Source organism: Wyeomyia smithii, chromosome 1 (genome assembly GCF_029784165.1).
Source record: "Wyeomyia smithii strain HCP4-BCI-WySm-NY-G18 chromosome 1, ASM2978416v1, whole genome shotgun sequence".
Lineage (NCBI taxonomy): Eukaryota > Metazoa > Arthropoda > Insecta > Diptera > Culicidae > Wyeomyia > Wyeomyia smithii.
In genome coordinates, this window is record NC_073694.1 from 29,900,177 (window position 1) to 29,972,265 (window position 72,089).

At 39.3% G+C, this 72,089-nt stretch overlaps 2 protein-coding genes and 2 long non-coding RNA genes across 4 annotated transcripts in view; 3 read left to right on the forward strand and 1 right to left on the reverse strand.

Annotated features, from left to right (window-relative positions):
* The first annotated feature begins 1,030 nt into the window (after positions 1-1,030).
* On the forward strand, positions 1,031-2,620 carry LOC129718302 (uncharacterized). Its single transcript, XM_055668944.1, has 2 exons — positions 1,031-2,499; positions 2,556-2,620. Exon 1 carries the CDS (start codon positions 1,885-1,887, stop codon positions 2,482-2,484), a length of 600 nt encoding a protein of 199 aa, XP_055524919.1. The 5' UTR covers positions 1,031-1,884; the 3' UTR covers positions 2,485-2,499; positions 2,556-2,620.
* A 14,467-nt stretch (positions 2,621-17,087) lies between these two features.
* LOC129718305 (uncharacterized) lies at positions 17,088-34,137 on the forward strand. The gene is made up of 3 exons (XR_008726850.1): positions 17,088-17,413; positions 17,473-17,550; positions 33,893-34,137. It is a non-coding gene; the product is annotated as an uncharacterized LOC129718305 (long non-coding RNA).
* Positions 34,138-50,071: 15,934 nt separating this feature from the next.
* LOC129716673 (uncharacterized) lies at positions 50,072-54,855 on the forward strand. Its single transcript, XM_055666507.1, has 3 exons — positions 50,072-50,303; positions 52,853-53,829; positions 53,872-54,855. The coding sequence occupies exons 1-3, from the start codon at positions 50,072-50,074 to the stop codon at positions 54,853-54,855; spliced, it is 2,193 nt and encodes a 730-aa protein (XP_055522482.1).
* A 17,062-nt stretch (positions 54,856-71,917) lies between these two features.
* The window catches only part of LOC129718306 (uncharacterized), a 496-nt gene continuing 324 nt past the window's right edge, over positions 71,918-72,089 (reverse strand). The window contains exon 2 of the long non-coding RNA XR_008726851.1: positions 71,918-72,066. This is a non-coding gene — a long non-coding RNA (uncharacterized LOC129718306). The remainder of the gene's footprint in view (positions 72,067-72,089) is intronic.

Consider the following 72,089-nt stretch of genomic DNA (forward strand, 5'->3'; position numbering starts at 1 on the left):
AGTCGCTACAGCATTACTCAAACCAGCCGCTACAGCATTACTATCTATGACCATCCTTAAGAGTAGTTGCGCCAAGTTGCTCTTCCGTTGGTAATCCTGCTTCCAGCTGCTGCACGTACTTCCGTGCAACTTCGGCGTTCCGTACTTGTCCGATGTTTAGTCGCGGTGGGCTACTTTGACGTGTGTTTCACACTGTCAAAAGTTTCGAGTGCAGGTATACTGCAAAAAGGTAATCGTCCGAATCAATATTCGCACTGCGGTAGGTGCAAACGTTCACGGCGTTCCCAAGTCCTCTAAAAAAACATACTCGATAGAGCGAAAATGATACTTTTACGGCACTTGGTCAGGAGTTCATTTTTTTCTTAGAGCAGCCACACATCTACAAAATAATCGATTGTGGGTAGCAGCAAGAGACAATAATGCGGACAAAGGAGTACTCCTCGTTTCCAGAGTGTAGTCTTAGTGATGGTTTGAGGGTCAGTTTGCAAGCAAAGTTAGCTTGGATTGGTTTTCACCGACAAAGGCGTTGAAGTCAAATGAAGGATTTTATGAATAAAAATGGAAATGACATCTCTGAACAAAAGGAATATCTGTGCAAAGTTTCAGTCAGATCAAATATGGTCACAAAAAATGATTGCCATTTTTCATGGAATTTCACTACCTAAACACACTTCTATACTCAACTAGCGTGGACGAATTAATTCAATACCTATCGAGTGAACCAATATCAATAATCGCACACCTATTTATTGACCTCCTCAAGGACCAAAACGTAACACCGCAAAAAAAACGGTTCGTTCGCCCCTGCTCTGCGTTTCATAATAAAAATCCTTGTTTTTCGAGTAAAATTACAGCCTCCCCGAAGATGTAAGTAAGATATTTTATTGCTACATAACGATGATCGTTACTCTCCATCCCCCCTATGTGACAATTCGTAACGCTCGAGGGTACCCTCTCAACCCACCAATGAGCGTTACGTGATTTATGTATGCCACCTGATAAGCGTCCGGTTACAGACTAAACAATTCGCTCTCGCAATCAGTACACAGTATTCCGACAAGCCGATCAGTTGATTACGTTGAAAAATGCTACTTTTGGTGCTAGTAGTAGCTCTTGTTACCGCAACCACCACCACCATCACCTCGACTACTAAACCGGCGACAGTATCCGCAGTGAATTTGGCCACTAGCGAGCACTTGAAAACCCTGGAACCGATTAAAACCGCCGATTCAGCTCCAATGGAAATTGAAATCGAATCGCGAGCAATTTTTAGTTCTCTGATCCCGTGTCATCCTGGCACGACTTACAAAGATGGCATGTGCCGTAAGGTTTTTCCCGAAACGTGAATATGATCGAATAGTGTGACAGTAAATATGTTTGAATATAACCTGTACGGTACGTTTCAATGTAAGAGAAAAAAAATGTCTGCTTAGAAATGGCAGCCAAGGCAGAAAGGAAAGAAAGACTATTTTTTGTGATGACATTAAATGCTGAGAAGTCATCTGAGCTTGTTTGCGTTATTTTCTATACTGGGCTACATACTGTGAAAGCGAAAATGAAACCACCAAGTAAGTTACATCAGAGTTCAAACGGTAATAACTGTTTAACCACTAGATGCAATCATCTGATGATCGAATAAATTAGAATAAAATTATTCTATGAAACTTGTATACCAACAACCGGCTCCCAAATCTGCAAAGTAGTTTAATCTTGTTCTCGGCTCGTATACCAGTAGACGTCACATTGTCTGCGGTACCTTATTCCGAGAAATAACTAATAGACGTAGTTAGCATTGTCGAGTTCACCATTCACCGCGTTGTATACCCCCAAATGTCAAGGTTAATCAAAAAGCGATAAGAATTGTCTCATCCTGCTGTACTCCACATGCAACGCAACGCTCTCAGTACGAATCGCAAACTCATCTCGAAAATGTTGAAAACCATCGTTCTTTTCCTTATTTTTTCGTTCGAGTGCCAAGCGTCACCGCTGCAGTCAAACTACAGGAAATACTTCCGTACCAGAAGCCCTGCCGCTCCCGGCGAGCTGCACGTCGAAGAAGTGCTGGAGGTGTTCAGAACACGCTCCCGTCCACCGCTCTATGGAGTTTATCACCCTCAAGTGAACAGTTTCCTCGCAAACGATGGATTCATGCGCCAGAAAGGCGCTGCCAGCACAACCCCACGCCCTCAGCTGACCACGGGTAACGTTCCGCTGGAACGAAACCCGAGAACGACCTATCCGACTCCCAGCGGAGACAACGTCAATATGGATTATACCTTCCCATTCAAACCTTTCGTCACGATTACGAAGTACCCGAGCTATGCTCGTCCAACGACGACCATCATCATTCAGGAGGCAACCTACGAGTGGACGACCGAAAAACCTAAAACAAAGCAAGAGGAGGAAACCGGTGGAACCGGGGTTACCGACGGGGACGATGATGATGACGACTATCACTATTCGGATGAGGATTATGACTTCTGAAAGATACAAACGCTGGTAGATACTATTACTATTTGTATAGTTTATCTAACTTCCATGGTTGATTTTTTTAGTTTGTATATGTCCATCCTTTTATTGAGTTTATAACTGTAATATATACTCGTAATAATTCCAAAGATTTTCATTTGTTAATTCCGCTATAAAGTATTGCATTTCAAGTAACGCCTTATAAACATAGAGAAACATCAGGCCAACTCAAACATTCCTGCTTTGAGTAAACAGCTGATCAATGAATACTGTATTCCGCGATGGCGATAGATCTATAACCAATCTAATGTTTGTTTTCGGAAAAAAACCTAGATAAGTACAATCTAGATGTGTTGATTGAATTCAAAGCAGCGTACGACAAAGTTGAGCGTATTCGAGAGAGGTCAACAATTGATTGTATCAATGCCCATATTTTGAGATAAATTAGGATTGAATGTTATGATTATGATATGTTTTGATATGTTATGATATGTTATGATTGTTATGATGTTACATACAAATTGAGGACGATGAGCTCGCAATGAGTTTGGGTAAGTTTCCGCCAGAAATTATTTAGGTTTTTCTTAATAAAATATGATGCATAAGGGAGAGTAAAAAATATAACAATCGTTCCTTCGAAGCCAAAAAACCGTCACATGATAAAAACCAGCATTCTCATGAACTCCTAGATTCTTGGATTCTTAGACATCTGGGCTCTTCAATTTTTGTTTCTCGGACTCTGGGAATCTTATACCTTATACTCTGGGACTGTTGGTCCTATGGACTCTTGAATATTTGGACTCATGGACTCTTCGAGTCTCGTGCTTTTAGATTCTTGAGCTCTCGGACTTTTGGACTCTCGCATTCTTGAACTTTTTGACTCTTTGATTCGGCCTCTTCGGCTCTTCGGCTCTTCAGCTCTTCTACTCTTCGACCTTTCGAAGTTTCCCCTGCTATTCATCGACTGAAAATTAAGAAAGAGTACTATCTTCAACATGTCATCAAAGACCATTTGCTAGGGAGTTTCGTAGCAGCAAGGTAACAGACAGGGATGCCACATATACAGAGTTTTCTGTATTTTACAGATTTTTTAACTGAAAAAGCAATACAGAATCTGTATTACAGAATTACAGAATATTGCCAAAAATACAGATTTTACAGATTTTTTTTGTTATACCGACGAACTGAAATCAATTTCAAAGGTAAAATTCTATTCTACGATTTTCAAAGTTTTGTTAAAAAACAACATTAGGTTTATGTTGGTATCGATGCAGAAGAAGTGGAATGTGGCTTGAACGAAGCGCGAAAATTATCGTTTCGAAATATTTGTTAGGATTACTGTGCAAAGCTCGTAGAACAAATTGCAAGTGGATGCGATTTCAATGACCCTGTTGTAAAAATGACAGCTTTAAGTAATCTTAAATCGTTCGAGAAATTGGAAAATTTAAATGATTTGATGCGACGAGAAATTCTTTGTGCTTCTTCAACAAGCACGATATGCTTGTGCCTTGTCAAATACATATTTTTTGGACAAAAAAAAAGACTACAGGCATAATATCGCCAAATATATACGATATTCTTTTGAGTGTTGTTGAATATATTCCAAAAATTGATTTCCAGGGAGGCTGAAAATAAAAATACGTACAGTCGCTGAGCAAACACATTGATTCTGTCTGCAGACTCTGTATATTTTGTAACAAAAAATCCCCTAATTACAGTGTTTAGTCCCACGTCACCATAACAGCATAACCACATGATGGATAATAATAACCAATATGTTGTTGGATAGATAAAATGTATAACAATTTTGTAGTATGCTAATTATCACTCTAATTTCATTGCTAAGCGGTGAAATAGATGAAAAATTTCAATAACAAATTTACGTCAACAGTGAACCAATTACATGCGAGCATTCCTAGCACAGACAACGTGAATGGACATCATCCGTTCCCTGTGATATTCCCTGTATCAATTTCGAAATAAAAACTGACAGAGTCTCCCCGTCCCAATAGGTCAATTTATTTTTGCTTCCATGAGCTTAGACTAATATGATGTCTCGAAGGTAAAAGTTTTCCTAAAAGTTTGAAACAATACTCATCCTTGAACAATTTCTAAACCTGCGTGTTAGGTTCTGAAGAACCTAATAAAAACTGATGTCTTGAAAGAAAACATGCCGGTAAAAGCAACAGTACCAGTGGAGTAAAGAACCGCAGGTCTCTCGTCGTCTATGATTGCAGTGGTACTCTTCTATTCGTACATTTCAGCGGTACACTTCTATTCGTACTGCAGCGGTACTATTCGTATTGCAGTGGTACACTTTTGTTCGTACATTTCTATTTGTATGCAATTGAGGAAAAACTGCAATGCTGCTGTTGATGGTGATTGAAAGTTTATCTCATAAATATATTTGCCGTAAATTACTCAACAAGAATTGTAAATTTTTGCAACGGATATTTATTTATTTTTATCTTCGATATTCACTAAATAATCTTGACCGGATAGTATCGAAAGAGTAAATTCCTAAATATATACATTTATAGAAGAGTAAGAGCCTGCGAATGCTTGTGATTTTTTTTTGTTTATTTAGTGAGATTCGTACAGAATCTCTTTTACATTTCAAAATTGTTAGATGATATATGATTATTCTAAGCTTTACCATAATAAACGTATATTTCCTGTCTCCGTAATACAGCGAATGTAGTTGTAGGCAAATGAAAAAAATTTTCAAGCAAAAAAAAAAATGTAATTGTGGATTGCTACGATTTTTTGCTGGAACTTGTTAATAATTTTGTTTAAAATATTTCCTTCTGTTTGCTAATTGATGAACCTTTGCAAGGGCTTCCATATTATTTTGAAAGTAAGATCCATACTATAGATTTGATTTAATTACAGTTAAATAAGACAAAACCATTCATTATGATAGCGTAAGTATTATTGGATTTGGTTTTTGAGGATATAGAGTTAATTCTGACTTTGACGCATTACGAGAAATTCTTTGTGCTTCTTCAACAAGCACGATATGCTTGTGCCTTGTCAAATACATATTTTTTGGACAAAAAAAAAGACTACAGGCATAATATCGCCAAATATATACGATATTCTTTTGAGTGTTGTTGAATATATTCCAAAAATTGATTTCCAGGGAGGCTGAAAATAAAAATACGTACAGTCGCTGAGCAAACACATTGATTCTGTCTGCAGACTCTGTATATTTTGTAACAAAAAATCCCCTAATTACAGTGTTTAGTCCCACGTCACCATTTCATACAACCCTAGGGCTGTATACCTTGTAGTATTTCAATAAATCCACACTCTTCTGCATACGCATACTTTTAACATACAGTTGAAACCAGAAATTGCATGGCCCCTATGCTAATGATCTCAATTTAAAAACTGAAAGCTACCCGATCAAACGATTATAACAAACGGGTTTCACAAATATATCTGAACTTGATAGAAATAACGAAGCCTGCAATATTTATGATATACCAGAATAATAAAAAGTACAGAATTATATCAAATTGTGTTATCATACACTTGAATGTTCAAAAGTGTGTTTTTCTAAAGCATATATATAACAAAATTTGTTATTCAATTGACAAAATAGTGTACATTCTAACTAATTCTGATCTTTTTCTGCCAAAAACCTTACAAAACTTGCTATAATTTGTTATAATCAGTAAGTAATTTTGATAGGAATTTTGATATTTCAACTATTAACGAGACCAAGTTTAGAACACAAGATGATACAAAAAGTTCGTAACAAAATTATAAGATTTGTTATATTATTGATATTTTTGACTGATCGGGTACGTTGCAGACCAAGAAGGAGATACTATTATTAAATTAACGAAAACTTTCAAAAATAAATTTAACAAAAACCTGTATAAATATCACGTAGAGAAAAATGAATTTGTGTTTATATATTCTGCAAGTAAAAATTTTTCCATCCAACATTCTGAGTTTGCTCGATACAGATTTTTAATACAGATTTTTTGACCCGAGATACAGATATACAGATATTTTCAAAGAAAAATACAAATATAAATGTGGCAACCCTGGTTACAGAGTCCGCTTTTATAAGCAGGTTGTCGGGTTTCGAATCTTAGTAGAATCAAATCATTTGGTTGTCAAAGGACTTTAACATGGGTTTATTTCCAGACTCTCCACTACATACCTTTTCTTCAAACTGAATTCTATAGTACCCCTGCTGACTTTCATCCTAACAAACAAGTCCCTTGGTAAGAAAGAAAGAGGTTCGGTATAGTAGAGCAGTAAGCTTGAAACGAAAGGATAAACTCTCACACACAAGCACGAATATAAATGAAAAAGCGTATCATTTACTTTCAATAGTGATACCTACTGCCAATAATATGAAGTGCGGAGTACAGTAAACACCTGGGCAATATCACGATAGATCAAATGTCTCTGGTCGCAATGATGAGTCCACACAGAGAAAAAAACCAATTTACTGCCTCGTAACATGGGATTATTTGGAGAAGAAAGTTTCTGCCTCCTGCGCTAGCACATAAAACATTGTTGGTTAAGAAGTGGTGCAACAAAAATTTGCCGTATTTTATCAGTACCTCTGAATGGCCCGCATCCTAAACTGATTCAACTGTAACTTTTCTACTCTACCATGATAATTAAAAAAGAACCAGAGAAAAAATACTAATCTGTTTCAATTTTATGGCATAAATAAAATGTATCACTTTCATGGTGACACCCTGTATTTCGACTTTACATGACAGTTTTTTGTTAATTAGATTTTTTTACTTGATGTAATAATTTTTTGACATTTTGTTATTTATTGTTCAGTATTTTCCGATAAAGTGGTCTTCGGAAGATGCACAGCGATAATACTTACCTACTTCCCATGAAGCGGCAGATTTTGAAACGTTGTGGAACATATTCAGATGGACTTAAAATTAACATACGGTTAATAATTGTTTTGGGTTAAATTCGGCAGACCCACTCTGCAATAATTATCAGTTTCACGAAGAGATCAATAGAGTGTAAGATCTCATTCTCTCGAATTCGATAGCAAACTACCTATGAACACGATATGAAAATTAGGTACTCGATCTCGAGCAGTACCAATACACGGTTTATCGCGATCACGACGCTTATTCAATTTTTGAATTTGATAAATTTAGTTGAATTGGAAAATTATCTACTCAAAGAATTGTGATCGATTTGTACAATTTGCCGGTGTGCTGCTCGGGGAAATTTCGCGTATCGCTGACGAAACAAAAAAGGTGTGGAAAATCATGCGATTACTTCTGGTGCTATTCGTTACACTGCCCCTGCTGGTGGTAGCTATTCTGAAGGTCGCCGGAGTGAGAGTTATCTACTACAAACCAGCGAATTACACACAAAACAACACCATCATCAAGCCGCACGTGTTTACGGCACCGAGGCGATGTCCGCCGGATTGGATCGGTTCGGCAAATGCCGGACCCTGATATACTCAATGAACACACAAAACCAGACTAAACAAGAGTAGATTCATAACTAACTTACATACATATGTTATTTCTACTAGTAAAGAAAAAAATGAGCTTATTCAATTTAAATTATATGAATTAGTTGTATTTTTTTTTTTACTTTTGAGGTAACTTTAAAAAGCAAAGCCTTGGTGCTACGTTCCGATTCGGAACTTGACCTTCTGTTTGTCATACACAGACTTCGCAGCCAACTGTTTAGTCTACAGGATAATTGCGGGGCTAGCGCTACGATCCTACTGACACTAACAGTCTCTCTCGAGCCGGGACTCGAACCTACGACGACTGGCTTGTTAGGCCAGCTCTGTACCTCGAGACCATCTGGAAAATAAGGTTACCTAAATGGATTCCAGAAGTCTATCTTAACTAATTGATGACGAGCTGTTAGATACGATTTCATCCATTTGAATATTTTTTTTCTTCATCTATGTCCATTTGAATAGTTGTGTGGCTGTAGGTATTTCGAGTCACTGTCTTGATTTTTGTTTGCGAGTCCTACATCGATGCGGGTTATATTAAGGAATAAATTCCAAGAAAAGTAAGAGACACACATTCCACACGATTCCGCTAATTTGCTGCGAGATGTGTGATGTTGAAATACGCCTTAAGCATAGCACAAATGCTTGGAATATATTAGCATGTAAAAATTCAGCCGACCGTAAAATTAGATGAGTGTTGAGGGATGTTTGGTGATGTTTGGCTTGTAGTATGAACTATCCTCAGTAAATAGATTCGGCAATAGTTATCGTGAGGAAGCTAAATTTTAATAAAACGAGAGTCGAGTAAATCGGACAAAAACTGAGTGTCGGTAAAATTTTAGTTCATTTCACAAAGTGAAATAATATCGAGTATATATGAGCATTAATATCTAAAAGTGGTAGTTAAAATCTGTCTAATATTGAGTGAAAAAGTCTCAAGAAACGATTGTTAGGTGTCTGGTCCACGTAAAATGTCATCCACGTACAATACAAAAATAGGTTTATCTCGACGTAAGACTAACTTTTTTGAAATCTGTTTAATATAGAGCAAAATCATTTCAAAGCGCCTGCAAATACACGAAAATTCAATCGACCATTTTTGATTTGAATGAAACTTTGCACACGTATTTGGTTTAGCAAACTGAGCATTTTTCACAGGTGGAGAGATTTTTTACACCCATGAGTTACATTCTAAAAGGGCGTATGCCTTTTGGCATAGGTTTTATTCGAAGCATTGTAGCTCAGGAACCGTTGGTTGTGAGCATGAGCATGAGCATGAGCATGATTGACCGCCCGCGGTTGCTACTCCGTTATTGCCAGATCAGCTGTAATAACACAGAGAACCAGCGGATGATGTTTGGGATTAACATTCATCCTCAATGTGTTAAAACTGGTGACCTTAATCTTTATATTAGGCAATACCAGCGCCGGCCGCATCCGAATGCAGGTCAAAGAAGGAGTATGTATAGGAACATGTTGACGTGATACTCGCTTTGTTGGAAGCCGAGAACACCTCTGCACTTCCACGAGAAATCACTGGGATGTTGGAGGTGAGGGAAGGGTTTGCAGCTGGGTTCGTTTTGGTAAACGATGCGCTGATTTCGAACACCGGGTTCATAACAACTAATATCGCGCCTATGAAATAATTATATTCACCGCGAAAATAAAAACGGGTTCCGAACTCATTCTGTTTGATGATGTAACACTGAAAAACGAAACGCACGCGACCTATGAATGAACGCACACTGGACCTATAATTGAGTTGATCCCGGACCTACAATTGAATTGAGACAACTCAAATGTTCGGACATCTCCTTACGAGGTCATAATGTAACTGTAACCGTATGTAACCGTGAAACCGAAACGTATCTTTCATTGATTTATATTAGTCAACTATATAATGTTACTAAAGCTACGAGTCACGAAAGTTGTATCCACGTTAATGCCCCTCCACTCCTATGTTGTGTTGAAGTGACCCTTTTGGCTACCAACAACTATTACGCGTTGATGATCAATCTGTAGAAAATACGATCTCATGGATGGTATCGACGCGGAGTATCCAGATATTTGGTCACCAGCACATCTGGCTTTATGCCTAATAAATTTCTCGTATACTGTTCGTCAATTTAAAAAAAAACTATTTCATGATTTGAGACCGATTAAAACACGAAAGACCATGGAAAAATGTGTGTGGTTCACTTGGAAGAAATACAAAATTTATAATTTCGCTCATGGAATCGAATTAAACCAACAAGCAATAAGTATGTTGTTGGGGCCACGTACACGTGTGCGTGGTTTGTATCATAAAATATACAATTTCTATATAGCGCTTGAACGAGTCCGTTGATACGATGAGTAACCTGTGACACCTATTAAGTATGAAAACTGGCAGAGTTGCATGCATTCAAAGCCTTATAATTTGAAAAATGCAAATATACAACCATACATAATACAAACAGTGTTTATTTACAAAGGGCCAAATCAATAACAATCCGAATATACATGAACTAGTTTCATTTCCACCTATAAGATTACAATATGGTGAACTGAGAGAAAAGTTTATTTGTAACAATATTTGCGCAAAAGCTAGAAAAATCATAAATTGCAAAACGGTAACGATCATATATTTCCTAATCTCGCGCGCGGTAAATAAATATTTGACTATATAGTTAGACAATCGATATATAAGTGGAGCGGAATATTTAACTGACCGGTTCTGGCTCATTCATATTTACTTACGTTCTGCTTATCACGTTCAAAGATTTTTAGCACGCGCTCATTACGGAAAATAGTACATTTCGGTAAGCCGAGCTCGAGCGATTGATCGAACGGCTCAAGAAAATGAACCACGGTTCTTTGCGCGCTAAAACGGATGGTTCGCCCGAGACCGAAGTTTACCGAAACAGCACGATCCATCAATCTCGCGAATAATTGTTAACTATGAGGCGTTTATTGAGACGGTGAGTGACCGGTTCAGAGCCGCTTTCGGTAAAGAACTGTTTTGCCCACTTCTACTCCAGATTGCATGTAAAAGAACACAAACACCGATACTTATCTTCCAATTCCCTTCACATCTGTGAATCGTTGGGCCAGTGCGAGCAGCAGTCCCGGTAATTTGATACACACTATCCAGATATGCACACTACCACCACGAAACTGCGAAACAAAGAGCCGCGACAATAACACAATCTAAAGTTTTCTGAACAATTTAACCAATTCCGCTAGAACAATCATAATTTCACCGATAAAACGCACTAAATCGATTTCACTACACTCGATTCCCGTTTCGTCCAATTTTTCTCCCGAAAACTAGGTATATGAATTTTTCATCATCTCTCGACGTTCAATTTTCCAACTTGTTCAACTCTTTCTACACACACAACACACAGTGATGAGAAGCAAACTAAAACCAGCTGCAAGCGACGGTGGCGTAGTACCACTCTATATGCTATTGCAGCCATTTTGTCAATCGATGTTTACGGCATTACTACACTCAATTGGTGGATGTTTCGCAACAAACATAACACAACAAGCCGCAAACTCTTCCAAAAAACACTTGTAAATTTAAAAAAATAAACGCACTTCGCGATAACATTTATAACGAACACGCACAACATTAAAGCAGTTTTCTGCCTATATAACACGCGCGCGAAAATTTTGTACGACCGATTTCGGTCATGGCTTGCTCGAATCTGTAGCTCAGGAACCGTTGGTTGTGTAGAAAAACTGTCTGAGAATGAGCTGTAGCGAATCAAAAATGCATCATAAAAAAATATCCACTGTACGAAAAAAAATTTTTTTGACCAAAAAAATTTAAACTAAACATTAAATTTTAATTTAAAAAAAAAATTGAATTTTTTTTTAATTTTTTTTTTAAGAAACTTGACGTTAATATGCAACTTTTATACAAAAAGTCCAGGATGGAGAAATGTAAAATAATTTTTTTTATGGTAGATTAATTTTTTTATGGAAATTCTAATTCAAACATTTTTAAAAATATTTATATTCTGATGATTTTAAAAGATGCAAAGAGTCATTTTGAATCAAAAAGCTCTTGATAGTTAACATTCTAAAGGCATCGGTTTTCGAGCTATTTCTAATTTAAGCTCGAAATATCATAATTATTTAGGAAAATACACGTTTTTCTTAATTTGTCCATGGTTCTCTTGCAAAAACCATACGTTCATTGGAATGCTTGTTCAAAAATATACCGTGTATATATACGTATATTTTCCGAAATATTAATAATTTTTCGAGCTTAAATTAAAAATAACTCGAAAACCGATGCCTTTGAATGTTTACTACCAAAATTCAAAATGACTCTGCATCTTTTAAAATCATCAGAATACAAATATTTTGAAAAATTTTTAAATTAAAATGTTTATAAAAAAATTAATCTACCATAAAAAATTATTTTTCATTTCTGCATCCTGGACCTTTTTTTTAAAGTTGCGTATTAACATCAAGTTTCTTTAGAAAAAAAAATTAAAAAAAAATCAACTCTTATTTATTAAATTGAAATTTAATGTTTATTTTTAATTATTTTTGGTCAAAAAAAATTTTTTTTTGTACAGTGTATATATTTTTATGGTGCATTTTTAATTCCCTACAACTCGTTCTCAGACAGTTTTTCTATACAACCAACGGTTTCTGGGCTACAATGCTTAATAAAACCTATGCCAAAGGGCATACGCCCTTTTAGAATGTAACTCATGGGTGTAAAAAATCTCTCCATCTGTGAAAAATGCTCAGTTTGCTAAGCCAAATACGTGTGCAAAGTTTCATTTAAATCAAAAATGGTCGATATTCGACCATCGGTCATTTGGCGCGATCTTGCTCTTATTCAACAACAACAAAACACGTTTGTTCACAATTAGTTTAATAGTTTCCTCAAAACGTTTACTTTTGGCAGAAATTTGCAGTGTTTACGATAGCGACGCAGCAGATTATAAGTATTTTATTTTCAGTGTAAACTGAAACCTTTTTTGCGAAAAAAAATGTTTTGAGTTTCCAGCAAAGTTAAACTTCGTGTATCAAAGACCGATCGTTAAACGACCGAGGGATTTAAGAACGAACATTAAAAAAAAAAGATGAAGTAAATCGGTTCCGTAGTTTCACCACAATCATAAACACGGCAAAGTATTTTTTTGAGAAACACCATTCCGAGATAAACGCGTTTAAAGTTTCAAGTTTAGCTTATTCGGCCGTGGCGAAGCGCGCTGAAAATCACTCTAACATTCTCCCTATTGCTCAGATCTTTATGAAAATTTGTAAAAATGTTCTCTAGTAGTTGTTCTTTAAGATTATGCAATAAAAAAATTTCGATTTTTTAAAAACTAAAAAAGGTATATAACCCCTTAAGGCAGATAATGTGTGCAGCAGGGGAAGCGAAAAATAAGCGAACTGGAAATATGAAATGGAAAAATGGTATATTTTTGGCACCCAGACGGGACTTGAACCCGCAATTTCCTTGTCTCCGGCATGGTGTTTTGACCAACAGTGGTACTGTTTCACAATCTATATTCGTATCACATTCCACTGCTGACTTATTCTATTGCTCATCCCTAAATACACTCTCCGGACTCGAAATTCCTTATGTTTATTTCGCGGTAATCGATTCAGTAGTGTTTACACTCCATAGGTGACAGACAGACAGACATTCACATGAGAATTACCGAGCTATCACGATTCTCAACGCAGCCTACAAAATGCCAAACATTGATAAGGTTCAACCCAGTAGACACACTCTGCATTGTTATCAGCTTCACCGATGATCAAGAGAGTGCGTGATCTTATTCAGCTCTATCAGTGATACTCGAGCTGATCAATCGTGATAGCAAGCCCTCTGTAAACACGGCGTTAATCAGGTACACTGTCAATTCTTGCTAGTTCAGTAGCAATAAACGGTTTATCGCGATAACGACGTTCATTCGATTAATTAGTTTGGTGTTTCATTAAATGAAATTTGCTTGAGAAAAGATTTGTGACCAGTGACCGCTCTGTTAGATTTGCCAGTGTGCTGCTCGAGGAGAGTTTGTAGAACAAAAAAGGGTGCCGGAAAACATGCGATTACTTCTGGTACTATTCCTAACACTACCCCTGCTGTTGATGTCTATCCTGAAGGTCACCGAAGGTAGAGTTATCTACAACGATTCGGCCAACCCCAATCTGAACAGGCCGGTTCTCCATAACATGATTAAAGCACCATGTAAGCTGGGGTACGGACTCGATCGGTTCAACCGCTGCCGGAAGCTGCTATACTAGAGGTGATAAAAATTAAGAGGGAGGGTGACGTTGGACAATGGTATTTTCATATTAAATTTGATCTGACAGTGCAATTCTAAATGCTGAGACGGTCAAGCGTGATGAATAATAAATATATACTAAAAGAGTGGATCTTTTATATTAGCGCTGTCACTTCAGAAAAACCTTTGTTGAGCAAATCTCGCTAAAACCGTCCCACTAGTGACATGAGGTCTTTCAAAAAGGATATTTTTATGTCTAAATGATTGAAAGTAGCGAAAAAATGAGAAAACCACTTTGGTTAGTTCATATTGATGGACCCCTCGGGCACAAATCGGTTAAACGATTTTTACAAAAATTGATTTTTGAGTAATTCTTGACCTTTTTATTGATTTATTTCTCTTAAATTGGTCATTGAACCCCCAGCAACCAACACGTCGTTTTCAAGAAAAATGATAGAGCTTTCATTTGAATTTGAAAAAAATTGGCCGCCATCTTGGATCTCGCCGCCATCTTGGATTTCATCAGAAAAACGTGGTTTTGAGCAAGTTTGCAACCACCGATTTTAAATTTGACATCACCATTGGAAAGCTGAAAAAAAAATGCTTTAAGATACATTCAAAATATTAAGTGATCATTGAGGTTATCTTGTCATTCTGGCCACTTTTCAAAATCGAGCTTCAAACAGTTCAACGCATGACGTGCGGCCAATATCAAATCATGCTGTGCCTGTGTTGTGTGTCTGTGTGTAGTGTATATTAGAGGCCATCCATGTTCCACGTGGACAGATTTTTAAGGATTTTGTTACCACCCTACCTTCCCCTCCCCCACAACTTCTCATATTAATTCTCAAAATTTTGTATGGACCGTGGACATCACAGAGACCCCCCTCCCCCAAGTTGTCCACGTGGAATATGGATGGACCAATGCCTGTGTGACTTCGGGTCTGATCACAAATTACGTGAAGCAAAAAATCGTATCTTTGATCCCTTTTCACTGCATTCACATTGTTCATTTCTTCACTCCCTCGCTCCTCCTTGAGTGTAACGAAATTTGTGATTTAGCTTCTCTACGATTTTTTTGCCGTTGGTTTCCTGTACGGAGGACAGTTTTCGCGTGTTTAGTAATTAAACAAATTAATGTTAGATGTTGTTTTCGCTACTGTTATATAATGTTCTTTTCATGCATTAAACTACTATCAACAAACTTAGGTATGGTATACCAAGGTATAGTATGAATCAAGTATATCCCGAGTAATCTGGAGAAGATTTATGTATGCCAGCGTAAATAAAGTAAGAGTAGAATCATCACTTTTTTGATCCCTAGCAAATTCTTATCGGCGAAAAGGGTACGTTTGCTACCTAACGGAATTCAGCCAATTGATTAAAGGCTGTTCAAAAATTACGGTGCATGGGTGCACTTACTACCTGTGAACTAGGAATATATACTGACTGTCCCCATCATACGCACACCACAGACTCAGTATATTGCATTGACTTGATATTGGACGCGAGTTTTGCGTTGTACTGTTTGAAAGTCGATTTTGAAAAGTGACCAGAATGACAAGGTAAACTCAATGCTCACCTAATGTTTTGGATGTATCTTAAAGCATTTTTTCTCAGCTTTCCAATGGTGATGTCAAATTCAAAATCGGTGGTTGCAAACTTGCTCAAAAACACGTTTTTCCGATGAATTCCAAGATGGCGGTGAGATCCAAGATGGCGCCCAATTTTTTTCTACTTCAAATGATAGCTTTATCATTCCTCTTGAGAACGATGTGTTGGTTGCAGGGAGTTCAATGACAAATTCAAGAGAAATAAATCAATAAAATGGTCAAGAATTGCTCAAAAATCAATTTATGTGAAAACCGTTTAACCGATTTGTGCCCGAGGGGACCATCAAAATGAACTAACCAAAGTGGTTTTCTCATTTTTTCGCTACTTTCAATCATTTAGACATGAAAATATCCTTTTTGAAAGACCTCATGTCACCAGTGGGACGGTTTCAGCGAGAATTGCTCTGTTCGTAGCTGCACTACCAATACAATCATTCAATTTAGTGAATTGGGTGAAATTTTCCTATTTTAGCAACGAAACTATCTGAATTCGGAGACCTAAACGACAAAACCGGAACCGTGCACCGAGGAACAAAAACGAAAATTTAATGTATGCTCATTGAGAAAACTTTTAACACTTTTAACCAATAATTTATGGTACTTAAAAAAACTGTTTTGATGTAAATGGAGTTTCTATTTCGTCGATGGATAAAGACTAGCTGAAGAAATTCAAATCGTTGCTATAAAGACAAATTTACAACCGTGTTCGTGAAAACCTACTCTTTTGCATTTTCCATTCTGAGAAGCTTAAAATGGATTAAACCATACGTTTTATGACTTCAAAAGTTAGGTTTTTGGACGCTTAACAACTTTGGAGAGAACACTAAAGAAGAACACTAATTAATCAGAACCATTCTAGTGGCCTCCTACAAGTTTACTGATGACTGATTGATTGATTGATTTCTTTTTAAGGGACTTTAACCTTAAACGGTCATTCGTCTCTAGAAAAGAAACCGTTCGCTTTGCTGGTCAATGAACGAATGAGACGTTCAATTCGATGGTGTGCGCTTTTCGATTGTATTCGTTGGTGTTGGCTGTGCTTGGGAAGAGAGGTAGTGATTGATTGCTCGGTATGATTTCACGGTAATCGGTCCAGTAGTGTTTGCGTGTATTGGTGATAGACAGACACATTTATAGATATAGAATACATAAAAAGGGCAACAAGTTGGAATGCGAGAACTACTGAGCGATCACGATTCTCAATGCAGCTTACAAGATGCATAACATACTGTCAATAATAATTGATAAGGTTCTGGATGATCAAGAGAGTGCGTGATCTCATTCAACTCTATCAGTGATACTCGAGCGGATCAATCGCAAAAGCAAACTCCCTATAAATACGGTATAAATCAGGCACTCTGTCAATTCTTACTTTTTAATACCAATAAACAGTTTATAGCGATGACGACGTTCATTCGATTTATTAACTTGTTATTTTTGTAAATTCGAAACTTTGCTTGAGAAAAGCTTTGTGATTAGTGAGTGACGATTTTTCTGTGTGCTGCTTTGTGTATTGTTGGCGGAAAACATGCGGTTACTACTGGTTCTGTCCGTAACACTGCCCTTGCTGCTGGAAGCCACCAAGGAGATCACCGAAGACAAAAGTAACTACTACAATGCTACCAATTTAGTTGGGGGAATACCTAGCTTTCAAATGTTTCAGGCACCTTGTAAGTTCGGGTACGGAACCGATCGGTTCCACCGATGCCGGAAGCTGTTATACTAGAGGCGATGAAAAAAGGTGATGTTCCTACATACATTTATAACTATATGTTATTTCTTCTTTTAAAAAAATAATTAGAATAGTTGAAAACAAATTATTCCAATAATTTGATTTTTTTGGTTTGTTTATTCGACACGACACGGATAAGTTTACATCTCATAAACCATCCCACGACGATGTTGAACATATTTCTATGAGAATAAAATGTGTTCACATACTATAAACTCGTGGGATCCACCGGTGCCACGCTCTATTGCCCGGCGCTGTTACGGCCTCTATCTTATCGCGACCGTTAAATTGACACGTCTCAGGCCAAAATTCTTTCCGATAATGCCACCCTGACACAGAGGCGGTCCCCAAAACAACCCGTTAGAATTTTCCTACAACCCCGAATTCCACCCTGCTTCCAAACCTCACACACAAACCGCACATAGGCACTCGCACGTTCACAGCAGCAGTCAGTCTGTCCGCGCCGTTCGATTTGCTTTGATTGATCGCACGTTCCGTAAAAATCCACCGATTTGCGTTTGCGCTCTCCTTCGCGCGCCGGTGAGACGATGCGTATTGGTGACGGGACAAAAAAGGTACCGAAAAACATGCGGTTGCTCCTGGTGCTGTTCGTTACACTGCCACTGGTCCTGCTAGCCATCATGGAGGTCACCGAAGGTAGAACCATATACTACAATCCGGCGGCCAAGAACGACGAACTAAACAGCACCGTCAACACGTCGAACATTTTTGTTTCGCCGCTACGCTGTAAACCCGGGTACGGACTGGATCGGTTCCGGCGCTGCCGGAAGCTAATATCCTGACCAAGGTACTTCCCCATTGGACGCGCTTGCTGAAGATGCTGGTGTAGGTTATCAACGTAATTATTTTCGGGGGTGATAAGATAGAGCACACTCAAAAAAAAAAAAAAAAGATTGACGTTATTGTTATTTTGTTCTCAACTGTTCACTGGGTCAAACTGTGTACTAACTGTTTGCGGAGCAGTCGTTTCGAAAAACTCGCCGGAATGAGACTGCAAGTGTTACTAATTGTGGTGGGAATCACACTGACTGGATTGTTGTTCGAGAGTGCCGCTTCGATGCGGGTTATATTTAGGAAGAAGTTTGTGCCTCCGGATGACCCCCAGCAACAATCGGCGCACATTCTGAGGTCCCCGAGTGGATACCGGAGTGGGGGCAACTGTGGTGCCGGTCAGATGCATGATATCTACGGGCTCTGTCGGTCGGCGGTGTATTTTTGAACGTGTTCGGTAGGTTTCTAAGTTTTTGTGTGCTCCACTAGTGGTACGGGAATTTCGATGTAGGAATCGATACTGTGGTAGATAACAGGTTTGCTAGATAAGAGTCACACATTGCACGTGATTTCGCTATTTCACAACTCTCAAGTGATGCGTGATGTTTTAAATTTGTGCGGTTCTAAGGTGGAAGAATTATTCGCTTCACTCACATATATTAATTAATGAAATAATTCAGCAGACCGATACATTTGACGAGTGACAACAAAAAATGAGTAATCTCTGGTGATGTTTTGATTACAGCTGTTCCCAGCTCCCAGGTGTCGTAAGTCAAGTATGCATAAGAAAAGAGCTAAATCTGTTAACAATACCAGTTTTTTTTCTAATTGAATAATAGCTCCTGCAAAATTTTGTTCCCTGTCCGCCGAAAATTAAAAAAATTGGAATGCGAAGAATAAATCAAAAAACTCTAAACGCCGATTAAGGCTGTCGATAATAATAAAAACACCTGAATGTGAGTTAATAGAAGTAGTGGAAAATAATTCAACTCGTTTGAGAACTATAAGTTAATCTTATTTCAAGAAAATATCAACGTGTGGTAAGAGCATTTATTCTACTACAAACCAATAATCGAACAGCCAGTCCTTAGTTTTTAGCTATGCAGGCCGAATGGGAATAACATTGGTAACATATTTATTTTAAATTCGCTGTAGAATAATATAATGAAGAAATGACAGATTGGTCAGTTTGTTTAAATTTTGCTAATGGTTGACCGTCAACTCCCATTTTTTGCGAGGCGCATGACATAACCCACACATCAACCATTGCAGCAACTTCAATCACATTTCGGAGGCAGCAACTTCAATCACATTTCGGAGGCCTTCCTTCTCCACACCGTACACCCTCGATATGTGATGATAATTGTGTGAAAAGCTGTGCTGTGTGAAAAAATTGCGGTTCGCCTTCAGATACAGGCAGCATCGTACATTATGATGCGAAAACAACTTGAATGATGGTAAAAAATAAAACATAGGGCGTTATCTCTCTAATAAATTTCTCATGCTGGCAAACATGAGGAATAATTTGTTTTTGGCCAAAGGATCAACAAAATACCTCACGTATAGGAGAAGTCACAGTTAGTATTTTATTAAGAGCGTTTCGACACAATAAAATTATAATGCATAATATAATTTTTTTAAAAGACATAAAATATTGAATGTCGGCATGTTATTCATCTTTTTGTAGGCCTCGATGATCTGCTGCCTCTACGCATTGGTCACAAAATTATTAGAGTGGACTTTCCGCGTTCCATCTGTGACCAGGTCCAGCCAAAGGGCACATCATCTTTCATGTGGAAGACTTCTTGAAGAAAAGCATTATGGGTTGGACATTTCAATCTCATTGATCGTAAACGTCATCTCTTACCTCCTTGGTGGAGGCCGTAAAGTACCCGATTCCCTGAGTTTTTGCATGAAAAACTTGCTAAATAAATCCATTATAAAAAGCTTACGTTACAGCCTTCTCCACGAAACGTGATCCTCAACTTGATATAGAAAACGTCATCTAGGACAAAAAATGCGCTGGTTAGATAGGAAGAATTTTTCTGTCCCACTATATTTGGTCTCCATACTACCAGTAACGAGAATGGCCTGAGATTAGTGAACTTCTAATTTGCACGACAAAATATCCAGAAACAAACGTGGCAAGATCCTAACAGGAATGCCTAATATTAGTTGATGGTCGATACTCGATTTTTCGACTGATTTATAGACTAAAGCCGTTTCAGGAAGCCGTCCTGGATATTACCAGTAGGTTTTTTGAAAGTCCAATCCACAACAGACCAAATCGTTCGTTCTTGTGACAGACCTGCAGACTCATCGTTTGTTTGTTTGTAGACTTCAAGAAGGCGTACGATTCAGTTGAGCGTAACTAGCTATAATTGAAAACAACATGACGGGCATTCGAACCGGCTATTCAACATTATATGGGAAGGTGTAGTACGTAGAGCAGGAGTGCTAAAAACCCGTGTTGGCCCACATCTCGAAGTTTCATTGGTTGGAATTAAAAACGTAAATTTCTCCGGGATGCCTTACATCCATGGAAGTTGCTCAATGAGGAGACCGATTGGCAAGCATTTAAAGTCTTTGAGCGGCTGTGCTCAATCCTTGGCAGAAAACTAAAGACTAGGGTGTGGCGCAGGCGCATGAACCACGAAGTGTACCAGGCTTACCTACAGGCTCATGAAATGGTTCAACCACGTGGTACGAGTACCGGCAAAATGATCAGCAAAAATAATATTTAGAAGGGACCCAGGCAGAGTTCGGTGGCTCCTTGGTAGGCTTCATATTAAAAAGATGTGTGGAAGTTACGGGTGATTAGAGGAGACTAGCCCAAGATCGAACGATTGGATTCTTGGAACATGGAACTGCCGATCTCTCAACTACCTAGGAAGTACCATGCTTGTCATTCTCCTCAGTATGTGAAAGGAGAGGAGAAAAAATTCACTGCTTCTTTCTCCACTCCAAAGGGTCTCAACCAGCTTACAGAGACAAACACACTTCCAGCTCACCCCACATCTGATAGAAACAAGAGGGGTGAATCACTCTACAGATAAAACGCAGAAGTACACAACAGTGTCTACTGGCGAGTAGTCCGGAAGGTGAAAAAAAAACCTACTGGGCAAAAGTGTAGTCATCGTGTAGCTACACTGCGAAAACGAATTCCACCAGAGTAAATTCGACCGGCACGAGCGGCACGAGCAACGCAGTCTTTTTTTTCTCCCAATCTCTTTTCCTCTTTTGCCATGCTCAAGAAACCAACTGTGAAACGCACCGCAGATAGCTCTGCAGTGTAATTATTGTGCGTGATGTCCACACGTGTGAGAAAGTACACCATAGTTCATTGTCTCGCAAGAGAGAGATTTCAGATTACACCGCAGTGCTTTCAGGAAGCTCAGCAGATAAAAATCGTTTGTCGCTCTCCACTAGCATGAGCGTGGATTTGCTCTTTAGTGTGAGAGCAGTTATTTTCGCAGTGCAAGATGTTCTCCTGCACTCTAGAGGTTTTCTGAGGAGAAAAGACAAGCATGGGAAGTACTCGCGTGCTTTCCTAGGAATTGAAGACCCGCAAGTTCAACATCGTAGCGCTGCAGGAGGTATGCTAGAAGGGGACGATGGCGCGTACGTACAGGGATGGTCACACCATCTACCAGAGTTGTGGAAGCGCACAGCAACATTAGTATTATCAACGTGCATAGCCCACACCTCGGAAGTACCGATGACGACAAGGACGAATTCTACGCGCAGTTGGAGAGTGAATATGACCGTTGCCCAAAACATGATGTCAAGATCATCATCGGGGATTACAACGCTCAGGTTGGCCAGGAGGAGGAGTATACACGGTGACAAAAAAGTCCGGTCATACTTTTTTGGGGTCTCCTGTAGCCTACACGTTGCATCTCTCTGGTGCCATCTATGTGTCAAATGAAAGGGTTAACTTTGCTGCCCAAAGTGGCAGAGTTTCGTTTCTGTGCAGTTTGTTTACATTGAGTTGTGAGCCATGGCAGAGTTAAAAGCAGCTGTTATCGCTGAACATGTGAGAGGGTACAACCCGGACACATATTCAAACACCTAAAACCGCTCGGAATCAACCGGAAATTCGTGTACCGGACCATAAATCGGTACCTAGAGACCGGAGGCACCGAGGACAAGGCACGATCTGGACGACCAAGGTCTGTGAGAACTCCAAGGCTAAAAAAGATTATACAAGACCGGATTCGCCGAAATCCCGCCCAATCTGCACGGAAGCTGGCCAGGAACCTTAAAATGAACCGAGAATCAACCCACCTGCTTCTGCGCAAGGATTTAAAACTTACACCGTACAAAAAACAGGTGGTTCATGGGGTTACCAAAGCTACAAAGGACAAGAGGTACCAACGGTCGCGGGAGTTTCTCGATTGGCGCGCAGATGACGGGATTATATTTTCGGACGAGAAGCTGTTCGTTTTGGAGCAAACAGTCAATCGCCGAAATGATCGAGTTTGGAGTGTGAGCCTCCAGCAAGCTCCTGCGGACAAGCTGAACGTTTCTCGGTTCCAAAATAAGACGTCAGTGATGATTTGGGGAGCCATTTCCAAGAGAGGTAAACTGCCTCTCATTTTTATCGATAGAGGGGTCAAAATCAAGGCAGCGTACTACCTGGACACGGTTTTGAATAAAAATGTTCTGCCTCCAGCTGAACTATTGTTTGAAGACGATTACTACTGCTTCCAGCAAGATGGCGCCCCAACCCACACCGCAAAGGTTGTTCAGGCATGGTGTGAGGAAAACTTGACCGATTTTATTTCGAATAATGAATGGCCTCCGTCGTCTCCGGATCTGAATCCACTGGATTATTTCGTGTGGAGATACATGCTGTCGAAGCTGAACGACTTTAAAATAACAAATTTGGAGCAATTCAAGCGAGTTGTTACGGAAATCTGGGACGAGATGCCGATGGAGCACGTGCGCGCCGCTTGCGACGACTTTCCGAGACGTCTGAAGCTAGTCCGATCAGAGGAAGGTGGTATAATTCCGAGATATCGTCTGTGAAGTATCTTTATGAGTTACTGAATAAACCTATGAAAGGCAGATTCAGATTTTCTTCTTATTCTTTGAAATATTGAGATTTTCCTGTGTGACCGGACTTTTTTGTCACCCTGTAGACCGGTGATTGGACGATTCAGTGCACACCAGCTGACGAATGAAAATGGCCTTAGACTAATCGACTTTTCCACCTCCAAGAACATGGCCATACGTAGCACCTTCTTCCAGCATAGCCTCCATCATAGACTCACCTGGAGATCACCGAATAGAACAGAAACACAAATCGACCACGTTTTGATAAATGGTCGGCACTTCTCGGATATTATCGACGTCAGATCACATCGAGGCACTAACATCGATTCGGATCACTACCTAGTGATTGTTAAGATACGCCAAAAACTATCCGTTGTGAATAACATACGGTACCGTCACTCGCCACGGTATAATCTCGCGCGACTGGAGTAACACGACGTCGCAACACAGTACGCGTCATCGCTCGAAGCTACACTGCCAGAAGAGGGAGAGCTTGAAGAAGCCCCTCTATGTGCCACCCCCAACAATAAGCGAAGTTAGGGATGCGACCTGGCAGCTCAAGAACAGCAAAGCGGCCGGAAAAGACGGCATCAAAGCTGAGCTTATTATGGTTAGCTCGCTGCATCGGCTGATCGTCGAGATCTGGGAAACAGAACAGCTACCGGAGGAGTAGCCCCATATACAAGAAGGGCGACAAACTAGACTGCGAGAACTATCGAGCGATCACTGTCCTGAATGACGCCTACAAAGTGTTTTCCCAGGACATCTTCCAACGCCTGTCACCATTAGCCAGCAGGTTTGTAGGAAGCTACCAGGCCGGCTTCATGGGAGGACGATCTACGACTGACCAAATCTTTACACTGCAGCAGATCCTCCAAAAGTGCCGCGAGTTTAGAGTCCCTACACACCATCTTTTCGTCGATTTTAAGGCCGCATACGATACAATAAACCGACAAGAGCTATGGAAAATTCTCGACGAAAACGGCTTCCCGGGGAAGCTGACAAGACTGATTAAGGCTACGATGGATGATGTGAAGTGTTATGTGAGAATTTCGGGTGGAACGTCGGACCCATTCGAGTCTCACAGGGGACTCCGACGAGGTGATGGTCTCTCCTGCTTATTGTTTAACGTCGCCCTAGATATAAGATATAGATATAAAGCAATTGTTCGACGACATGAAAACCCTGAAACCTACTTTTCTGCATTTCGCAACAAAAATCGATCGTGAATTTCCGATGTGAACTTGAATACGGTTTGTTTTTGAATTGTTTTTCAAGCAAATTGTTAATGAAATCGTGAAAGATTTATTGATACCTTTTATTAATAAACATTATATGAAATCTCATTTTTGCTTAGATTTTTTTCAATTTCCGGTTCCCGGGAAATGAAATTTTTCATTCCTGTTTTCCGGGAAACCAATTCCCGGGAACACTGCAAACCCTAAGTAGTAATGTTTGCATTAAAAAATGGACTTTTTTCGGATGGTGATAGAAAAAAACCAAGACAGATAATTGATTTTAATGAATTTCCCATGGCACTGTCTACTCTAAATTTCCCCGTTCACGGCCAGTACGGAGCTTCTCGCTGATTGTCAGCAACTTGGTGCGTGAAATGAATTTCACCTCGCCTTCTTTGGCAACGTGGTGTGTGAAATTAACTTCACCTCAGCTCACTTCCTTCGTGGGTGAAGTAAAATACGAAGTGCCCTGCCAGTCGTTGCCATCCAAGGTGAGGTAGGTTTCAGCGTCGACCACCACCATCACGTCGCGATTCGCCGGAAAAAGCGACTAAATCATCTTATTCAGCCGCTGCCTCTGCGTCATTGCCAGCAGTTCCGAGAACAATGGACGGGACCAGTGTTATGAAAATGACTGCAAGACAATGACAGCAAATTTTCCACTGATCCGGCTCTCATTGTATTGCACAGCTCTCACTGCTCCCCACACGTTCGGTGAACAGTTCGACAGCAACTGACGACAGTACACATGCAAGTATGATGACAGTTTTACAAGGTATGCTATTCACGTCGATGCATTAGTATTAGTGATCGTTATGAACTTTTTCCAATTTTGTATGAAATTTGAAATAATTTTGCATTTTAAACTAAACTTATAAAACATACTTTCCTGAAAAGTTATAGAAATGATGTCGAAACATGTTTTATTTGTGGGGAATACATAAACATGCTGCGGTTTAGGTAAAATATGCTGTTTTTCATCAATTTGCCGGTAACCTTTTTGCACTTTTCGTTTTTTTCTTGTACTCTAATAGCGCTTCTAAGTAGAGTCGCTTATGTTTCATACAGTAAGAAAAGTCATGAGCTATGACAACATGACAGCTATGACTAAGATTATGCTCCAACTATTAGAAATATAGCATTTTTATATATTTTATTTCGACATATTGTCGCAATTATTCACACTAAATCTAAATTAATATCAATTTCTAGTGTGTTTCAACTGAAGATTCTGTCTCCAACCAAAAAAATCAGATATAAAACAACATTAAACAAGAAATTTCCAAAAATATTCTGAATTCCATACAAAACGCGAAATTTTTCATAACGAGATTTGTTTGTGTGCGTGGAGAGACAAAAATGTAGCATACCTTGTAGAACTGTCATCATACTTGGCACATGCAACTTCATACGGACTGTTATTTTTCATCTTCATATGTGTGTTGGTATTTCCAAGCTGTCGCGAATGACAGCCTGTAATCTTCCGACATCCTTCAACACGAATCCGAGCGGGATGTCAGGTGATTATGATCACGACAGTGAGGCCGATGAAAGAATGAAAGAGAGATGGTGCGAAGCACGTTTTTTCATACGTGGGGAATGATATCAACAATGGAGACGGTTTGCTTTGTATTCAATATGCCACCGGTCTGTGAAAAAGTAGAAACGAAAAAATGCAAGACGACGACAGCCGCAGCCGATCAGTAGGCTGTCAATAGGAACAGGACATCCTCAAAATGAGCAAACTAGGCTGTCATGTCCGAACGAACAAAATACATGCGCAAGAATGAGCTGTCGTACGCAACACAAAACCGTTTCTTTGCCTTGTTTAAGCTGTAGCTGTATGTGAGCTCTCATGAATAGCTCATTCATGAGGCTGTTAGAGTGAAGAGAGGGAAAAGTCGTCAGTATAGTGTCGCTCTCCAGTCATTCTCCTAAGCTTGGACGGGACTACCGGCTCCTGACATGTATTTCCATGTTCGCCATGTAGGGTAAACAGGTATAATACGCCCCCCCTAAGGAACATCGTCAATATTTAGCTATGTTTATCACAAAAAACAAATCTTTCTTGAAGTTGTATACACTATTTAGTTGGTAATGCACTGCTATTATTTTGTTTTGTAATTACTGTTACAGAAAAACGCCATAATTTTATTAAAAAATACGACAAAATTGCAAGCTTTCCAATCTACCGGGGCAAAAAGCCCCAGATGCAGTATACCCTAGTAACAAAATTGGTTATATCAAAGTTGTTTAGTATATGATACAACTAAAACATAAAACCTTCTATGCCGACCATGCGGTTATAACAACCTACTAACAACAGCTACAAACATGTGTTATGGCTAGTTGGCCCAGCTTTATTGCTGTCATCAAAGCTTCATATGCGCCCCATCATAGGACCAGATGTTTTATACTACTCGGTTTGCTTACCACATAATGGCCTCGAAGTTTTAATTGAGATATATTCTCCAAATAGAGTGTGATGCATTAAATTTTATCTTGGTTCTATTTCTCTATGACAGCGGTTTTTTCCAACAGTGTCGTGAAAACAAAATTGTGTAAATTTTTATTTCCATCTTGATTGATTAATAAATATATTGTTGCCTTTAAATTGTTTTCGTGCATGTGAAAACACATGCCATAAAATATTTATGGTGAACCCGGCCACGAATTTTACCACAAATTATACGAGCCGCAGGAATTCTGCAGGAAATCAATATAAAATTAAAATTTAATTCCTCTGAACTAAGGTGATGATTAAATAAATTCCCTGATTTGAAGTATTTCGTTAAATGTATGCCGCTATCTATCATTAGAATTTTGGTGTGGTTTCGTTATTCTCGTAAAAAAATGCTGATTTCAAATTTAATTACAAAAGTTTGCAATTTTTCCACTCAATACGACATGTTGTTCTAGAATAAAACCTCGGACGTATTTAAAATCTTCGTCATAGCCAATTCTTATAATTTGATCAGAACATAGCATAAGATAATACAAGTAAACCTATCATAGCATTCGTCTGGCTATGTTCCGATCATCAATTTTTTACAAGCCTCAATTATAACCTACATGGCGGGGTTGCCATAACAAATTCTGTTCGAAATGAAATTACAGCTTAGAAATTTATCTTAGCTTTAAGAGGGACTTCTATACAACTTCACGGGTTTTATATTTCTGGTTTTATTTGGTTGTTATAAAATTCAATATAAAACAAGTTTATGACCATTTTAAAACTGTGAAGCTAAGTTGTATTATGAAAGACATATTAAGGGTTATAAAGCCTATTTGCAGAACATATTTTATGACTATCAAATAAAACCTACTTACAATCGAAGGCTTTAATGCAAGCCAACTTGAAACAAAAACAAAACCAGAATAAATTCTTGAAGCATTTTGATTGTTACTTGGGTAATATGCCCCTTGCAGTAGCTTCATATGGCAGCTCAGCACGCGAAGTGGAACAGCGCTTGAAGTCTCAGAAGCAAACGCTAAAGCAATGAACAAATCAGCCCGGCTAGCGGTGGGGCATATTGCCCGGAGCTGTAATGTAGCAGAAAGCATTGAATACTTAAGCAAATTATTCTATTTTTATCGTTTCTTCACCAGATACAGCTGATTAGAGGTTCATTTGAGATATATAAGTCAAATACCAGGTAATAAACTTTATACGCTAGTGAAAAAACGTTACGGAAACGCTGCAAGAAATTTGATCTGAAGCAGCTCAAATCAAAATTGATTTTTGTTTATTTTTTGCTGCTAGTGACAATTATCAAACTTGCACAGAAGGTTGGTCCTATGACCCGCTACGGATTCCCAATAGTCTCATGTCTTATTTTTTGTGTGTTTCCGAATAAATGGACTGATTGCCGGTTGCGCCGACCTTCCGATCAAGCGTACGCAGCGCTGTAGCCACTTTTCGTGATGCTCTGATTGTAGTCCAACAGTGCCAAGATGTTGTAGATACCGGAGCAAGCATAACCAGCGTCCCTTTTTCGTACGATGTCCGTTTTGACACGGTAGGGTAATGTTTTTTGAGCACGCACACTTCTGAACGGAGAAGTTTCACTGTTCTCACCATCACGGTTAGAGTTTGAGCCAATTTTTTTCTGCTGACTCATGGGTTACTACGATTGATGCTGCATGGGTAGTTTCGTCAGTGCGTGTAAGGGTAAACCCATAAAAAATCGGCAATTTTTGAGCGTTTTTCCTAATGCAAACATTGGGGTTCAACAATTTTGTTTTCTCGAAAAAGGCTTCATGCAAAATTTAAGCAAAATCGGACTTGTGATAAGGTTTCACTTACAGTCGTGAAAGTCTTACATTTTCGAACAACGAAAAAATTTACAAGAGTAGCTCTTGAAGTTTTCGAAATCAATTTTTTAGGAGACTCAAGCTGCACCAAAACACACAAGAGACACTCCCAGCTGGAACTTTTTTTACATCGATCAAAAAACTGAAACTTTGACCTATTTGGTCGGCGAGCGACCAGACCGAGCCAAGCGCCAAACACATTGTTTTGAGTAATTAGCATTTGAAGTTTGACCACCCATAAATTAATCGTGTTTGAACTTATCGTTAATTCAAAGGCAAACATGTAATGAACAGGGCTTAATGAATGTCCTTTTATCATAAATACACGAAAAATAGCAATAATTGATAAAATATTTGGTTTTTATTGTTTACACCTATGCACTCAGTTCAGTCTGGTCGAACAAAAATTTTAAAAGTTGGTCTTCAGTTCGGTCTGGTCAAACGTATTTACTTCAACATATCAACTTGTCCATTAAACAAGCTAATTTTGTCACTAGTCAAACGTAATACATAGATATCAACGCTGCTTTATCTCTTAGTCCAATCTGTATAAGAAATTATACAGCTGATAGACAAGCAAAGCTTTATTTCTGTTACTCTATTTCCTGATGCCAAAGCGCACCAAGTGCTAAGTGTTAAGATAGTATCAATATGAAATGCTCTGGTATTTTGAAGCGGGTATTGTCTAATATTATTGATTTAACGTATATTGACCCAGTCCTGACATTTGTTACAAGAAAAAATTTAATATTATTTGAAAAATATCAAATGGAAATAAAATGCACTTGATTCGGTCTCCAGAATTCGCGATTCCCAACGTTTCAGCGATGGAACGATGCGAGAGATCCTTGTTCTCGTAATGAATGCGCAAGATTTTATCACGCACGAACTGTTCTTTCGACTCCATTCCCGCAAGTTTTGATCTTAGGACTTTAAAACTTGCAGGATGTAAATAATGCACTATGAACTAAATCCACCAAAGTTCTCATTAAATTCTACCCAACGGTTAAAAAAGCAATTTCATGGTGTGGCAATTTAATCGTGGACACCCTTTAGAAACATTTCTTGAACACTAGAATCCTCACATTTCGAATTTGGTTCTATTTGCTAGATTGGTTCTAAGGTCATGCCAAAATTTGTGTTTTATTTGTATTGGAGCCCTTCCTTTCTAAGTAGGGCGGGTTGTCAAACCACTATAAAAGCAAGTTTTGTCCTTTAAAACTTTCTCATGTCAAATGTGGTTCGATTTGCTGGATTTGTTCTCGAATTATATGGAAATTTGTGTTTCATTTGTATGGAAAACCTCCCCTACCAGAGAAGGTAGGGGTCTCAAACTACCATTTAAATATCTTTTGCTCTCAAAACCTTCATATGTCAAATTTCGTTCCATTTTCTTGATTAGCTTTAAGGTATGCAGAAACTTCATTTGTAAGAAAGTTCTCCCTCCCAGAAAAGGAAGGGGTGTCGTATCACCATAGCAATATTTACTGCTCCCAAAAACCTCCACACACAAAATTTGGTTCTGTTCGCTTCATTAGTTCTTGAGTTATACAGGAATTTGTGTTCCATTTGTATGACAGCCCTCCCTTCCCGAGGAGAAAGGGGTCCTAAATCAGCAAAAATAACCTTCCTAGGTTCCAGAATCTCATTCTTGCAAATTTTCACGCCGACCCACTGATCCTTTCTTGAGTTAAATCATGATTTGCGAACTTCAACTCATCTTTATTACATAGATTTGTATGGGATCCCTCTATTTCAGGAAGAGGAAGGATTTCGAGCTTACCTCTCGGCCCTAATACAAGTTTCACACCGACCGGTTCAGTAGTTTCCAAGCCTATATGAATCAGACAGACAAACGGGCATTTCTATATGTTAAAATAACTCAATTTTTTTTTGGGTACATCTACCAAGGTTGTTAATACGATAGATTATCGTCGATAATCGTCATCGCCGTTACCGATAACGTATGGTATCGTTATTGACGATGACGATACCGTCTTCAAACATTAACGATATCGGCGATAACGATAGTCACTAGACGTTATCAGCTCACCAACGCCTTATGCCAGTTTTGTCTGCTCTGGTAGCGAATGGTGTATGACTTGATCGAAAAGCAGGCACGGGGTGAGGAAACGTTTTTTCACTTCGGAGGATTGGAGACGAAACATCACTAGGCAACAGGAAGAAACTTTTACTTATTTGTTTATGTTTCGCTTCTCATCAGGGAAATGAATTTATCAGTTTTGATTGTTTTAGCTTATGAGGCGCTTTTTAAAGCAAAAATTGGAATAGTAAGGTATGTAGCATTGTCATTTTTGCATTTAAAATGCATCTAAATGATATATCTAATAAAGCAAAAGATGGTATTGCAGTGGATGGTAATAAACAAACGTTATTGATTCGATACCGTCCAGTAGCTATCGTCATTGACAATGACGATAATGTCTGAAGACGTAAGCGTCATCGTCGAAAACGATAACAGACGGTATCGTTATCGGCGTTTACGATAAATTATCGATTAACAACCTTGACATCTACCTTTTTTGACAGCAGGAAAAAATCCAAAATTTAAGTTTGCTATTTATACTTTTGTGGAAGGTTTTAGAAAATTTTTTCCAGACTTATAGACAGCGATGGTTGGCTAAAATTTTTTTTTGAAAGTACACTGGGACTTTTTTACGCGGGTTTTTTTTATGCGGTTTTTTTATACGCGACTTTTTTTTACGCGATTTTTTACAATAACGCGGATTATTTTTACGCGGTACTAAATAAGTTTAGTATAAGTAAATCCAATAAAGTATAAATCAATCGTATGGTTCATGTCATTAAGATATTCTGTTTATTAATCTAAATAATGCATATTTTTAATTTATTTGCTATTATTATCAAAAAATAGGCAATTTCCGTTAATTCGGGAAGAAGGAACAAAAATACATTAATAATTGTACAACGATACGAGTCAGGGTCGTTGCGATTTACTTCCGTTCAAGAAACGAAAGCTTAAACATGTAGCAAAATTATTATAAAAAAGTTATTGTCATGTTCTTCAACGAATTTTCATTTTAGAAGCACTAAAAACTCATTTTGTTTGTTTCGTTACCATTTTTATATCATTTTTCAAGTTTATATTTACTTACGTGCCATTATTTTTAATCGGATATTATTATAGAAAGGAGTTTTTTTTACGCATTTTTTTTAAATTACGCGGTTTTTTTATACGCGGATTTTTTCAACGCGGTACAACCAACCGCGTAAAAAAGACCCCAGTGTATCATTTAGTTGTGTTTGAAGATACTCATTATAGTCCCCCAACAGTTATGGGTCAGGCAACACCTGAATGTTAAAAATTTGATATAAAATAGTAGAAATGCTCCATCACCAACGTTTCAACAATAACTTCGATCATCAGTGGGTTCGCTACAAGTGATTCATATGCATCTATTTAAATGTAAAATATTATTTGCAGAGCAAAGGACACAATTATGGGACACATTTGGCATTCAAGATGACGGATGACCATTAAGTTTGTAAATAGTTTCTAAAATCGTCGAAAATCATCGCAGAAGTTACTCTTTTGGTGTTACAGCAAGAAACAAGTAATTTAACTAAATTAAGATGTATTTTCGTGCAAAAATCAGGTTCTGTGGCTGTTTTCAAGCTGGTTCAAACTGTTTTGTTATAATTTTTAGCGCCCTTTCCTGAAGTAATTTTTTAATTGTTAAATTCCAGGTTTCAAAAACACTGACGAGTATTTCATTTTTTTATTAAAATTGTGTTCTATTTGTTTACAATGATTCTGTTTTCTTAAGATCTCAACTTTTGGTGAAGGTTAACTATATCTAGGCTATATGACTATCAGTGTAAGATTTCAATATTATTGTTCTGTTTGTAACGCCATTTTTAGTCTCAGCTGAAGACATCCAACTGTTAAACTACTAATCCTTATTTTATGTTTTCATTAAAATCGACTTTTTTGACAATGCCCTGTAGAGCAAAGATTTTTTTCGCAACCTCTTAAAAAGTTTAACTGGTTTGTAGTTCTTTGCCAGTTTATTTGTTTCACATTTTTTGCCCACCGTGAGCTATGATGTCATAAAATGCTGTAACGAACTCGAGTTTGCAATCTTTCGCTTTATTTAGGCTTCAAAACGAAGGCTGGTTTTTGAGTCTCATAGTTCGGATTCCAGTGACACATATTTCCCACGAAACGTTACATTGTAACGTGCAACCTGTCCAACAGAAATCACTTCCAAGAACGGCCAGTCATTGCTGGGTTCCACCGCTCATCACCACATAATCCAGCCCCCCCGCCCCACAAATATTCAATCACCACAATACCGAGCATCCCCCCGACCTGTAGAATGTCGTCATTCGACAACAAACAAAACGTTGCATCGGATTCCTCAAACACCAAACAGTGAGACTCACCTGCCTGAACCGCGTGCTGTAATCTACTCTACCGGCATTTGCGATAAGATAACGTTTAACGGCCCGTCGACACTGAGTCGATCTTATCGATGGGTGCGCCGCGACACCGATTCTCCATGTCGTCTGCATTAGTTTTCACCGGTTTAGTCGTTGCTAAACTACCGCGTAGATCCCATCGCGAAAAAAATGAAAGTACTGCAGGTGCTGCTATTATTCCTGTTAGCTATGGTTACACTAGAGCTGTTCGCTCCGGTCGAATCCGTTCGGGTTATATTCCAGAAGAAACCTCACTCGGACGATAACATTGCGCACGTTTTGCGCTCTCCGAACGCAACCAGCTGTCCCCAGGGCCAGAAACTGGACCGGCGGGGAATCTGCCGGGAGTCGGTTACCTTCTGAAGTCGTTAGCTTAAATTATTTTTATCGTTCAATGGAGTAATGGTGGGTGAAGAAAAAGTGTAGGGTGATTTTTTGTGTCATACAATTGTGCTAATTTTTTGTTTTTTTGTTTTTATTTTCAGAATCTGAACGCTGAAACTGTCGACATGTTTGAAGGGACGCCGGATTAAAACTTCGAAGCGTTACACGCAGAAAACTTTTTCGACAACTAGAGTTATGATGAAAATATAGACAGTTGTTATTGTGTCTTACTTAATTATTGCTTTAGTGATAAGTGTCTAGAAATGTGAGTGAATAACTATATAAATTAAGTGTAATGTAACAACCAATTTTATGAATAGAATAATCTCCTACACTATGAAGTAAACCCACCAGGCGAAGATGTGTCTACCCGAACGCCCTTGAAGAATCAACGTCCACAGAGAACATAATCCCAACCCACTATCACAGCTATAATAAAATAAAAACAACTGTTCCCGGTTTCTCCTCTATCACGAATCCCCCATATCACAGGAATTGTCGCCTTTCGTTGCCCTGAAAGTGGATGACAAAATAAAATCCCATAAAACATAATTAAGTAAAAATCCTCGCCACATTCTTAGGATTCTTCTCTATGGCGTGTGACACTCACTCTCTCTAGCCGTTAAACGGCTTACCGTAGGGCGACGATATTTTCTCGTCCGCTGGAGCCGTTTTCATGTGGCTGCAAGCCGGAAAAAAGAAATAGTTCACCTGTCATCGCCTAAACCGAACATCCATTCCGATTTGCTACGTTCTGGCATCAGCAGCTAGCCAACGTTGTAAATAGTGGTGCGCTAGGCTAGTAATCCTCGCCGCTAGACAAAATTCACGACCTTCAATAACTTGTGCCAAGATTGTAGTTCAAACTTTGCCCACAGTGCATCACCACAAACTCTGCTCCAATGACGATAAATAAATTAATACAATGTTTATTCTACGCTGCACTGTGTTGCCATCGTCATTCGGCGCGTCAAGCAAAGCAGAGCTTTTACGCGTGAGGAAGAAAATAAATAGCATTAAAAGCATGGGTTGAGCTTTTCCGAAGGTAATAAATTGAATTACGGCTGACAGTTTCCGCACACCCATACGTGGTACCATCATACTGTATCTGTATACCGAGGCAGAGAGATAGGAAGTGTTCTTTGTAATTGGTCAAACGAGAAGTGGAGCTTTGATTTTCTCAACAGTTAAAAGAGTTACTCGTGCTCAGCTGACTCAACTTTACCTTATTTTAAGTAGGTATCAATTAAATTTGACTTGCTCGAAAAGCTTGAGTGAAGGCTGATAAGTTCACAGCAGGTATGTGTTACAAGAATCGCTTCTCTTTTCATCATGGCGTCCTCATGGCCGGCTTACTGGCAATCAAAATTCACTAGTGTGTTGACCGAACGAAAAAATCATCGCAGATCTAATATGTGTTCTAATTCTAATTCCAATGATGTTCTATAACGATTATTACAGTTTGTGACATAGTTTAGCCAACTTACACAGATTACACATCTACAGAAATGACAACATCTAGTACTAGCTTCACCTTGGAGAATTTAAGACTGTTGGTTTCTGTTTTTCGTTTCGAACAACAGTGAAATAGAATATGTTCTATTTTAATTCATTTGAAAAGAAATAGAAAAAACAAATGTGCTTACTTTTTTGTCTTTCCCTTCCACGAAGAGTTTTAATGTTGATACTGTTATAATTATTTCAGTTTGTCGATCTTATTCTTTATAGGCTAAATTTAACAATAATATGGGCATTTTCATGTTTACAACAGACCATAACCTAGTACGAATTTATATGTCGTAGTTGGAGACAAGCTAGCCAAGTTTAAACGTAGAATTCTTGTTCTAATTCCAATGATTTAGAGCAGGACTTCTGGAGACTGCAATTTTGGACAGTGTGGTCAAATATTTTATTTTATTTTTTAAACGTAGAATTCTTGTTCTAATTCCAATGATTTAGAGCAGGACTTCTGGAGACTGCAATTTTGGACAGTGTGGTCAAATATTTTATAGATAGTTCTGTCGACTTGGATCATTTATACTTAATGGTACAAATCAGAATAGAAATTCAATCTATTTCTATAATTTTTTTTATGTATGTTTGTTCCAGTATAACTCTTCAATGCCTGAACGAATTTCCAGCAAACTTATCATACGTGTTCTTTGTACGAAGGTCATAGAAGTATTGAAAAGGGGCAAAGACATCCCCCCTCCCCAGGGTCTTAGCTAATAAGAAGGTCAAGATTTGTCGTGAGTTATGGGAGCTTTTTGTATGAATACTATTATTTTCAGGCCCTTTGTCATACCTGAAAGCTGAAAATTATGAAGGTCCATAGACAGGAACATGATATTTTCTATATCCAAGAAGACGACTCTCCGTTTCTGGGCACTGTAGAAACGCTCACTAAACTCCTAATGTTGGTATTTTAGAAACCATAATGACGTCTAGAAAGCGTATGCAACAACAGTATGCAACGCAGTCCGTCCCCTTTTTCGAATTCTTCTATTCTACCACCTACGTTGCGCCGCCTTGGCAGACCATCATACGGTTTTTTTTTTATCGTTACATCGCTATTCGGTTTGTTCATGATAACATCGCTGTTCCGGCAAAGGAGACAAGGTCATGGGAAAGACAAAGACCCATTTATTGCGGTTTCAATTCTCGGTAGATTGAATTCACCATCTGCTGCGTAATGATCCCTATTGCCCAGTGAGGTGTTCCACCGAATATCCAAGCTGTTCTTCTCGCGATGAAAACAGGGAGGAGGGCATAGTTTGATTAAGAAAGATATGTGTGTAACAGCTTTGCAAAATTCAAAACAAGCCGACTACATATTTTCAATTGAAGCAGTAGAAATGAGTTTTTGTCGCTAAATACAATATTGCTTTAACGATGAAGTGGGTGCTCTACCTATAACTGTGTTCCAGCAACCTTCAACATTATTTTCAAATGACTTGAAGTTAAATAAACAGCGCTTCTCTTCAGGGTAACAATATTTTTTTTGAATGACAGATGGAACAGAATTATTACTGAAATTCAACGCTTCATGCCATCAAATTGGTTAACCTCAACCTAGTGTGTTCTAAAACATATTGATCATGTCTGCCACCAGCTAACGTCAGCATGAGTAGAATTTGCCCCCAGCAGCACTTCGGCAATATGCAACACGCAACAGTTGCACTCTTGGTATCTGCTTCCATCCGACACAAGAACAATTTGATTCCTTCCCAGCCCATTCGGCAATATGTTTTGATTTCTGGTCATTGCAGATTGCCACTTGCATGACGTGCGGGATGACTCGCGTTCAGTCGTTATCTTGCCAGCAATCACTGACATTTTCAAAACTTCATCAGTTACTAAGCTTTTTTTAACAGCTAGCAGATAGACGAGCGTTCCAGCATCACAGCATCACAATATTGAAAACAATTTCTTTTCATGTTTCTTTCAACAGGATCAACATGAAAGCATATTGATCGTATTCCCAAACCTATTGCAAGAAATGCATTGACATAAAACAGGTTGTCGTAATTCTACGTTTATTTTGCGGTCGTGTCTTATACATAACCTCATCAGCTATTTAACTTTCTGGAAATGTAAAATAGAGTTGTTTCTCAGCAAAATGAGCCGATTTCATCTCTTTGAATAGTCATTTAAGATTTGGCTGAAACTTTACACATATGTTCCTATCGCATAAAGATGTTATAGTGTGCTATTAGTAACTTTTGCACTATAAGTAATTATATTCGAAGCCGGAACGATTTGTGTAATTCATGCGATGTCTCTAGCAAATTAGCAGATAAAAAGAATTCTTCCTCAGAGAGATACAAAAATATATAAAAATCCCAAAAACCTGAACATTGATAGCTATTTAAACTTGGAGAAATAAAATTAGAAAAAAAAAAATTAAATTATCAAAAATAAAAATTCAATTATTTAATTTCTTTACAGAAGATTAGTTTTTTCAAGTAAAATATTATTATCTACAACTTTGTTCAAGACACTATACCGTTTAAATGAACCACTATGAGGATAGAAGTATTTTTTATTATTAATAGGCACTCCTCTCAGAAAACGTTATTTGTAAGTTTTTTGTGCTTCGGAAATATTTTCTTTTTCGAGTGTTTTATGTGTTTGTATGTGCGTGTGTGTGTGCGTATGTGTGTGCGTGTATGTGTGTGTGTTTGTTTCTGCAACCATCTTAGATTCGGGATTTAGAAGGTTTTAGCTCTACCGACCTTCCAAAGACCCTTTACAGAATGACTGAGTACTTGCAGTACCTTCCGGAGTAATTTTCCATTCAGTAAGCCCCGCCTCAAAAAAATATTAGAATGTTAGTGATTTTATTATTATTTTCAGACTTTCAATTCATTTCATACATTTTTATCAAAATAAATGTACCGTATTTAATAACATGTTATGACTAGAGAAGTGCCCAATAGTAAAATGAATAAATCTTACCAAAAATACGTACCAAAATATAATCTATGTATGTACCAAAATATTTCCTAAAATTTGGTGACAAATTGCTAAATTTATAATAAATAATGTGTCAATCGGTCGACTCCGCAAATGCATCACTAAGAAAATTAAATTTAAAATATTATGGATAAATTAAAGACTATAGGCAAAAAAGAAATAAAAGATATCTATTTCCAATGCGTTTGCTCCATTTGCGGTGGAAACAGCAGCACTGTCTGTCCACTCGGACCTGCACACAAGCTTTCATGCAAGCCTTCATGCGGGAAGCAAGTGATGCTCCTTTTGATTGTCACTTTCTATGTATGAAGTACAATTTTGGTAGCAACAAAAAGATCACTTTTAAACTACCTCCTGCATGTGCACTATACTTATCTTTAGCAGCATCGTTTTAATGTTCACTTCCACTATCACACATTATTCTGTAATTCCAATTACACCACTAAAATTTGTTTCTTACGAGCCGATGCAGGATTGACTCTGAACTTTTAAAGGCAGTGTTGCCGAACCTCCTTTTCCGAGTGCCTTATGATGATAAAAATATTTTCAGAGCCAAATCGGTTTATTGGAATTGTATAGTGTAGTGTGTCTTCGACAAAGTTGTAGACAATAATTTTGTCCCTCCAAAACATAAAAACTATAAGAACTACTGAAACATCTGGCGTGATCTGAAGTGCTCAGTCAGTGACTTCATCTCTTTCCTGTAATCCACAAAATTAGTAACATTGTCGCAATAAATAGTTTTGCTCCACTTTCGTTGACCATCAAATCTCCTTCTAACTGCTTCAATATCCGCTCTTGATAGCCCTGTCACCAGTTCTCTATGAAATGCACAAATTCATGACCTTCGCCTTCGAGTTCACGTGCGATCCGGTCCTTTGAGGATTACAGGTTCGTTCCACCAAATCGTGCTCCTCGATAGTTTTTGAGGTTGGCCTTTTCTTCGGCAGATTGGAGATCCAATCTAATGTGACCATCGAATCATTCTAGTTAGTGCTTCCCTGTCCTTAACCATGCTCTTTACCAACTAAGGCTGATACAAATTTTGAATAGTTTTTATGTCCACGGTTATCAAAGTTAACCAAGAGGAGGGCAAAAAATAAATAACCCTGAAAAGAAAAAAAAGGAATAGCTTTCATAGAAAATTGTGTGCAAGTTGCGACGTTTGTAACTTGCACGCAAAAGTGTGTTGAAAAATATTACGTTTTTATTATTATTAATCTAAGGGGAGACAACTGGGTATAGATTTGCATCTACTTTGGGAACCACTCGCTGATTGGTTGAAATTGAAAACCCCGAGTGCGTTAAAATTTATCATCAGGCTTGCTGGCAGTGTTGCTGTACAACATGTTTCGTTGTTTTGATTTATGTTTTTCTATGATGTCACCTGTTATAATCTAAAATAATTCCAAGTGAACATTCAAAATAAAGTAAAAAACTTACAAAGAGGGGTGTAGTAAGAGCTCGACTTGGATCATCACTTATATCAATTACCAAAAGATCTTAAAGTGCGCAAAGAATTAATACGGTTTTGCGTGAAGCATAAGAACAGCATACCGCTGCTAAACATTCAAGTATTTTCCGAGTGAATGGCGAGTCGTGACTTGGATACCTTCCTCATTGGCCGTTTTTACGTAAATAACTGCACCGTAAATACGTTTGGCTCACAAGTTCCTATCTCACACCTCCACGAGTCATATGATTACACTAGACTGCCGGTTGAAACATGGATACAACTGGTTGGTGTTGCATGGGCAATGTTGTCATCCGACAATAGCTAAGTGAGAAGGTGCGACGCGATCATTGGTGCGTTAACCATATTCCGGCGGTGGAGGAAATGCTTCGCCAACCCGAGCGTCTGTTCACCAAGATGGTGCGGCTCCAAACAGCGTCTGATCTCCATGTTAGGAGCGGCTGATTAACGTCCTGGTGGCAGCGTGGGACTCTAAACAGAGCTGACACGATGGTCCCCCGGCGAGACAGGGGGTTGGGGAAGGCCCAACGAGTCGCAAACAACGTAAGAGATAATACGGATCGGAACAATCGGCATGGACCTAGGCAACGAAATAAGGACTACGATTGGAAACTTGGGACATGGAACTGCAAATCGCTCTGCTTTCCAGGATGCGACAGGATAATTTAGGACGAGCTACATCCACGCAACTTCGAAGTCGTAGCGCTGCAGGAACTTTGTTGGGCAGGACAGAAGGTATGGAAAAGCGGGCACCGGGCGGCTACTTTCTACCAGAGTTGTGGTACCACCAGCGAGCTGGGAACCGGCTTCATTGTACTGGGTAAGATGCGCCAACGCGTGATAGGGGGGCAGCCGATCAACACAAGGATGTGCAAGTTGAGGATAAAGGGCCGGTTCTTCAACTACAGCATCATCAACGTGCACTGCCCACATGAAGGAAGACACGACGACGAGAAGGAAGCGTTCTACGCGCAGCTGGAGCAGGTCTACGATAGCTGCCCACGACGGGACGTGAAGATCGTTATTGGGGACTTGAATGCTAAGGTAGGACGGGAGGCAATGTACAGACCGGTAATCGGACCAGATAGCCTGCATGCCGTGTCTAATGATAACGGCCATCGGTGCGTAAACTTTGCGGCCTCCCGTGGTATGGTAGTCCGAAGTACCTTCTTCCCCCGCAAAGGTATCCACAAATCCACCTGGAGATCACCCGACCAACAGACAGAGAACCAAATCGACCACGTTTTAATCGACAGCAGGTTTTTCTCCGACATCATCCGAAGGAAGAAGCGCCAGCTCGAGGACCGAGATCGCGAAGCGATGGAAGAGCTGTACCAAGCTAACGACACTCGGAAGTTCTACGAGAAGCTGAACAGCTCCCGCAAAGGCTTTGTGCCGCAAGCCGATATGTGCAGGAGCTTGGACGGCGACCTCCTAACAGACGAGTGTGAGGTGATCGAAAGGTGGAGGCAGCACTTCGACGAGCATCTAAACGGCGATGCAGTAGAGCGCGAGGACGGTATGGCAATTGATCTTGGTGCACGAGCAGAAGACATCAGAATTCCAGCCCCCGATTTGGGAAGAAGAACGAGTACCGGAGGAGTGGATGGAGGGTATTGTGTGTCCCATCTACAAAAAGGGCGACAAACTGGAGTGCTGCAATTACCGGGCAATCACTCTGTTGAACGCCGCCTACAAGGTACTCTCCCAAATACTTTGCCGTGGACTATCACCATTTGCGAAGCAGTTAGTGGGGCACTACCAGGCGGGATTTTAAATCGGCGTACGACACAATCGATCGGGACAAGCTATGGCAAATTATGCACGACTACGGTTTACCGGATAAACTGACGCGGTTGGTCAAAGCGACGATGGATCGAGTGATGTGTGTAGTTCGAGTTTCGGGGGCACTCTCGAGCCCCTTCGATACCCGAAGAGGTCTAAGGCAAGGTGATGGTCTCTCGTGCCTACTGTTTAACATTGCCCTGGAAGGTGTCATTAGAAGAGTGGGAATTAACACGAGTGGCACGATATTCCAAAAGTCGGTTCAACTGTTTGGTTTCGCCGACGATATTGACATTGTGGCTCGGACCTTTGTGAAGATGGCGGATACGTACATCGGACTAAAGGCTGAAGCCAAACGCATTTGGACTGGTCATCAATGCATCGAAGACGAAGTACATGAAAGGAAGGGGTTCACGAGAGGACAGTGCTAACCTCCCACCTCGAGTTCAAATTGGTGGTGATGAAATCGAGGTGGTTGATGAGTTCGTGTATCTGAACTCACTGGTAACTGCCGACAACGATACCAGCAGAGAAATTCAACGGCGCATTATGGCAGGAAATCGTGCATACTTTGGTCTCCGGAGGACGCTCCGATCGAGTAGAATTCGTCGCCGTACCAAGTTAACCATCTACAAGACGCTGATCAGACCGGTAGTCCTCTACGGGCATGAGACATGGACTATGCTTGTGGAGGACCAACGCGCCCTTGCGGTCTTCGAGCGGAAGGTGTTGCGTACCATCTTCGGTGGACTGCAGATGGAGAACGGAGTGTGGAGAAGGCGAATGAACCACGAACTGCAGGAGCTGCTTGGAGAGCCATCTATCGTTCACACCGCTAAGATAGGCAGGTTGCGGTGGGCTGGGCATGTTGTAAGGATGTCAGACGACAGCCCGGTAAAGATGGTTCTTGAAACTAATCCGTCAGGGACGAGACGGAGAGGTGCACAGCGGGCAAGGTAAATCGATCAGGTGGAAGACGACCTGCGGACCCTACGCAGACTGCAGAGCTGGCGAACGGCAGCCATGGACCGAGTGGAATGGAGACGACTCTTACGTACAGCAAAGGCCACACCACGGCTTGGGACTGTTTGCTAAGGTAAGGTAAATACGTTTGGCTGCGTCTGTGAATCCGTGGAATTCAACCAATCAATCTTTACTGGGTACGTATCTAGAAATAGACCAGCTTACATAACCATACCCAGTGATTCTCAAGCTGCCCTGGCAATTCTTAATCCCACACTAATCTGAACTCTCTAGTGCCCAGTGCCGCTTTTAGACGACACGTTTTAGTTAAACCTTTAAAAAGCTTCAATCAATATTGAAAAGTGTTAAAGATTTATAGTGATTTTATCAAAGACCGTCTAAAAATAACTGAGGCACTAGAGGGTTGATGACCAAAAGTCCTTCATTTATCACGTAGAAGAATCGCATTCTTGTTTTCGTATGCCCAAAATCCAAACAAATCGAAGAATTTCCAGAACTTTCACTATTGGAGTGCTCCACTTCCACTGTGTTCCGCACTCTATCGCGCGTGTGACTGTAAATATAGTATATTGAGCTTAAGCTTGACGACCGCACATTTCGTAGATGCGCCTCCGTGATGGATCTGAGCTAGTGAAACTTCACCACGTATATGGCAGCTTGGGATTAGTTTGCCGTCTTAAATAAAATGAGGAAGGAGTTGATAAAGAAGCAAGTGTAACAGTCGTTGTTGTCGAAAACCGAATTTACCTCTGCATCTCTATGACTGTGACGGAAAAAAAGGGTTGTGTCACCGTTATAAGTGACAAACCCGAACGATGTATATTTGTATACATGTATACAAAAATCTTGTATAGCCTAACGATATATTAAACTTATAGGCTTAGGCCAATTCTGTCTTGTGAGAGTTAACGTGTTCAAAGCTTCATGACAGTCTACTTGTATGGGCAAACAGTACGAAACCACGCAAGAGTTCCGGCAGGCATGTCAAACCTGCTAATTTTTGGATGGATTTGGTAATGGGTTACCCGATGACAATGCTTATTTGCATCATTGATACAGACGACGATCAGGAATTGACTAAGAACTCATCGAAAAAAGGCTATTTTTCATCCGGAAGTCCCCAGAGAAACCTGTACTAGGGGAAATTTACATTTTTGCATCAAAATGTGTCGTGTGACACCTCTATCTTCAGGATTTTTCGTCAGGAATCTTTCAAAAGACATATTTCTGAATGTAGGCTGCATCGGCTACTTCCGTAACAACCTGGATGCCCCGTAGGAACCTGCAGTAGGGGACATTTACATCCATTTTCCTCGAGGGCATTTAGGTTGTTCCGGTAGTGGGCAATGCTCTCTGTATTGAGAAATATGTCTTTTGAATGATTCCTAATGAAGAATCCTGGGAAATTCAGGAAATGTTCATATCAAATGGTATTTGGTCATCATGGGCTGTTTTTAGGCATCGTGTGGTGCAAACCGCGTGAATTTCAAAATTTGTTTCAAGTTTAAAATCTGCAAAAAAGGGGTGAATTCTCAAACCCGCCTTGTATTTCCGGCACGTATATATTAAACTAAAATTTGGAAAATTTGGATTATTGAGGAAAACACGCCCTATCTTAAAATAGTTTGTGATACTTTTGCAACAAACATAAAATCACAAAAATGTGAAGAAGATTATACACAAATCACTCTTTAAGAGCAAACATATTTGATAAATAATACTGGAATGTTGTATCATACACCTGATTTGAAGTTTTGTAGCTCAGAAAATGTTAAACTGTCTGAGAACGAGTCATGAGAAACTTATTAGTTCTTTGTTTGTAAAAAAACTAAATAATTAAAAATAAACAATGAATAATGACTAGGTGATCAACAATATAAATGCGTCTTTGTTTGAAAAATTTCAAACTTTAGTTTAGAGAATTATATCATTTGCTTTAACCTAAGCCGTTGAGAACCCATCAGGCACGGGTTGGGTACGAGTTTCGTTTAAAAAGCGTGAAAATATCTTACCCGAGCATCTCTAGTAAGTAATAAACAGGCTTGTCGTTGCTTATGTCGTCGTTTTCACCTTTTTCTTGTGCCCAGATATAATTCGGGGAGAAATGAAACATTGTCTCAGCCAATTTTTTCAACTTGTTTGGAGCGTCAATCAAATATGTATATTCATGACTAATAAATCGTATGAAAATGTGGCAGAATATCTTATTCAGTTATTGTCAAACGGCTAAAAAGTAAGATCAGACTAATTGCAATTAGTAGCACAGCACAATTAGGCTACCTGAAAATAATCTACCGTATTCGCATAGTTTTAATGGAGCTTCCTATAAACATGGGACAACTATCGGTAGAACGACAGTAATGTTGCTATCAAAGTGTATAGTTTAATCTACAAAGCGCAGATTGGAGTAAGCGGTTCTTGGGGTTTATAAGTTATAGTGCTAGCGAAACTTAATTAGGCTACCATGTTTTCTTATCGCAAACTGGCAAAAGAAAAAACAATAACTTAATAAACAATATTGAAATCAACGGTAGTTAGTACTATGGAAAGCATTCTGTGTTCAGCCATCTACAAAGCAAGTGATTCAGTTTTATCCAACTGCGTCGGGTGGAGCCATCGTTTAACTGGTTAGATTCCCTATACATCTCTTAATCATTGAACTGAAAACCAAACCCAATGGATTTTCATAACTTTCCAAGACTATTCCTGACGGTGATGTTACTACTTACTCACCTTTTTCATCCCAGCCTCGCTAAGCCTTGCGGCTGCTGCTGTACCAGGCCATGTCGCGATCGGCAGCCAATAGCGATCGTCCAATCATCGCCACAGCAAAGTGACGCGCGAATGATACAGCGAAGTGACGCGCGAATGATACTATCTCAACCGAGACCGAATCCCGAGCTCGATAATTACCCCGATTTACCGGAAGTGGCAGCGACAAAACCGGTCCATGTTGGTCCTCCTCCGAAAGATGCTCAACTATCGATTGTCGCATAAGAAAACGAAAATGGAACACAAACCATTGGTTTGATGCTGTTGATCTATGTTGTGAAATATAAAGTCGAATAAAATATTTGAAAAAAAAACAAAACCTCGAATTACTTATTTTGGAACCACATCACAACACAAACATTGAGATATATAGTTAAAACCTTTTATAATCTGTTTATCAAAACTTATATATGGCTTGGTAAATAAAAAACCATTTTTGGAATGTTATAATAAATTTATTTTTATTTTTCATTTGAACTACGCTTGATCTTTTAGCGAAATTTGTTGTTGTCTAAAAATGCAAAAACTATTTTCAATCTAGCCCTGTCCGGGGCGGGTCGGTTTAGTTCCCATATTTGGCCGTTGCCCTGGAGACTTCTTCCTGGCAAGTGGCTCCGATGGGTACGGACCAGCTGCTGCTGCTGCTGCCGTTGGTTCGTCGCAGTCTGCCTCCAGGTTGGGTGGATATATTTGGGGTCGCTTATTGTCTCTGGTTCTTGATCCTACTCCGGATGATGAGCTGCAGCACGAGGAGCAGCACCCGCAGCACTGGGGTGCACCGTGGGTTAACGCGGGCAACAGGCAGACTAGTAGCCACAACAGTACCGGCATGGCTTTCAGGAGTCCAATCAAATTCATAGTCTAGACGTTGTCTATCGGTTGGCGTTCGGATTAAACTGATGCCGAACGGGCGAATAAGCAAAGTTTTATAATTTACGCCCCCCTTAAATGTAATGTAATACGATAACTTCACACTAATGAACAAATGTCAAATGCCTCTGTAAACCACATATTTCACGTGTTACTCTATCACATAAGTCACAATAAATTTCATTTCATTCCTGTTTCTATTAATTTTTTAATTAGCAGTCTGAGTACCAATGTCGCGGGTGTGCTTGCTCTCTTATTACCAAATATCTCTGGAGTTCGATATGAGAGTAAATCATTTGAAGTGTTTGAGGTTATCCAAAAATGCATCAACCTTCATCCATCTTGTTGGACTGACAGTGCCCTGCGGCGTTCTTAAACATTGTGCTTAGAGTGGGTGAACGGCTCTCAAAAGCCGTTCATATGAACCTGGTTCTCAAGAAAGAACCACGGTTCATATGAGTCGGTTCGCAGTTGAAAGCGAGCGGCTAATAGCCGCTCTTTAAAATGAGCCGTTCTACCAACACTTGGGTCGTGATGCATGCAGAACAGATGAGGTTGACGTCGCAGTTAGAAAATATGCGCCGTACTATCCATTCCGACCTTCTACATGCAAGCTTAGCTGCGTATGATTATTGTCGAATAAAAAGTTGAAATTAGAAAAATGCTTCAGAGCTCAACCTTTGGAAATAAATTATCTCACATTTCTCCATTTTTTCCATTAGCTTGGCAATTACAGTCGAATCTCCTTACAGCAAGTATTATTTCGTATTATTCGTATTATTGCGACATTTCGCTATACTGTCGTTATAGCGAAATGTCGCAATAATACGAAGATTTTTTTTATGTAGAATAAAAAGTACCGTTGAGAATGTCGTTATAGATTTAGCAATGTCGTTATAGAAATATTCGATTGTACTTTTGTCGCAATAAAATATGACAACTATGAGTTTTGGTAGGCCGTTATGGAGAAAGGTCGTTACAGCGAAATATCGCTATAAAACGAAGAATTTTAGTTTGTTTGTTTGTTTATTTTTACGACCTTTTAACCAATTTGGTCATTCGGGTCGATAAGAATTTTAGTATAAAACTGAGGGGCCTTTGAGAATGTCGCTATAGCGAGATTTGTCGTTATAAAAAATATCGTTTTAGAAGAATTCAGGGATTGAAATGAATCGGTGGCTGAAGCACATCAAGAGTTGGAAAATGTTAATAGCAATGCTACTCTCAGTGAAACATCGTACCATGATTGATTCCGTCGTTTTAAAGACAGTAGTTTTGATGTTGACAACTGTCTGCGTGAAGTAACATCAAAAACCTTCGAAGACGCTAAATATGAGAAATCCTTCCATGAGGATCAATGCTAAACCTAGGATGAAAAGGACTGAATAAGCCAATGTTTATGTATGCGAATGTTTTTACTCGGTCCTCAGCGCAGATATCCAACTTATTCCAAACTAGTAGTTAATTAGAGTTGTTTGTATGGAATCGAAAGTAAAACCAACTGCTTAAAAATCAGCTGTCGGTTAGACAGCTGTTCATGAACTAGAATTTTATGACGAGTCAACCGTATATAACTAGCACAGTCGGTTGGGGCTCACGTCGCATTTATACTACAACCTGTAACCGAAACAAAAAAGAAACTTTTGGTCATGAATCGCTTCTGGGGACTGGTAGCACTTCTGATGATTTTTCTAACAGTACTGTCCAATTTGAACCCAGCCGAGGGCTCACCCTGCTGTTGTTGTCCGGTTTGCTGCGACAGTGGCAGCGCCGTTGGACCGCGGGCCCTGAACGGACCGGGAGATTATGATTACGATTCAAGAAGACGTCACCGTCGCCCGCACCGTAAACCACGTCCAAGTGGAGGTACATCCGGTTGGGACAAAGCTGATGTAATAATGGATGCTGCCGACGCGGCCATCGGCGCTGCACAACTGGGTCTGGATATCGCTTCATTGGTTTAACATGTATTTGTAAGTATTTTAGTAGTGCTAATAATATTTTACTGCGCCTTCAAGTAATGTGTCCTAATAGAACAAAAAATATGTTGACCGTTTCGATGCGTTTTTATTCCTACTAAAAAATTCCAGATTTATACCCAAATCTCTAAAGGTACAAAACTTCACCAAAATTGTATCTATAAGACTTGCTCAGAACTAGTAAAATTGTCAAATAAATCCTTTGCTCTCTCCTATAAGTAAGTTGTCTAAGAAAATTACTTTCAACAGAATGATGTCACACAGCAAGGAAAATTTGATTCTTGAAGATGAACTGTTCGGATTTCTCCATGGGCATTCAATAACTAATCAATTGCTGAGTTACCAATAATTGGGCCTTGAAGCTATCAGCACTTGCTATAACATATTGAAGACTTTATGATTTTTTTGTTCGTTGAAACTTGCTGTTCTATAGGTATTTTTCAGCGTATATCAAATACTCGCTGTTCGACATATTCACAATATGGTCGTGTAGTTTAACCATTGGTTCTATAGACCGTTCCGATAATTATGAATACACTTACGATCAAATGTCATTTCAAATAACGTGCAGTATTCAACCAAACGTTGGCTGCGTCCTGTTGTTTACATCCAAAAGAAACAGATGCTGTCATTTTTCCTAACATTTAGTGCGAAATTTTGAAAATGCGTGGCCTTTCTCCCGAGCAAAGAAAGCGAATTGTGCACAAATGGGACACCGTGAGTGGTCTTTCTATAAGAAAATTAGCCAGAGAAGAAGGTATAAGTGTCGGAGCAGTTCAAACCGCATTACGGAAGTATTGTGAAGAGTGCACATTTACTGATGCCCCAAGACGTGGTGGAAAACCTGGGCCTGTTGATCCCACAATGGACAAAAAGGTTAGGGAGACTTGTAGTATAGCGGCATCCTTCAGTATCAGTACGAGATGTGGCGAGAAAGCTTGGAACCTCGGCGAATAACGTTATGCGTGCCGAAGGGAAGAATGGGTCTGCAGACCCGTCGGAAGCAGAAGCAGCCAAAAAAAAAATCCAAAACAAGCTGAATCTGTGAAGCCGAGAGCTCGGAAGCTTTATGACAAACTTCTGACCAGAAAAATGGGGTGTGTTATCTTGAATGACGAAACCTACATAAAACTAGACTATAAGACTCTGCCAGGACCGCAATTTTATACATCACCGAAGGGAAAGGATGTCCCTGGACCAGTGGAAGCCATTTACACCGAAAAATTCGGTAAGAAGGTAATGGTTTGGCAGGCCACTTGTGAATGTGGGAAAATATCTCGTCCATTCATTACGAATGACACAATGAATGGTAAAATTTACGTGAAAGAGTGTTTGCAGAGAAGGTTGTTACCCATGGTTAAGCAACATAACAATCCTTCAATCTTTTGGCCCGATCTTGCTTCCTGCCATTACTCTAAGGATGCACTAGGGTGGTATAAAACAAATAATGTCACATGTTTCCCGAAAGAGATGAATCCTCCAAACTGCCCTGAAATTCGCCCTATTGAAACTTTTTGGGCTTTGACCAAGGCAAAGCTGAGAAATATGTCAAACCAGCGGACAATGTTGAAAAATTTAAAAAAGATTGGCTTAAAGTGGTAAAAATGGTCGGAGAACACACTGTGCAAAAGCTTATGAGTAGTGTTAAGAGAAAAGTTAGAGAACTCGCGTATCCGACGAAAAATAATCCCAACTTGAATTGAAACTGGAAAGAAAACACTTATTATCTATATTTCAGAATTAAATGACCCGAAAAATCCTGTATTTTTTGTTTTATTCAAGAAAGAAGATGTATTTATAATTTTCGGAACAGTCTATATAAAAGAAACTTCGAGTGCAAATAACACTTGCGAAGTGTTTTCCAGCAGATTTTACTTGATGACTTCCACCGCAAATCTGTTTGGCTAACCTCGATTCGCTCAGCAAGCGTTTATTTCAAAATGTGCTGGTCTACGATTTTATTCTTAACCCGTTTCCTGGAGTCGGCCAGCTTTTGTGTCGTTGCCGATGGGAAGAATATACTCATCGAGTTTTCGAAATACTATGGAAATGATGGGCGAACGGCTCTCAGTGGAAAGCTAGCGGTTCGCAGCCGCTCTTCGAAAAAGAGCCGTTCTACCCACTTTGGCAATGGTGATGCCTACAGAGGTTATAAGGTTGACGTCGAGGAAGGTTGACGTCGAGAAAATTTTCACTTTGCTATCATTTCAAAGCTTCTGAGTAGGACTAGATTTTAGATTCTACAACGCTAATAAATAGTTTGAATTTTTAAGGACACATAAGAATTCAATTGTTTCCATCAATCTTCTTAGTCTGACAATGTCAGCACATCTCGACAATGGAAAAAACTATTTATTGTCAAAAAAAATTGTCAATTTCTTCACTTTTCATGTATGTCATTTTTGTCTCTATCCTGTAGTTTTTTCATTCTTTTTGGTTTTATTTTTTCCGAAGAATCAATACGATAACTCAGGATCATTCGGAAACTCTATCACACGAAGTATTTTAGAGGGGACTCACTAAGGATTCCTTCGGGGTATCCAGGTTTTATTTATTACTTTATTCATTTAATTCCTCAACTGGTAGTGTAAAGGCGTTCCTTTTCAATTTGTTACCTGCGGGTTTCTTAGCGACTCACAGTATAAAACTTAACTTGAACAAATATCTTTGCTGCTTACACTAATTGCGGATCCAATATTCAAGAAAACCCCTGAAGTGTGGTAGCATGAACGTTTTAAACAATTGCAGGCGTGTGGCTTTGGTGGCAGCGGCAAGGCCGTAGAGTGATCGTAGGCTACCGTAGCTTTTTCCACATTTCTAGTTTATCAGGCTACCCCATTGCAGGTCCGTCTCGAATATAAATCTAAGATTCTTCACATCCTTCGTCCATTTAATAGCTTGTCCATCCGTTCTAACAGAGGATAGCAGATTGGTCAAAGCAGCGTTTCTATGGCGACACTCCAGGAACATTGCTTAACTCTTTGATTGGTTAACGAATGGCTGGTTCTGATGGAACCATTCCAAAATTTTTGCGAGATCACCTCATTCATCATCCTAATAAATTCGCGGGAACGGCGCGATACATCTTAGCGGCCCATTGTGGGAGAAAAGGCCTTTTGCCGATATCATGTCAAGATTTTTATATATTCCCAACACCACTACTATTACTTATCGATTTCATCTCAATAAAAAGTTAGTTCCAATTATACTATCTAATAGCAAGGCACGCGTTTCTTTACACTCCTCTCTTAAGGTTAGCTTTCGGGAAACTACGGTTCGCTACACGTTTTTCGGCTTTGGCCCCACTAAATGGTCCTTCGAACCGGATCTCGAGGCCATCGGTTAGCAAAGTGCGTTCTCATCCATTTTCAACCGTAGCATCGTTATCCGCACGGTGTGTCATTGATACTTACCGGAAAATTTGTTGGTGATACAGTACATAAGAGTAAAATGGACAAATTAATTCGTGAAAGACGTTCAGTAGAAGCCCGATAGAAGCGTACGACTAACGTACTGAAAAAACTCCGTGATAGCGATGATCCGGAAGATACCGACATCCACACAGAACTCGATAACCTCCAAAATGTTTGGCTAGCCTATCTAACCCTTCATCAAAGAATGATCGACGAGTGTTCCGAGGAAAATATAGAGGGATTGCTTGATCATATGGCTAATTTCGAAGAAGAAGTGTTTACTTGAAAATCGGCTTTAATAAATTGCTTAAAAGGTTCGAGTTTTCGTCTAGCCACCATGAGGCACCCGCTATGCAAAATGGCAGCGATGCTATCAGGCAACTAGCAGAGCAGCAAGCGCTATTCTTTCGCAATTTCTCCGCCAATTTCACAATGACACCTCCAGCGATGGCCACTGATCAACGTGTTACAAACTTTTCAGATGTCAAGCTTCCGAGGATGAACATTCCCACGTTCAGTGGTGATATTCTAAGCTGGCCGACATTTTTCGATTTATTTGATAGCGCCGTTAATAAAAACCCAAACTTGCAAGACAGTCAAAAATTACACTTCTTGAAAACTAATCTGGCTGGCGAAGCTGGTTCCTTAATTTCTCATCTCAGAATAGAGGATGCCAATTATGCTCCCGCGCTCGCCAAACTACAGGAAAGGTACAATGAACCGCTTGAAATAGCAACGCAACACATCCAGCGCTTTTTAGCTCAACCATCGCTGACGTCATCATCCTCCTCTGGATTGCGCGCATTGCATGATGTATCTGACGAAGTAGTTCGCGCACTAACTGTATGAAGCAGCACTTTGGAGAGAATTGTAGCTCTAGCAACTGTAGAAAATGCCACAGATTTCACCACACACATCTGCACAATGCCCTGTCTGCGTATGTGCCCAACAGAGAGGTGTCTGCAACAATCGATTCCTCGGATTCGTCTGCCGTTTCTCAAGCATTGTTTACACCTGCAAGCTTAGCCGCAGACGTTGCGGACACGAATGTTCTTCTTTTGACAGCTACTATCAATGTGTGCGATAAATATGGGAGACCCCACACTTGTCACGCTATTCTCGATTGTGCTTCGCACACTAGTTATATAACAAGAGAATTGTGTGAGAAATTAGACCTGCCCACAGCAAAGGTTGATTTTGAGTTTGGCGGCATTTCTGGGCTCGCCGGTCATTCTAACTTAGGTGCGCAGGTCAGCTTTAGTTCTCGTTGCACAGGGTACCGCAATATCGTTCCATGTGTGGTTTTAGACCGTCTTACGTCCGAGCTTCCACTGAGACCAGTTGACATCACCACTTGGCCAATACCAGAATCTATTAAGCTTGCAGATCCACAATTTCACCACCCTGGAAAAATTAGCATTCTGCTGGGAAATAAATTGTTTTTCAGTTTGATCGAGCCTGGCACCATTAAGCTGAGTGCCAACGACAGTCTCCCAGTTCTGCAAAATACTAAACTCGGTTGGGTGGTATCTGGCGGTTACAAGGAAGCCGAGTCATCGCTCAATTCTTCGGTATCACCGTGCCTTGTCATTGCCACCAATGACGTATTGTCTCAGCAAATTTCTCGATTCTGGGAGCTTGAGGAATATATCAACCCTAAACCACATATGAGTGATCAGGAACTGTTGTGCGAGGATCATTTTTTGAAATACACAACTCGTGACAGCCTTGGACGGTTCATCGTTCGCCTACCGTTTCTGAAAAATCCTGCCACCTTGGGCAACTCGCGAGAAATTGCAATTAGACGGCTTCTGCATCTCGAACAAAAGCTAGATAAAAATATACTACTAAAACAGCAGTATCATGAATTTATGCGGGAATACATTCAGTTGGGACACATGTTGGTAGCTACGAATGCATCCTCTAAGCTAGCAATTTTTCTTCCTCATCACTGCGTCGTGAAGGAAGCCAGCACGACTACCAAATGCAGAGTGGTCTTCGATGCGTCTGCAAAAACATCCAGTGGCGAGTCACTCAACGACGTTCTCATGGTTGGACCAGTGCTTCAGGATTCCCTAATCGACATTCTTTTACGGTTTCGATACCCCACGGTGGTACTTACAGCGGATATACAAAAAATGTACCGTATGGTGCAGTTGCATGAGGATGATCGAAACTTTCAGAGAATTTTATGGCGATGGACAAAAGAAGAGTCAATATGTGAATACCGACTCAGCACAGTAACCTACGGGACAAAGAGTGCCTCATACTTAGCCACCAAATGTGTACAACAACTACTCTAATCGCACCGTGTAAAATATCCGCAGACGGTTGAAAAGGCAGTCAGGGGAATATATGTCGACGACGTTATTACCGGAGCAGATACTCTCGATGAAGCTATAATCCTGCGTTCACAACTGTCTTCACTTTTCGGCAGTGGAGGCTTTCACTTAAGAAAATGGGCTTCAAACTGTGCATCTGCCCTCACAGGTGTGCCGAAGGCAGATATCGAATTGAAGGTGCCAATCGAGCTCGACGAATCCGACACAATTAAAACTCTTGGAATACACTGGCAGCCGTGCAGCGATGAGCTCCGTTTTAGCTATCACCCAACACAGATCCTTCAGCCCACGAAACGTTCAATACTGTCGCAAATTGCAAGTCTCTTCGACCCACTAGGACTTCTGACACCGATTGTTATAAAGGCGAAGTTTATTATGCAGCGACTATGGGAACTGAAGGTGGCCTGGGATGCCTCTCCACCCGGTGAGTTAGTAAATGCCTGGTATGATTTGCTCCAAAGTTTGTCGTCCCTTAATTCATTTCAGATTCCTCGGAGAGTGGTTAGCACTCGGAGTACATCTCATCTGGTTCTGCACGGCTACAGTGACGCTTCCGAACGAGCTATGGGAGCTTGTGTTCATGTTCGAACGATTAACGGATTTGATACTATCGCCTCGCATCTGCTCTGCGCCAAGTCAAAGTTGGCTCCAATAGGAAACAAGAGAACAACACTTCTTCGGCTAGAGCTAGTAGCCATGCGTATTCTAGCTCGTTTAATAAAAAATGTCACAGCAGCCGTCGAGCAACCGTTCTATGAAATACGTGCTTGGACTGACTCTCAAGTTGCATTAGCTTGGATCAATGGAGGCGCATCGCGTTGGAAAACCTTCGTTGCCAATCGCGTGGCGGAAATAGTTACCCATCTTCCAGCAATAAATTGGGGTCATATAGACACGCACCTGAATCCCGCTGACTTAATTTCGCGCGGTGTAGTGCCAGAGAAACTGAAAGATTGTTCTCTATGGTGAAATGGTCCGACATGGAACGAACGCTTGGGACACCAGAAATACAATAATCTTGTGCTTAACAACACTGAAAGGCAACAGATTAATAGGGAACAAAGGAATTTGGCAGTGTCACTCGTCGCTGTCTATGAAAATACATTTCTGGACAACATGATGCACAGATATTATCCAAACCTACAAAAACTTCTTCGTATCACTGCTCGCATTCTTTGTTTTCGTCGTAGAAACAATGGAGCCAACCATCCTTTCACCAAGGGAAATTGATCGAGCTCTGATTATATCTATATAAAACACATTCAGCAACAATTCTACTTCAAAGAATTTAATGCTTTACAGCAACAAAGGGATTTAAGTCGAAATAGCTCCTTGCGCCAACTCAGACCATTTTTGGACGAAGCTGGACTCACCAGGGTGGGCGGCAGGATCCAACAAGCTAATCTGTGCTATGATTCGAAACATCAAATTGTATTGCCATCCAATTGTATTCTTACTGCTCTTGTTCTGCAACAGTATCATACTGTGCATAATCACTGCGGACCACAAACGTTACTGGCAGTCTCGCGCAGAAGATACTGGATCACTCATGGAACAAGTGCAGCGCGCAAGGTCTACAGACAATGCATAACTTGCTCTCGAGTTAAACCTCCACAAGCTTACCAACAAATGGGTCAGCTCCCAGCCGATCGTGTCATACCATACCCCCCTTTCTTGATTACTGGTGTTGATTATGCGGGTCCAATAAGCGTTGTGGGCCGCAGAGTACGCGGAGCAGTCGCGAGTAAAGGATACATCGCGCTTTTCATTTGTTTTTCCACGAAGGCCGTGCATTTGGAAGCTGTTTCCAGCTTAAGTACAGACGCATTTCTAGCTGCATTTACTCGATTCACCTGTCGTTACGGCTTACCTGCAAGAATGGTTTCTGATAATGCAACCAACTTTCGCTCGGCATCAAAATACTTTCGTGATGTTCATAGGCACATCAATTCCGCTGAGCATAATCATCAAGTGAGTGACTTTCTGGCGAATAAGGGAGTTGAATGGCACTTTATACCAGCTCGCTCACCACATCACGGTGGGCTTTGGGAATCGGCAATTAGGTCCGCGAAACAGCTGCTGGAAAAGTCTGCAGGTAGCCAAATTTTCACCTATGAGGAATTGTCAACCTTTCTTGCTCAAGTAGCGGCTACAATAAACTCGCGTCCGATAACCCCAATTTCCAATGACGTACATGATCCGCAAGCTCTAACGCCTGCTCATTTTTTGATCGGACGACCCCTCACAACAATTCCAGAGCTTAATTTGTTAGAACGTCAGATCAACTCGTTGTCCAGATGGAACCATATTCAGCGTTTATCACAGGAATTTCGATCAAGATGGCAATCAGAATACGTGCGGTCTCTTCAGCTTCTGACAAGGTGGCAACAATCCGGTCGAAATATACCTGTAGGAGCGTTTGTCTTGCTTGCGAAGGAGGACGACAAACCGAAGCAGTGGCCTATAGGCCGCATCATAGAGGCATTCCCGGGACCCGACGGACACACTAGGGTGGTATCGGTGAAAACCGCAACAGGCGTCTTTCGGCGTGATGTAAGAAAACTTCGGGTTCTACCTTTGGACCATGACGAGTACGTTCCAGGAAGACTAGGAGAGAAAATTCCCGAGCGGAATTTGGTGGGCGGCTTATGTCGGCGCGATACATCTTAGCGGCCCATTGTGGGAGAAAAGGCCTTTTGCCGATATCATGTCAAGATTTTTATATATTCCCAACACCACTACTATTACTTATCGATTTCATCTCAATAAAAAGTTAGTTCCAATTATACTATCTAATAGCAAGGCACGCGTTTCTTTACACTCCTCTCTTAAGGTTAGCTTTCGGGAAACTACGGTTCGCTACACGTTTTTCGGCTTTGGCCCCACTAAGGGACATACAGCTGAACGTCATCTACATATATCTGTATAGAGCAGTACTTGAGCACGGAAGGTAAATCGTTGACGTGACAACAAAAAAGCAGAGGTCCAAGCACCGAACCTTGAGGAACACCAAAGGTTAGAAGGCCTACTTCGGACTGTTGATCGCCACAAAATACCGTTTGAACTCATTTCGTCAGATAAGACTCGATTAAAGTAACAGCAGAAACAGCGAATGTGAACTAAGCTTCCAGCTTCGAGCAAAGTTTTCGATGGGGGATTGCGTCGAAGGCTGGAGGAATCCAGCAGGTTGTTCCGGAAATAGTAAATGCAACCTGTATTCAGAAATATGTCTTTTAGAAGATTCCTGTAGAGAAATACTGAGGGTAAAGGTGTCGCAGGCTATATTTTTATGCAAAAATATTAATATTTTGATTATCCCCTGTACGTCACTGCTATTTCGAAACCACTGAAGAAGCAGTGGAGCGGGCGCAAGACATGCGGTATGTACATACATTACATTGAACGCGCGGAAAACAAATCAATGTGTGCGGTTCTGCGAAGAAATAGAGGAAAATTATGAGCGTGTGCTGAACCTTGTGCGAAATCTAGCCAGCAACAAGTCCTCGTTCTTTATGAAGCTGAAGGACTAACTTGGACCACACCTTTCCGATAAGCAGCTGCCGATGAAGAGAGAAATTTATACCACAAAGCTTTTTCGACCCGTTTGGAAGGAAGTCCACCTTCACATTCTTCGTGAAGCTGTTGATCCAGGAGATCGCGAGACCGCGCTGTCGTGGGTCCATCCAGACCTAAAGATGATATTGTCGACGCAATGACGAAGTGGGTTGAAAAAGAATGTTCTAATGGACCGTGATTTCGTGATCCAGATTTACCTGCCAGTCGGAGGACGAGTGGTAGAGAACAAAAATCACGCCGAACGTAGAAGGGTTGAAGTGTCTCCCAAGCGGCACCTGGTCATCAGTGGAGAAGCGCAGTCCAGTTTACAGGCTGAGTCCGTTTCTGGAGGATCTCGTCTCTTCCATCTGAGCTTTCTTTCTCGATTATCCCACGGAAACATAAAAACTGTCGTCAAGGAATTCTGGCAGTGTATTAATGTTTCAGGTATGCAGACGAGGAAGAAGCTGATCGGAAAAGCCTACAATGCTTGCCGCAGAACCCACGCATGGCTCCGCTACCGGAGTCACGTGTTTTGCCGAACTTGCTGCCGCTGAGCCACTATGGCGTTAATTACTGTGAATCGTTTCGAGTTTAATTGGTGTCTGGTGTTTCATGTATCGTAGAGGAAAACCGTTGGAGTTTTAGCAGCACTTCTAACATTCTTTCTAAATAATAATCTCTGGTCAAAATTTCGTCGTACGGTACATTTTTGAGTAAGGTTTTTCCGAATGGCATAAAGTAAGAAAAGAGTACTCATTGTAGAGCATGTTTCTCAGCTTTTATTTTATTAAATAACTTCCAAAATGTTTTCTACACATCCCAAATTTTATATTTCAAAATATTTACAATTGTAGAAAGATTTATTTGAAAATTGATTTCAAGTACCCAATGTCTTCAACAAGTTTAGTTCATAAAACAAGGCCTTACTTTTGATATTTCCTGTTTTTGATCAGTTTTATAAAAAAAATATAATTTCTAATTTTTAATATATCAGATTACTTTCTTCAGCAAAGTTTAAGAAAATTAAAATAAATAAAAAATTGTTGACACTGTAAAATAATTAAAGTTTTAGTAAAACCAACACAATCCCCCTATAACCTTCCTTCACTAAAATTTTGACGATTAAAAAGGAGGCCTCACGAGGTATTTGATCCGCACAATCCTAAATCCGGCCCTGGTTACAACTGTCAATTGCAAATAACACAATTCCCAGAGCCTGTCATCGACTTCGAGAACCGGTGCGGGTCTACCTAATCGGGTTCGAGTGAGTAATGCAACGCAGGTTCCCCTCCCGGTGGAAATAGATTTGAAGGTCGTTTTGATTGTTTGGGACGTTTTCTTAATGCATCATTAACACAATAATGCGAGCAAGGCAGTTTCCTGGGTCCTACATCGCTGCCCCTTATTCGAAGCTAACTGAACTACAACAGAAGCAGAGAGAGCCTTCAACTTGCTACCCTAAGTTCAAAAGCTGAATGTTAATCTCTGTTGATATAATCTAATGCAGCCTTTTTGTACAAGGTATTTGACTATATTCGTTCAAGCTCCATAGGTTGAGCGATCCAATAAACCACTTCTCTCATAAAAAATGATTCACTATACAGAAAAGAACGATCTGATGGAACCACAACATCCTTGGAATAACCTTATCTTCCGAAAAAGATTCAAGGGTTCATTTTGTTGAATAGTTCTCCACAACTGCAGACATGTTCTCATTCCATAGAAACCACGAAAGGTACATCCAAAAAGATTCCACAGAAGACTCCGGACCGATGTGAAGCGATTCAGATTATGAACAGAAACATTTATCTTAGCCAACAGTTATATAGTTCTTGGGCGAGGTACACGCACCGTTGTTGGCTGGACCAATGAGGATGGTATCTGGCCTCTTTGTGTTGATGTGTCAGAATTCTTTTCAAATATTATTATGCAATTAAACGTCATAGGAGTGCAACACTGCATCGTATTTTTCCAAATCATACAGAATTCAGAGATATCTAATGGTGTAGTTGTGTATCTACGTATCTACATCTGCATCATTGTTGATCAATTTCTAGAAAACAAACCGATACAAAAAGTGCTTAACAACAATCAAAATTCCACAAAGGCAACTTTATAACCAACAGCCGGTTGAACAGCTGTTCATGAAGTGTAATTTTACGACGGCTCGACCGTACATAACTAGCTCTACTGGTTGGAAACTTCTGCATTCGTATTACAACCTGCATTGGTATTACAACCTACAATAAAAAAAAAACAACATCCGTCATGAATCGTTTCTGGGGACTGGCAGCACTGCTGATGCTCTTGCTAGCAACACTATCCATTTTCAACCCAACCGATGGCTCACCCTGCTGTTGCTGTCCGGTTTGCTGCGACAGTAGCAGCGGCGTTGGACCGCGAGCAATACAGGGACCGGCAGAGTATGATTACATTACCAACGCAAGGAGACGCGGCGGAAAGCGCCCTAACCGTCACCCAAGTGGTACATCCAACTGGGAAAAGGCTGATGTACTATTAGATGCTGCCGGTGCGGCCATCGGCGCTGCCCAATTAGGCATGGATATCGCTGACAGTGGTTGAAAGCTAATGTGACTTTCTGTTCATAAATTCTTGATTGTTTCAATAAAATTAAATAAAGCAGTTTTGTTTGCAGTTTCATTTTATTATTTGGATTGATTATTTACGAATGTTCATTAAAGTTACTCAACTCACTCAAAACTTTTCAACCAATATGACTTCTTTCCAGTGTTTAAAACTAGAAAGCACTGTTCTATATAATTAAAGTCAAAGCATAGTTTTCACAATCATATTATTTTTACTTTTCTCTCTTACTTTCGCTTACAATAAAAATTGGGTTGATTTTTTCCGGATTTGCTGAGAATAATCAACACTTTATTCTCATCAAATTTAAAAAACCACCCAATTTTTATTGTAAGCGAAATTAAGAGTAAAAAATAAAAACAATATGATAGTGAATCTTGTAAGAAAATTTTGCTTGCACATAAGTACATAAATCATTTTTAAAGGAACATAATAACAAAACAGGAACGAGCTTTTCGGATTCAGGATTCTAAAATAAAATCAAGCATGGGGCACACAGAACCTTAGTTAAATTAGAAATTAAAAAAATTATTACAGATTTATTTCAGTACAGGTAACAATTTTTAATATAACTTTTCTTCCAAATTCTGTCATCGACTCAAAGATCCGATTTTAGTCTACCCAACCATGTTCGAGTGGGTCATAAGACGCAAGTTCGCCTCCCGGTGGAGGTAGGTTTAGAGGTCGTTTCGGTTGTTTGGGACGTTTTCTGCTTACGTTATCTGGTAGTGTCCAGGGTCCTACACCGCTGCCGCTGTTATCACAGCAAACCGAACCACTGCCCGAAGTTGCAAAGTACTAGCCAAAGGATCAAAGAAATGGTTGCGAATTTACAGAATCGTTGCATAGCGGAGCAGCCTGGTTGAAGATATCAATACGAGTGCAGTTTGTGTCCATGCTGATGGGATATGTTACATACTATCGCGTGGCCGTAAACTTCCAACTCATGAAGAGCTGGCGTTGATTTACAAGCCTGATTAACAAGCACCAATCGGAATTTTCCAAAAAAGTCGAGAGCCAAGTGTTGCGGCTTTTGTTTTTGAATGCTCTTTTCCACTTGAAAGAAGTCCGTAATTCATCCTGAAATATGAAAATGGTTGCTCTTTTTAAAACCTTCAAGACTATGACAGTTTTTTTGACGTGGAATTACGTCTAGGCAACATAGGGGTGCAACCTGAGAAGCCAAAAACATCGAGACTCAATTCGAGAGTCAGTCAGTTTACAACGGATTTCATTCATTCTTACAGCAATCAATTGTCACGTATAAATACGAGCTTCCAGAAATTTAGTCTTCATCGTCTATATCCGATCACTGTTGCAAGAATATGATTTACTGGGGACTGGATCGACGAGCAGCAAGTGTTCCTATCGTCATGTTACATTGCATTACGTGGCGATTTCAAATACCTCGAAACCTTCCATAGCTAACGGACCAACAGACCGGCGGACCGCACAGTGGTGATTTTTACTCACACTCTATATAGCTAAATTTTGGGGTTTACCGTCCTTGTGGAAAGCACCGTCATACAAGCATAGCCCCAGTTTTGTGAAGACTAAAATCAACCGTTCTTTTAAGGATGACCACATATTTTCAAATGAAGAAGCAGAAATAAATCTTCCATATCTCAGTACTTCATAACTCGTGAGTTTACTATCAAGAAACGGAGTGCTATTTACTGTTAGGAACTGTTAGCGTCGTAGTATAGCATCCGTGATTGGTTCGCAGTCACTCAAAATGAATAACGAACAAGCGGTCACAAAATTGGTGTATCGTCATTTTTGTTCGTTTTCTTTGTTTTACTTTACTTTACTTTACTTTGCTTTACTTTTCTTTACTTTACTTTACTTTACTTTACTTTACTTTACTTTATTTTACTTTACTTTACTTTACTTTACTTTACTTTACTTTACTTCACTTTACTTTACTTTACTTTACTTTACTTTACTTTACTTTACTTTACTTTACTTTACTTTACTTTACTTTACTTTACTTTACTTTACTTTACTTTACTTCACTTTACTTTACTTTACTTTACTTTACTTTACTTTACTTTACTTTACTTTACTTTACTTTACTTTACTTTACTTTACTTTACTTTACTTTACTTTACTTTACTTTACTTTACTTTACTTTACTTTACTTTACTTTACTTTACTTTACTTTACTTTACTTTACTTTACTTTACTTTACTTTACTTTACTTTACTTTACTTTACTTTACTTTACTTTACTTTACTTTACTTTACTTTACTTTACTTTACTTTACTTTACTTTACTTTACTTTACTTTACTTTACTTTACTTTACTTTACTTTACTTTACTTTACTTTACTTTACTTTACTTTACTTTACTTTACTTTACTTCACTTTACTTTACTTTACTTTACTTTACTTTACTTTACTTTACTTTACTTTACTTTACTTTACTTTACTTGACTTTACTTTACTTGACTTTACTTTACTTAACTTTACTTTGATTTACTTTACTTTACTTTACTTTACTTTACTTTACTTTACTTTACTTTACTTTACTTTACTTTACTTTACTTTACTTTACTTTACTTTACTTTACTTTACTTTACTTTACTTTACTTTACTTTACTTTACTTTACTTTACTTTACTTTACTTTACTTTACTTTACTTTACTTTACTTTACTTTACTTTACTTTACTTTACTTTACTTTACTTTACTTTACTTTACTTTACTTTACTTTACTTTACTTTACTTTACTTTACTTTACTTTACTTTACTTTACTTTACTTTACTTTACTTTACTTTACTTTACTTTACTTTACTTTACTTTACTTTACTTTACTTTACTTTACTTTACTTTACTTTACTTTACTTTACTTTACTTTACTTTACTTTACTTTACTTTACTTTACTTTACTTTACTTTACTTTACTTTACTTTACTTTACTCTACTTTACTTTACTTTACTTTACTTTACTTTACTTTACTTTACTTTACTTTTACTTTACTTTACTTTACTTTACTTTACTTTACTTTACTTTACTTTACTTTACTTTACTTTACTTTACTTTACTTTACTTTACTTTACTTTACTTTACTTTACTTTACTTTACTTTACTTTACTTTACTTTACTTTACTTTACTTTACTTTACTTTACTTTACTTTACTTTACTTTACTTTACTTTACTTTACTTTACTTTACTTTACTTTACTTTACTTTACTTTACTTTACTTTACTTTACTTTACTTTACTTTACTTTACTTTACTTTACTTTACTTTACTTTACTTTACTTTACTTTACTTTACTTTACTTTACTTTACTTTACTTTACTTTACTTTACTTTACTTTACTTTACTTTACTTTACTTTACTTTACTTTACTTTACTTTACTTTACTTTACTTTACTTTACTTTACTTTACTTTACTTTACTTTACTTTACTTTACTTTACTTTACTTTACTTTACTTTACTTTACTTTACTTTACTTTACTTTACTTTACTTTACTTTACTTTACTTTACTTTACTTTACTTTACTTTACTTTACTCTACTTTACTTTACTTTACTTTACTTTACTTTACTTTACTTTACATTACTCTACTTTACTCTGCGCTCCATCATCAGAGCAATTTTCTTTGCACTGATAAACGGAATTTTGCTTTTCCCTACTTTGCCGCGACCAAATTCTACTGTACGTATGGTAGGGCAAGCATATATAAAACGCCCCCTCCCGGGACATAACGCCCCAGTCCATATATTCGGAAACACACAAAAAATAAGATATGAGACTACTCGGAATCCGTAGCGGGTCATAGAACCAATCTTCTGTGCAAGTTTCATAATTGTCACTAGCAGCAAAAAATAAACAAAAATCAATTTTGATTTGAGCCGCTTCAGATCTAATATCTTGCAGCGTTTCCGTAACGTTTTTTACCTAGTGTAAAAAGTTGATTACCTTGTATTTGCAGTCATATATTTCAAATGAACCTCTTAGCAGCTGAATCTAGTAAAGAAACGATAAAAATTGCATAATTTGTTTAAATATTCAATGCTTTCTGCTGCACTGCAGCTCCGGTCAATATGCCCCACCGCTAGCCGGGCTGATATGTCCATTGCTTTAACGTTTGCTTCTGAGACTTCAAGCGCTGTTTCGTTTCGCGTGTTAGCTGGCATATGAAGCTACAGCATGGGACATATTATACTGCATCTGGGGCGTTTTGCCCCGGTAGATTGGAAAGCTTGCAATTTAATCATATTTTTTAATAAAATTATGGCGTTTTTGTGAAACAGTTATTACAAAACAAAACAATAGCAGTGCATTACTAACTAAATAGTGTATCCAACTGCATGAAAGATTTGTTGTTTGTGATAACCAGAGTGACAATATTAGCTATGTTCCTTAGGTGGGGCGTATTATACCTGTTTACCCTACTGTCTCAAAATGGAGTTTATAATTCTGGTTACCTACTATCATGTCAGACTTTGGAGAGAAAGTTTTGGAGAAGAAGAAGCCTTGTAGAAGACAGAATGAAAAATAGAAAACGAAACGATTGATTAGAGTAAAACGCGCGAAAATTTTTAACTTCTTCACAATCGAATGGTTTTTGGGACGCTTAGAAGCGCCATTGGTTTTGTCACAATAGTGACCCCCGGCAATTATGTTAATTTTTTGGTCATTACAAATTTCCATTTGCGTATGACATGGAATGACTTCTTTTAGCAGCATTTCTTTTAAACTAGTTATCAACCGACTCTTACCAGTTGTGCCGTTGCATGAAACTGGCAGTGTAATTTGTGTTACATAATACAATATTGCATAATCAGATTTCTAATTCACATAATTCACAGTAGCTTGATAATCAAGAAAAATAATCCTATAGCAAAGACTTTTAGCGCCTCCTATTTTCAATCGCAACTGTGGTCACAGGTTTTAAATTTGCAAGGTAAGGAAATTCAACATTTCTTCCCGATTTGTAATTTGAACTTGGAAGAAGGGATGAAACAATTTATTTCGAGCTAGAGTATTTCGTAGCAGTTTTAGTTCAGCTTTAGCTTCGGACCCAGTTGACTAGCTCTCATGGCAACAGCAAACGTACGGAAATCTGAACTTGATTGCTTTGCCGTTTCTCTTTGGTGCCATTTTGTACGGTTGACGAGAAACTAATGTCTGTTTACCTACAAACAGTGTGCATCGCAGCCCGTCCTCATTTTTTAATTCCCTCATTCCATTATCTACGCCGCACCACCTCGCATCGTATGCTAGCTAGTCACGATCTTGTTGACTGAAAGGAGATTCACAGACAACATCGGCCTATATTGAACGTGGGAGTTTGCAGCTCTTTCAGCAGTTTTGTCTATATCGCTTTACTAGGTTTCAGATTCCGAAATTTTCCAGAGCCATCATCACTGGTCTGTACTTCTCAGGGAGACCACAAAAAAGCAAAGCACCAATCCATCCATACAAAATTGCAAATCCGATCCCGTTGGGCTAGTGGGCCGTTGGAATTATTAGTTTGACACACTCGGACATCGACGAACAGCTCTGAAACCAATCCATCCATCGGAGGCCTTTTCCAAGTTTCAATAACATGGACATAGTTTGCTGGTTCACGGAAGAGCATAATCGGTCTTTAGCTTCAGGGGTTTTATCTTGTTTCAGCTTCGGTTCTAAGGAAATTCAGAGATCTTCTAGTTTAAGGTAGACCAGTTCGCTCCCCGATGGCCGTTCAATTCCCGGCAAGCTTGAAACAGAATGAATGGAGCTTGTTCCTGCTCAATTTTTGGAGGCCATTCCAGTCTTCTGAGATTCCGTTTGAAACGATGACTGGGCCCATAACCTATTACGTCTTAAAAAATGAACAATGTCTAGTTCGGTTGACAATATTTTCTATTGATGCCAAACAGTCAAGGCTTACTCGACGTAATCCTAACACGGCAGTAATGAAATCAGTAGAGCTGGGGAGGGAACGTATGATAAGCTTGGCACAAATACGGATGGAGCTAAAAACTAATAAAAAACAAGACTCTGGAGATGAAGATCCAGGCTAAAGCAAACTTCAACCAGAATCACAATGCCGAGCTTAAGGAGCTACAACAGTTGTTGAAACAGTTGACCAAAAAACTGCTGCGGAAGGAGGAAGCGTATGAATAAATAGCGGTTCCTTCGAGAACGAAGGGAAAACGTTAAATTCTACAAAGTTCTGTGATGAAAACATGAGTTTACTCCACTTCAATTCTGCGAACTGGTTCTTCGGAAGTGTAAATTGGAAAAAAGAACCGAACCTGAGCAGTTCTGACAAATTTGAAAAAACTTACCCGTCTTCACGAGTGCTTGAAGGGTGCGGCCATCTTGGATTCCGTACCTCAAGTAATAGAGATGCTTCGTAAGCTGTACGGACGACCCGAGCAGCTTCTAGAAACAATTTTAGCGTATTGTCAAATTCAAACAAGCTGCCGTCGTTCATCACCTCGTCCAACAGCTCTTCGACTTCATCGAAACTTCAAAATTTATAGAGCACTTCTTCAAGGAGTTAGTAGAGCTATACACTCTTTAAAAGTCACAGTACACCGTCGAAGAGCAGGGCTTCTCGGCAAATTTATTACCAAAAGATCGAAGGGCTCAACAAAAGTTGTAGGAAGAAACTTTTCGCGTCGACGATAGGTTCATGACTATTTGTGGAAGACAACTGAATAAATAAATATGAACGGGCTGGTGCACGAAGAGTTTGAAAAAGTAAATGTCAATCAATTCTAAATTGGAAACTGCGGAGGAACTGTGATCTAACTTTCTGGAATATTAAATTACTGAAACTTGAACTCATCCATACTCCCGTTGCAAGACAGTTGACAAAAAGCTCGAGAGGCGCAATTTCAAATGAAATCATAATAAAACTTGAAAGTAGAATAATTTTATTGTTCAATTTTCCGAAAATTCTCGAATTCCATTCCGAATTCATTCCTAACCGCTTTCCAGTGGAAATGAAATGCAGCGACTTCCTATAATAACCCTAATTAATAAAAAAGATTCTAATAGCTCGACATTACTGGTCAACAGCGGACTCGATTATCTCGACAGCGGTTTCCAGTACGTCTTCCGTATGACTTGGCGGACGTGGAATGTGAACGGGTGGACGAGCCACAGGTGGACGAGCCATTGGTGGACGAATCATGGGTGGCCTTATCATTGGTAGACGAAGGGGTGGAAAAAATCCTCTGGAGCCACCATCGTAATACTCCGGTCCACCGCGTGGAGCCACGCCATCGTTGCCAACCGAACAGCAACAGCAGGGTGAACCTTCCGTTGGATCAAATCTGAACAGCACCAGACTGATGATGCCAAGTGTGGCCAGTTGCCAAAATCGGCCCATAATGTTTTACTTCACTTTGGTTGACCACTGCGCTACGAATGCAGACACAATTCCAACTATCCGGAACACTTATAATCGAGTTGTCGTAAAACTATTCTACATTAGCAGCTGCAGGAAAAAATTATAGAAATCAAAACAAATGTTGCTCATTTGCACCTATACGATAGTCCAAGCACTAGCGTTTTTTTTTTTTTTCAAATGTTGAGCAGCTGGTCATCAGCAATGATTCTAGAGGAACTGCACCATTATTCATCTCATTAAGCCGATATTCACAAAGAATCCACGGACTAAACACAAAATTTTCACGAAATCATTGAACAAATAAACTAAATACGCTTACGTGCTCTTATGGAATCGTTTAGTATTGTATATTCCGTAAAATTAGCTAGGTTTATCCTGAATTTTGTAAAACAAACCATTTTTCACAACGCTTCCATATCCATCGCAAAACTTGAATCACTGCTCAACTATTCATCTCACGACGCACCCATATTCATCACACTGTCAATCATGAATAAACGTAGCCGCAGCCCGTCGTAACAGGTTCCCTAGATATCCGTTGCAGTTGTTTACGTGCAAAATTGGTAACCTAGGTAACCACTACAGTGCTGTAGATTTATGGCAATTATGTCATAATAATTCAACATTTTCAGTATGAATTTTTCATATTAACAGAAACTGATTTGGCAACTTTGATTTTCTTCAACGCGGTGAAAAGAGATGAAAATACATACAGTTGAAATTTAGGAATTGCAGAAATTCATCTCATATATTTCTGCTAATTCAAGCTTGTTTTAAGAAATTTGAGGTGAACATTGCAAAGATCAAAGTATTCTTAGTGCAGTGAGTGATTTTGTTTAGTGATTAAAATAAAAAGTGGTCCGCTAGTGATGAAAAAAACTTTGGTTGGCTGCTGAACGAGTCCCGTTGTAGCCGTATAGAACAATGCGCGGATTGTGTTTTCTGAGGTAGGTAATTGAATTCAATGAGTTTTCAGTGAGTTTTTGAGGATTCTACTTTATGATAAATCTGAAGTGAACTAAGAAGAATCCATTCCATGGATTAGCAGATTGGTTTAAGAAGAAAATTTACGTTTTTACCTGTTTTCAACTGTGTTTTCATGTTGTATGAGATAAATATATGGGCTGAGATGAATAATGGAGCAGTTTTCCTATAACCTGTTGATTGAGTGTAGAAAAAAACCACCAACATCAACTGTCAAATTAGTCATTTGCAACGATTCGCAGCATTGCAATTGAGACGGTTCCCAAAATGAAAACCTGCTTTGTGTTCGTGATTGTTCTGGCCGGAGTCCTGCGATTGGTAAACTCTTATCACATATCAAAGTAGCGCGTCCTCCAACCACCGTGGTAGGAGACCTCGTGGCTATGCATATGATTATGATTATGACGACTTTATTGATTACTTTAGGCGATTCTCGAGAGCCTTTTGGACATCTTCACAATATCGGATGGGTTTTATAGGTAAAAGTTTTATGGTATGTACTGCCTTTAATCGCATATCAGTCCCATCTGAAAAATCATCGACGTGAAACAACAGCGCCTGAAGGCATTTTTCCTGTTTTGGGTATTTCACCTGTTTGAGGTGGTTTGTTCCTTTGTTTTAGACATAATATAATGAAGAAGACCTTAAAAATGATTTCTTCGTTAAAAATTGCATTTTTCGTGAAAATTGCAATGAAAAATAAGGTAGATACTGATATGCGATTATTGAGGCCATCGAGTAGCAAAATAATCCCCTACCAGTCTCACTCGCAACCGCTCTGCCTAGAAGTAGTAATATTTTTCTCAAGTATTTTTGGGGACATATGTTCGCAGACAGCTTCTTTGCTGCAGTACGAGAAAGAAGGCGTAAACGTACAACCAATATTTACCCCGACTTTAGACCGTCGTTGAAAAATCAAAACCTAAGATTGAAGTCTTGGATATGCTGCCGGACAACTTCTGAACGCTGTTTACAACTAAGCATCTGAAAAGTATTTCTTCTGAATTCTGACAATTTCAATTTGAATGATCATTTGAAGCGAGCAGATCGTCAGTCAGGGTCCACGCTGGGAAACGATATCAGCCTCGTTAATAAAGGTATTGTTTAAAACGCTCATGCGTCTCAGCATTTACAAATGCACTGTTAGATAGAATTACAGAAAATACCAGAGTTACAATTCCGTCTACTATTTGTTTTAATGGAATTTAAAAATACCGTAGTCCAATGTCATACGGTCGTGTCTCGGATACTACCGTTCTACTTTTTTTTCCAACATTTTACCAACAAAACCTGTAGGAAATTTTACGATGTTTTGTAAAACACACTCATTATAAAGGCACAAACTTCATTACATTTAGTCAGTACTACAGGCTCAGCAGACTCTAATGGTTCATAGGATGAGAAGTTTCTTTTCCTTTTTAATTATTTTAACCTTATTCCTAAGGGTGGCAAACTCTTGCTGCAGCTGTGATTGTTGCTGCTGCTCGATCCCCGGTGGAAATCCAGAGGATCCAACTGCTACCGAATTCGAAGCTGATATTTTTGACGATGAGGCTGCGGAGCGATTTTTTAGTTTGAGTCTAAGTCTAACAAATGTTTTTGTAAACGAAGGATCCGGTTTAAATAATATATTAACAGGTGGATAGGCAAAAGAGTTGTAATATTTTTTTTTTTGAATTTGAATATTTGTTGGGAATGAAAATTTTGAACGAAGCTGCTAGAAAATAAAGTAAAAAAAAAGTTCACAATCTTCCCAATATCAACATTTTTATACGCATTGTCCTTTTTCGATTGAAATATCCTTACTCATATATATCCCACAAATTAATACGAGACGGCAAAAACAGCATATGCGTGCTGTTTTGGAGGCAGTATTAGAACTGAGAAAAAATCATTTATATAGGAATTGGAGCAATCTTCCATTTCTTCAAGTATGAAGAAAATTCAAATAGTTAACGCTTTGGGCTATAAAAGTGACTGCTTCTGGTCAAACAAATTACATTTTTTAGTATATGATGGGGCGGATGGACGGTCCTATGTTAGCAGTAGCAGCAGCGGATTGCGCCTAATCAGCTGGCTTTCAGAATTTGCTTTCGGCCTAAACAAATCACTTGCCGGTTGATCATATATCTCAGCAGTAGCGCGGTAGCAGCAAACGTTTCGATTTGCCGGTTGAAGGCTTTCGCTTTCTTCGATGGAGTGATGGAGCTTTGCCTTATTTGGCAAGCATTGATCCTGTCAAATATCATTTAACCCATTCCCCGCGGGTGATGCCGTATGGTATCACCTGACATACAAACTTTGATGCCAGTTTAACAACTATACTTGAAATTTTTATTGATTGATCTTCAACATGCAACATAGTTTGTGCCAATTATGCATGCGGTTGCTGATTATTAAGAGTTTGAATGTCATTTTTCGATGTAAAAACTGATTTCTCTCCGCGGGGATAGGGTTAAGCTGGTATTTGGCCATTTTTTACTCTTTTCCAGAATAATTTTTTCCGGAAATTATTTTACTAGTGCTAAATAAAAGTTGTTGTGATTGATCCCTCTCGAATACAACAAACAACCTTGTATAGTTTTACGTCAACCTTGCGGTAGTGGCGTTGCTCGAAATCCTTCTGTTATTTGTTTTCATTCAACGAACCGTTCGTAACTGACGGATCTTTAATGAGGGCTAATTTGATTGCTGTTGTTTTCCGACAGTTGGCCAACTTGGAGGAGGTTTTATGATGTTTTAAAAAACAAAATCACTATAAAAGTAAAAGCTCCACTGAAACTAGTCAGTACCAAACGCTCTGTACACTCGAATGGATCATAAAATGAGAAGTTACCTTATCTTACTAATTGTAGTTACCTTAGCCCTTAGGATGGCAGACTCTTGCTGCGATTGCTGTGATTGTTGCTGCTGTTCGACACCCGAGGAATGTTCTGACACTGTTTTAGGCACGGAGGCCGGTGAAGAAGACATCGAGGGGCGGTGGTCTGTAAATATTAATAATGTAGTCGGATCCGGATGATCCGGTGTAGTACGGTTTGCCCCGAACAAACTTCGCTCTGCTATAAAACTGTAGAGAGTGTATCCCAAATTTCGTCTTGTTCCTCTAGAATTAGAAACTAGTAAATCAGGTTGAATGTTGCATACAATAAATTCAGAAACGAAAAACTCAACTTGGATTATTTATTCTTCGGATGTTACGTTGTCGTAGTTTTTTTTTTTTTTTTTAATCAAAACATTTTTTAACTAAGATGTCTCTCTATGTCGTACAGTCTTCGTTAATGAGCAGCTGTTGGACGTAAAACCGCATACAAACAGATGTGCCACGAAACTTCAATTCAATTAAGATTCAGTTGCGCGGATTATGGCTACCCGCAGTGGTGGTGGCGCTGTTGAGCTTCTACCCTTTGAACTCAATTGCCAGTTGTCGCGCACCGTGCTGCCAGAAACAGCAACTACAGTTGTAATAAATCCGAAGTGCTGAGTTGTAAGACAAGACGTCGAATGAAAATAAACGAGAATAATATTGCTACAAAACATGTAAGTATTTATTTCAATCCCCTTTATCGAGCGGTTCATTAGTACTAGGAAAGATAGGATGAAATGTGTCCTCCAAAGATCCAACCCAGCTATCCTTGCCAAGGAAATCCATTCCAAGGTGGTGCTTGTCCTGCAAGTAATATCGCGTTCGTA

Bases quoted from the DNA above. Each gene is read 5' to 3' on its own strand.
- LOC129716673 (XM_055666507.1), top strand. From the start codon at position 50,072: ATGTGCTGGTCTACGATTTTATTCTTAACCCGTTTCCTGGAGTCGGCC. The intron at 50,304-52,852 runs GTTGACGTCGAG...GTGTGGTTTTAG, and splicing joins TAAGGTTGACGTCGAGGAAG to ACCGTCTTACGTCCGAGCTT. The intron at 53,830-53,871 runs GTACAACAACTA...AAATATCCGCAG, and splicing joins CATACTTAGCCACCAAATGT to ACGGTTGAAAAGGCAGTCAG.
- LOC129718302 (XM_055668944.1), top strand. From the start codon at position 1,885: ATGCAACGCAACGCTCTCAGTACGAATCGCAAACTCATCTCGAAAATG.